At 47.4% G+C, this 72,089-nt stretch overlaps 2 protein-coding genes across 2 annotated transcripts; both read left to right on the top strand.

Annotated features, from left to right (window-relative positions):
• Positions 1-40,942: 40,942 nt before the first annotated feature.
• Positions 40,943-49,751, top strand: NAA10 (N-alpha-acetyltransferase 10, NatA catalytic subunit). Its single transcript, XM_073639834.1, has 8 exons — positions 40,943-41,062; positions 42,782-42,880; positions 43,576-43,634; positions 45,036-45,081; positions 45,750-45,865; positions 46,033-46,077; positions 46,895-46,979; positions 49,320-49,751. The coding sequence occupies exons 1-8, from the start codon at positions 41,042-41,044 to the stop codon at positions 49,566-49,568; spliced, it is 720 nt and encodes a 239-aa protein (XP_073495935.1). The 5' UTR covers positions 40,943-41,041; the 3' UTR covers positions 49,569-49,751.
• Positions 49,752-66,429: 16,678 nt separating this feature from the next.
• Positions 66,430-71,352, top strand: LOC141154233 (U8 snoRNA-decapping enzyme-like). Its single transcript, XM_073639833.1, has 3 exons — positions 66,430-66,671; positions 68,686-68,958; positions 69,710-71,352. Exons 1-3 carry the CDS (start codon positions 66,495-66,497, stop codon positions 69,890-69,892), a joined length of 633 nt encoding a protein of 210 aa, XP_073495934.1. The 5' UTR covers positions 66,430-66,494; the 3' UTR covers positions 69,893-71,352.
• The last annotated feature ends 737 nt before the right edge of the window (positions 71,353-72,089 follow it).

The following is a 72,089-nucleotide window of genomic DNA, read 5'->3' as shown; positions in this document are numbered from 1 at the left end:
ACACAGCCCTCCAAACAGTATAATGGCCCCCACACAGCCCTCCAAACAGTATAATGGATCCCACACAAACCTTCACACTGTATAATTGCTTTCATACAGTATAATGGCCCCCCACATAGCCCCCAAAATATTATAATGGCCCCACATAGCCTTCCATATAGTATAATGCACCACCAATAATCTTCCATATAGTATAATGCGCCCCCATAATCCTCCATATAGTATAATGCTCCCCCAATAAACCTCCATATAGTATAATGCGCCCCCCATAATCCTCCATATAGTATAATGAACTTCCCATGGTCTTCCATAGAATATAATGCACTCCCCATAGTCCTCCATACAGTATATTACACACCCCATAGGGTAAAATGCAGCCCCCATATAGTATAATGCACGCCACAGTCCTGCAGTATTATGGGCACCACGTACTCACTGATTTTAAAATACCGTATATTTTAAATAAGCCGACCCGAATATAAGCCGAGGCCCCTAATTTTACCACATAAAAATGGGAAAACCTATTGACTTGAGTATAAGCCTAGGGTGGGAAATGCAGCAGCTACTGGTAAATTTCCCCATCCTCGTATGTGTGGCCCCCTCAATCCCACAATCCCTGGTATGTGTGGCCCCCTCAATCCCACAATCCCTGGTATGTGTGGCCCCCTCAATCCCACAATCCCTGGTATGTGTGGCCCCCTCAATCCCACAATCCCTGGTATGTGTGGCCCCCTCAATCCCACAATCCTTGGTATGTGTGGCCCCCTCAATCCCACAATCCCTGGTATGTGTGGCCCCCTCAATCCCACAATCCCTGGTATGTGTGGCCCCCTCAATCCCCAAATCCTGGTATGTGTGGCCTCCTCAATCCCCAAATCCTGGTATGTGTGGCCATCTCAATCCCCCATTCCTGGTATGTGTGACCTCCTCAATCCCCCATTCCTGGTACGTTTGGCCTCCTCAATCCTCAAATCCTGGTACGTGTGGCCTCCTCTATCTCCAAATCCTGGTATGTGTGGCCTCCTCAATCCCCCATTCCTGGTATGTGTGGCCTCCTCAATCCTCCATTCCTGGTATGTGTGGCCTCCTCAATCCTCCATTCCTGGTATGAGTGGCCTCCTCAATCCAAGTATCCTGGTATGTGTGGCCTCCTCAATCCCCCATTCCTGGTATGTGTGGCCTCCTCAATCCTCCATTCCTGGTATGTGTGGCCTCCTCAATCCAAGTATCCTGGTACGTGTGCCTCCTCAATCCCCAAATCCTGGTATGTGTGGCCTCCTCAATCCCCCATTCCTGGTATGTGTGGCCTCCTCAATCCCCCATTCCTGGTATGTGTGGCCTCCTCAATCCTCCATTCCTGGTATGTGTGGCCTCCTCAATCCAAGTATCCTGGTACGTGTGCCTCCTCAATCCCCAAATCCTGGTATGTGTGGCCTCCTCAATCCCCCCTTCCTGGTATGTGTGGCCTCCTCAATCCCCCCTTCCTGGTATGTGTGGCCTCCTCAATCCCCCCTTCCTGGTATGTGTGGCCTCCTCAATCCCCCATTCCTGGTATGTGTGGCCTCCTCAATCCTCCATTCCTGGTATGTGTGGCCTCCTTAATCCAAGTATTTTGGTATGTGTGGCCCCCTCATCCCCCAATCACTGCACATAAAACAATAAACACTAATACTCACCTTCCTTCCTCACCTCTGCTCCAGCGCTGAGTCCTGTCTGCAGCAGCTCATGTCGGCATCTGAGCTGCGCGCGCTCTCAGAAGCCCAGGTGAGCTGCTGCCGGCACATTCACTCCTCTGTACTGACAGCAGGAGATGCGGCTCAGTGCTCCTCTGTGCCCGCTACTAAAGAGAATGAATATTCCGTCTTCTCCACGCCCATGGGAGTGGAGAAGAGGGAATATTCATGTCCCTTTAGCAGCGGGCACACGTGATAGCTGCAGCAGCGGCTACCTCGTGTGCTCGCTCCTTCACTGCCGCAACCTGCTCCTCTGCCGCCGCAACCTCCTACTCACCTATCCTCCTCGTTACCACGCTGCTTGGGGCCCTCACGGGCCCCCTCCGGCCACGGGCCCCATAGCAGTGGCGTCATCTGCCGCCATTGGCGGTACGCCACTGTAGTCAGGCTGGTGTGCCAGGGTTAACTGTTGATTGTGCGATCTTTGGTATGTGTGAGGGGGCGACCAAATTGATAGCTGCAGCTGTTGTGGTGTTATATAAAGCAGCATCTACATCATGTAAGGAATTTATGTCTGTAAGAGGGAGAAGGGATTCAGAGAGTGAGTGTAGGTCTAGGTGTTTGAGATTTCTGTGAGGCTGTGCAAGTTTCTGGTAGCGGATTGTGGACTTGGAGAGGGGAGGGAAGAGAATGTAAGTAGGTTGTGGTCAGAAAGAGGGAGAGATGAGTTAGAGAGGTTGGATAGGGAACAGAGGCGGGTGAAGATGAGGTCCAGTGTGTGTCCATGTTTGTGAGTGGCTGCGGAAGACCATTGACCGCGGCTGAAGGAGGAAGTGAGGGATAGAAGCTTAGAGACAGATGAGAGGGAAGTGTCAATGGGGATGTTGAAGTCACCCATGATGATAGTCGGGATGTCAGCGGAAAGGAAATGGAGTAGCTTGGTGGTGAAGTGGTCAAAGAAGGTGGTAGCTGGCCCTGGGGGTGGGGGGGGTGGTAAATGACAGCCAGTTGGAGGTTGGAGGGGGGGTAGATGTGCGCACAGTGCATCTCAAAAGAGGGGAGGGTAACGGAGGGTGGCAATGGGATATGTGAGAAGGAGCAGCTATCTGACAGGAGAGAGCCAACTCCTCCGCCATGCTTGCTGCTGGAGCGGGGGGTGTGGGAGAGGTGGAATCCGCTATACGAGAGTGCAGCTGGAGAGGCTATGTCAGAGGCGGTGAGCCAGGTTTCGTTGATGGCAAGGAAGGAAAGTTTGTTAGTAATGAAAAGATCATGGATGTAGGAAAGTTTGGTGCAGACCAATCACACATTAACAGTTCTCATCGAACACCATATCATATACATAGCCAGCAGCTTTTGCTTTGGCCAAAAGATTTTTTAAGCCACCACCATGACAAGGTAGACTCTTCTGGCCTGGCCCTACTCTACTCTAACCTATTAAACATTTCTTAAAATATCCAATACTGTTTTTCGGTATATTTTTATTTAATTTTCTTTTAACCCCTTTAATCCGAGGGTGGTTTGCACGTTAATGACCAGGAAAATTTTTACAATTCTGACCACTGTCACTTTGAGGTAATTACTCTGGAACGCTTCAACGGATCCCCCTGATTCTGAGATATTGTACTTCATGATTGTGGTAAAATTTCTTCGATATCACTTGCATTTATTTGTGAAAAAAACGGAAATTTGGCGAAAAGTTTGCAATTTTCTAAATTTTAATTTTTATGCCCTTAAATCAGAGAGATACAGTACAGACCAAAAGTTTGGACAAACCTCATTTAAAGATTTTTCTGTATTTTCATGACTATGAAAATTGTACATTCACACTGAAGGCATCAAAACTATGAATTACCACATGTGGAATTATATACTTAACACAAAAGTGTGAGACAACTGAAAATATGTCTTATATTCTAGGTTCTTCAAAGTAGCCACCTTTTGCTTTGATGACTGCTTTGCACACTCTTGGCATTCTCTTGATGAGCTTCAAGAGGTAGTCACAGGAAATGGTCTTCCAACAATCTTGAAGGAGTTCCCAGAGATGCTTAGCACTTGTTGGCCCTTTTGCCTTCACTCTGCGGTCCAGCTCACCCCAAACCATCTCGATTGGGTTCAGGTCTAGTGACTGTGGAGGCCAGGTCATCTGGCGTAGCACCCCATCACTCTCCTTCTTGGTCAAATAGCCCTTACACAGCCTGGAGGCGTGTTTGGGGTCATTGTCCTGTTGAAAAATAAATGATGGTCCAACTAAACGCAAACCGGATGGAATAGCATGCCGCTGCAAGATGCTGTGGTAGCCATGCTGGTTCAGTATGCCTTCAATTTTGAATAAATCCCCAACAGTGTCACCAGCAAAGCACCCCCCACACCATCACACCTCCTCCTCCATGCTTCACGGTGGGAACCAGGCATGTAGAGTCCATCTGTTCACCTTTTCTGCGTCGCACAAAGACACGGTGGTTGGAACCAAAGATCTCAAATTTGGACTCATCAGACCAAAGCACAGATTTCCACTGGTCTAATGTCCATTCCTTGCGTCCTTTAGCCAAAACAAGTCTCTTCTGCTTGTTGCCTGTCCTTAGCAGTGGTTTCCTAGCAGCTATTTTACCATGAAGGCCTGCTGCACAAAGTCTCCTCTTAACAGTTGTTGAAGAGATGTGTCTGCTGCTAGAACTCTGTGTGGCATTGACCTGGTCTCTAATCTGAGCTGCTGTTAACCTGCGATTTCTGAGGCTGGTGACTCGGATAAACTTATCCTCAGAAGCAGAGGTGACTCTTGGTCTTCCTTTCCTGGGGCGGTCCTCATGTGAGCCAGTTTCTTTGTAGCGCTTGATGGTTTTTGCAACTGCACTTGATGACACATTCAAAGTTTGCCCAATTTTTCGGACTGACTGACCTTCATTTCTTAAAGTAATGATGGCCACTCATTTTTCTTTATAAGCTGCTTTTTTCTTGCCATAATACAAATTCTAACAGTCTATTCAGTAGGACTATCAGCTGTGTATCCACCAGACTTCTGCAGAACACAACTGATGGTCCCAACCCCAATTATAAGGCAAGAAATCCCACTTATTAAACCTGACAGGTCACACCTGTGAAGTGAAAACCATTTCCAGTGACTACCTCTTGAAGCTCATCAACAGAATGCCAAGAGTGTGCAAAGCAGTCATCAAAGCAAAAGGTGGCTACTTTGAAGAACCTAGAATATAAGACATATTTTCAGTTGTTTCACACTTTTTTGTTAAGTATATAATTCCACATGTGTTAATTCATAGTTTTGATGTCTACAGTGTGAATGTACAATTTTCATAGTCATGAAAATACAGAAAAATCTTTAAATGAGAAGGTGTGTCCAAACTTTTGGTCTGTACTGTATGTGTGACACTCTAGCCCTCCCTGGGAAATGGGGTTACTCGGAGCCGGGTCGGTGTAGGGGTAGCGGGGGAGGCAGTCGTGGCCTGGACCCGTTCCGTGCCCAGGGCCGTCACATAAAAATATTGGGCTTTCAAGTAAGAGTGGTATTTTAAGACTACGCCACCTGCGGTTTCCGGTGATGGGCACCAGCGCTGCTTCAGTCCACTGAGGCCGGTGTTACGGGCAGCTAAGATGGGACAGCTCCCTACAGGCGGAGCAGGCCTCAGGGCAGAGTGAGAAGGAATGGTGGGTGCGGTGCCGCGCAGGAAATAACGAGCTGAGACGGTGTATGAAGTCATCTGGGTCTTTACTCACTTGGGATGAACTTTAAGCTGCAAAGCTTCTCTCTGATACAGACGGCGTACTGCGGCCACCGGGAAGGGGGCTCAGCACTTTCCAGGTAGATCAGGAGCACCTGTCGAGACCCCTCTGGTGTGTGTTCCTCTCCTTGGTAAGTTCTCCCACTAAGTCTTCTCCTGACTGTGTGTGGTACGAACGTGTTGTAAGGCCGGGTCCCACTGGATAAACGCAGTGTAAGAGATACAGATGGCATAGGCCGCTCCGTCCATATCCCTCTGGGATCCACTAAGCCTCCGGGCTTTTCTGACTGAGACGTGAAGTAACAAAGTCAGATATTGGGGGCCGGTCACCCCTCTTGCAGCAGGAATCCCTCTGACTAGGCCAGAGTAAAGAATACACGTGGCGACTCCGCTCCGTCCGTATCCCCCTGGGATCCTTTTGCCTGTGGAGCCTATCTCCTCTGCTCCCCTCCAGGGCCTTCTTAGGTCAGGACCTTGACCGGGTAGAGACAGTGGTTAACTCTGACCCGCTCATCGTCTCAAGGCCAGAGAACAAGGACCGTGTATCTTCAGTCAGCTGCAGACTCTTGCTGGACTCTGGCAGAAGACCACAATCAAAGACGAAGATCACAATCAAAGACCTTGAACTTAAGATGGCCGTAGATTAAATATGAATCAATAAGTGTTTCCTAAAAGTGTGTCCTCCACCCTCACCCACTACATGGTCCCCCCTATCTTTGGTTCCCCCCTATCTCCTCTATCCCGGGCCGGGGCAGCACCCTGGTGCATTTAGGCCCCCTACAGGACAGGAGTGGTGTAGTGTTGAGTGGTGAAGTGGGGTCCTGAGAGATGCTCCATCCTTACCTGGAAGAGGAGATACCACACCTCAAAATGAGGTGCAGTACCCCTGTGGTGACTGAACCCTCAGGGGCACCACATATGTCATACAAAATAGTTAATAAATAACATTTCCCACATGTCTACTTTACATCAGCACAATTTTGGAACCAACATTTTTTTTATTAGGGAGCTATAAGGGTTAAAAGTTGACAAGCGATTTCTCATTTTTCCAACAAAATTTACAAAACCATTTTTTTAGGGACCACATCATATTTGAAGTCACTTTGTGACAGAAAATGCCCCAAAGTGACAATATTCTAAAAACTACACCCCTCAAGGTGCTCAAAATCACATTCAAGAACTTTATTAACCCTTCAGGTGCTTCACAGGAATTTTTGGAATGTGGGGAAAAAAAATTAACATTTAACTTTTTTCACAAAAATGTTACTTTAGACCCATTTTTTTTATTTTCGCAGGAGTAACAGGAAAAAATGGACCCCAAAATTTGTTGTGCAATTTCTCCTGAGCACGCAGATACCCCATACGTGGGGTAAAAACACTGTTTGGGCGCACGGCAGGGTTCAGAAGGGAAGGAGCGCCATTTGACTTTTTGATTGTAAAATTTGCTTGAATAATAAGCGGACGCCATGTTGTGTTTGGAGAGCCCCTGATGTGCCTAAATAGTGGAAACCCCCCCACAAGTGACACCATTTTGGAAACTAGACCCCTCAGGGAACTTATCTAGATGTGTGGTGAGCACCCTGAACCCCCAAGTGCTTTACAGAAGTTTATAACATGGAGCCATGAATATAAAAAACTGTAACTTTTTCCACAAAAATGATGTTTTAGCCCAATTTTTTTTATTTTCACAAGGGTAAGAGGAAAAAATGGACTCCAAAAACTGTTGTTCAATTTCCCCTGAGTATTCCAGTACCCCATATGTGGGGAAAATAAAGTGTTTGGGTGCACGGCAAAGTTCAGAAGGGAAGGAGCACTGTGTGACTTTTTGAACGCAAAATTGGCTGGAATCGAGAGCGGACGCCATGTCGTGTTTGGAGAGCCCCTGATGTGCCTAAATAGTGGAAACCCCCCACAAGTGACCCCATTTTGGAAACTATACCCCTCAAGGATTTATCAAGGGGTATAGTGAACATTTTGAACCCAGAGGTACGACACAGAATTTGATAACATTAGGTCATCATATTGAATAAGTTGCCATTTAGTCTTGAGTGCAAGTGCTCGCTACTTGAGTCTGCATCGGGTACTCGGGTATGCACCATGTATCGTGGGTGCTTGAGTGACATGCTCGAGTCCCCGCTCGCATGTTTCACGGTTATTAGACACCCAAAAAAAACATGCGGGGATCACTCGTGCATGGCAGGCAATCCCCGTGAGGTTTTTTTGGCCACAAAGCATATGGGGCGGAGACTCGAGCATGTCACTCGAGTACCCACGATACTCAGTGCATACCCGAGCACCCAATGCAAACTTAAGTAGCGAGCACTTGCGCTCAAAATTAGTCGCCATATCATCATCTTTTTTTTTTTTTTTTTTACTTTTGAAAAAAATCCCAACCCTAACCTCAAACCTAATACAACCCCAACCCTAGCCCAACCCTAACCCTAGCCCCAACTGACAGCTGTCACACACTAAAAGTATTTTTTTTGTAAAATCTAGTTTTTGCATCGCCATATTTTGAGAGCTATAATTATTCCATATCTTGGCCTACAGAGTCATATGATGGCTTGTTTTTTGCGGGAAAAGTTGACCTTTTTATTGGTGCCATTTTCAGGTACTTGACATTTTTTGATCGCTTTCTATTCCGATTTTTGGGAGACAGAATAAACAAAAACCAGCAATTCCGGAATTGTTTTATGTTTTTTTTTTTTATGCTGTTCCGCATGTGGTAAAATTGACAAGGTAGCTTTATTCTTCGGGTCAGTACGTTTACAGCGGTACCACATTTATATAGTTTTTCTATGTTTTGGCGCTTTTACACAATAAAAGCTATTTTATAGAAAAAATATTTTATGCATCGCTTTATTCTGAGAGCCATAACTTTTTTATTTAGCTGATGGAGCTGTATGGCGGCTTGTTTTTTGCAGGACAAGATGACGTTTTCAGCGGTACCATTTTTATTTATATTCGTCTTTTTAATCGCGTGTTATTCCATTTTTTGTTTGTCGGTATGATGATAAAGCATTGTTTTTTGCTTCGTTTTTTTAATTTTTTTTATCGTGTTCACTAAAGGGGTTAACTAGTTGGACAGTTTTATAGGTCAGGCCGTTCTAGACGCGGTGATACCAAATATGTGTACTTTTATAGTTGTTTTTTTCATAATATTTATTGATGGGTACATTATATTTTTATTTTTGGTGGATTATTTTTTTTTAGATTTTTGCAATTGTTTTTTTTGTTTTTTTTTTCATTTTTAACACTTTTTTTTTACTTTTATACTTTGTTCTACTATGGGACTTTCACTTTTTTTATTCTGATCGCCTGTATAGCACAGGGATGGAGCACCATGCCTGTGCTATACAGGCTGTCAGCGCTGCAGAGGCAGAAGATACTTTGGTCATGCACTGCTCATGACCAAAATATCTTCCTGCTGTATGGTGACACGGATGTTGTCATGACGATGTAGCACCCTGAGGATTCGGCTGCTACAGGGGTATTACACCTCAAGCCAGAGGTGTGGTATTCCACTTCCGGGTAAGGATGGAGTGTGGAACTGAGCTCAGTAGGCTGCATACACTACATACATCCCATTTCCGGGGGACAGATCGACGGTACTCCCACTAGTTTATGTGCAGGTACGATAGTGTCTGTCCCTGGCTGGAGTGGGAGGGGGGTGGAACATCCCAGTAGTGTAGGGGCAGATAGGGGGAGCAGTCTGGGTAATGCTAGGAGCTCATTGGGTGCTGGTCACCTGAGCTCACACATAGAGGGAGTATATAAGGTGGGAACCATCTTAGATCAGGGTCAGACAGGCAGACAGCTACTAGTCAGTCTGTTGTAGAGGGTCAAGCAGTCCTGAAAGAAGAGAGAGAGGAGTCAGAAGGACCCAGAGGGGAAGAAGAGGGAACCCCAAGAGCCCAAATACAAGCAACAGGGTGAAGGGTTGGCACAAGGGTACCGGATCCCAAGCTGGTGGAGGGCACTAATCCTCAGCCAGAGACCGGAGGTTGTGGGCAGGATCTGCCACGACCCCCCACTAAATCCACCAGGAAGGCAGACCAAGTATAGGGTCAGGGAACCCAGAAGAGGTGTACCCACCAAGAGACCCGAGGGAGCCGGACATAGGTGGATCCCTGGTGGGGAAGGCCAGAGAAAAGGAACGTCAGAAAGGGAGCTCAGGATCACGCTCCAGAATTACCTGGGGGTTGGCCGAGTCCAGGACCTGGTGGACGCAGCACGGCTCGGGCGGTCACTCAAGGCCGGAGTGACCAGAACAACAGCAGTAAGTAAAAACCCTGAACTGCACAGCCCGACTCTGAGTCTCAATACCATCCTCACTGCACCACCACAACCACCACCCTCTACAACTGACCCCCTGAGGCTATACCCCTCCCGTTGGGGGTTATACTACCAGAAGCTGCACACACACCACCAGCCTCAGCGGACCCTGCTGCAGCGGCGGCCGTATTGACCGCAAATCAACGGGTGGCATAGTCGACACTAAAGAACATCCAGCAACATCTGTAGGACTGCCACACACTGAGCTTGACACCCTGGGCACGGACCGGGTCACCGCCACTCGGAGACTACAACCCCCATCTGATCCGGCTCCGGGTATCCCCCAAACAACACTGGCCCAGGGGGTGCGTCAACTTTGGCGTAGTCGGCAGGATCTCGTGCCCGCAACAACCGGGTACTGCGTGCCTGAAGAAAAGTTCACCGTTACCTCAAAAAGAAGTCTCCCGCCGGTTCCGGAGGGTCCCCGCCAACGGACCCCATCACAGGTCGTTTCCCGCCGGTTGTCCGCCATTAGCAGCTTTTTCCCGCCATCCATGGAGTTTCCCGCCACTGGGAGACGATTCCCGCCATTTCCAAAGATTTCCCGCCTTGGAAGAGCGGACGCCATTATGGGCGTGTCAGAGGGTGGCAAGAGGTCACCTCCCATCGTGGGCCAGGTCGAAGAATGGCGCCAAAAGCGGAAACCGCGCCCACCAACAGAGACTGTGATGCTGGAAGTGTCCATCAGCGTGAGAGAACTGCCCCTGGAACTGACAATCACAAAGTTGCCCCGGGACCACCTTCAATGTGGGCGGAGACTGAACAAAAGAACGAAGATGGGTGCAGCCTGGAGGAGTCTGGAGAGAGCGCACCCGGAGACAAGAAGTCTGGAGAGGGGTCCAGAGAAAGCGTACCCGGAGATGGAGGGAGAGACAGGCAGCACCGACCCAGTGGTCAGGAGCCTGCTGCAAGCAACAACGCCACTAGGCTTAGTGGAAATCCTGGCACAGCTCCCCCGAGACCGGGAGTGTGCACAGACCGCGCTGGAGGGCCTCGCACGGAGGATGGCCCAAGTGCAGCAAGACACGCTGACGGAGTGGAGCCGTGAGATGGCCCAGCAGACCGGAACCCGTCAGCGGAGCACGCCACCCGAGACGAGGAGACAGACCGCCTCTGAGGATGGTGCAGGAGGAGTGAAGGCCGGAGACGGCGCCGAGGAGGGAGCTGGACAACTGGAGGCAGGTAAAGGGGACGTCACTACCCCGAGCCGAGAAACCGCGTGCCTGCCCCAGCTCCCCGTCGCAGAGCCCGAAATTCCCCCTGCCGTGCCCGTCGCTGCATCGTCACCGCTCCAGACAAGGCCTCAAGCAGAAGCCGCGGCCGCGACCCCTGTGACGTCACGCGCCTCAACCCTGAGCGCAGCAAAGCAGGAAATACCATCGGCCTGGTCGCAAGGTCTAGTACCTCCGGGCGCCGCAATTCCAACAGCGCCCCCTACCTCCGCGGAGCCACCGGCCTGGTCGCAGGGCCGAGTACCCCCGGGCGCCGCCGTCCTTACGGTGCCCTTTACCTTTAGGGTGCCCCAAGCCTGGTCGCAAGGCCTGGTCAACCCGGGCGCCGCTACCATCACCGCGCCCTCAACATCTCGAGTGCCGCACCTGGGCGAAGATCTATTTGCCCAGCACACGTGCCCGGATGGGCAGCCCTTTGTATGGCCCCAGGAGTACTACCAACTGGAACTCCAAAGAGCAAGGCCCCTGTGCGAGCCCCTGATTCCGGCTCCGAAGCCCGTCAGGAGAACCCCGCTCCCGCTAGAAGAAGCACAATTCGAGTGGGACCCCACCGGAGGAGACCTCATGGGGTTCACTCAAGAAACGCGGGCAGCTGCAGCAGAGCGAGTGGAGTGCTGCCGCCAGCAGTTGGCAGCCTTTGAGCAAGAGCGGAAAGAGAGGCGGATCCGAGAGCAGCGGCTGCAGGAACAGAGCGCAGGGCAGAAGAGCCGGACCAGGAGGAACCCCCGTGCAGCTCATGGTCCCCGTACCACCGGGACTGTGATTAAATTCAACCTGCAGCATGGATGGGGCTTCATAAGAGACCATCATACCCCCGGCGACGTCTTTGTAACCCGCAGAGACGTAGAAAGCCATCTGCCGGAGGGACACAGAGGTCGTGACCTGTACGTAGGGGACGAGGTCACGTTCACCCGGCACAAGTGTGCCAAAGGACCCTACGCCCTCCATGTGCATCGCCTGACGGAGGAGGAGCTGCGGTGTGAGGAGGAGCAAGAGGACCCGGACGGGTCTGAAGATAAAGAAGGAGCAGGAGGACGCCGTCGTTAAAGTACGGTAAAGAGACTGTAAATAGTTACCCGTCGGGGTACAGTGAACTGTTGCTGCTTTAAATATGTCCCCGTTGGGACAAGTGTAAACTGTTACCCGTGTGTCCCTTAATCCCACTGACCGAGGACTGAGAGCGGTCATTCCTTCCTTATACCTGGTCGAGGACTGAGAGCGGCCATACTTTCCCCTGTATATAGTTGCGCTTTCTAAGGCGCCCCCTACCGGTTTTATAGGAAACTGTTGTTTTTCTTGAAGAGACTGTCGCACTTTACCCGGTCACAAGTTGCACCGTGGCCGGAGGAACAAGAATGTTATTTATAAAAAGTTTTATGCTGATAGTATATATGATGTTTTATATGTTTATGTTTTAAAAAAAAAAAATTTGTATGTTTTGGATGTTTATTCTCTTACAGCCCGAGGACGTGCTGTGATTTACCAGGGGGGAATGTAGCACCCTGAGGATTCGGCTGCTACAGGGGTATTACACCTCAAGCCAGAGGTGTGGTATTCCACTCCCGGGTAAGGATGGAGTGTGGAACTGAGCTCAGATAGCTGCATACACTACATACATCCCATTTCCGGGGGACAGATCGACGGTACTCCCACTAGTTTATGTGCAGGTACGATAGTGTCTGTCCCTGGCTGGAGTGGGAGGGGGGTGGAACATCCCAGTAGTGTAGGAGCAGATAGTGGGAGCAGTCTGGGTAATGCTAGGAGCTCATTGGGTGCTGGTCACCTGAGCTCACACATAGAGGGAGTATATAAGGTGGGAACCATCTTAGATCAGGGTCAGACAGGCAGACAGCTACTAGTCAGTCTGTTGTAGAGGGTCAAGCAGTCCTGAAAGAAGAGAGAGAGGAGTCAGAAGGACCCAGAGGGGAAGAAGAGGGAACCCCAAGAGCCCAAATACAAGCAACAGGGTGAAGGGTTGGCACAAGGGTACCGGATCCCAAGCTGGTGGAGGGCACTAATCCTCAGCCAGAGACCGGAGGTTGTGGGCAGGATCTGCCACGACCCCCCACTAAATCCACCAGGAAGGCAGACCAAGTATAGGGTCAGGGAACCCAGAAGAGGTGTACCCACCAAGAGACCCGAGGGAGCCGGACATAGGTGGATCCCTGGTGGGGAAGGCCAGAGAAAAGGAACGTCAGAAAGGGAGCTCAGGATCACGCTCCAGAATTACCTGGGGGTTGGCCGAGTCCAGGACCTGGTGGACGCAGCACGGCTCGGGCGGTCACTCAAGGCCGGAGTGACCAGAACAACAGCAGTAAGTAAAAACCCTGAACTGCACAGCCCGACTCTGAGTCTCAATACCATCCTCACTGCACCACCACAACCACCACCCTCTACAACTGACCCCCTGAGGCTATACCCCTCCCGTTGGGGGTTATACTACCAGAAGCTGCACACACACCACCAGCCTCAGCGGACCCTGCTGCAGCGGCGGCCGTATTGACCGCAAATCAACGGGTGGCGTAGTCGACACTAAAGAACATCCAGCAACATCTGTAGGACTGCCACACACTGAGCTTGACACCCTGGGCACGGACCGGGTCACCGCCACTCGGAGACTACAACCCCCATCTGATCCGGCTCCGGGTATCCCCCAAACAACACTGGCCCAGGGGGTGCGTCAACGACATCGGGTCAACATGGCAACATCCGGGAAGCTGCGGCAGACAGCGCTGGAGGCCGGGAGAGGAGGTGAGTAGTGCGATCACCTACCCTTGTCCCCGCAATGCTGCGATCGCCATATGACCTAATAGTAGGTCATTGGTCCAATCGGGCCAGGTCACCATGACGTACTATTAGGTCACACGTCAGTAAGGGGTTAAGGGAAATGCGTCACATACACTACCGTTCAAAAGTTTGGGGTCACCCAGACAATTTTGTGTTTTCCATGAAAACTCTGACTTTTATTTATCAAATGAGTTGCAAAATGATTAGAAAATATATTCCAGACATTGACAAGGTTAGAAATAATGATTTTTATTAGAAAGAATAATTTTCTCCTTCAAACTTTGCTTTCGTCACAGAATGCTCCTTTGCAGCAGTTCCAGCATTGCAGACCTTTGGCTTCTAGCTGTTACTTTGCTGAGGTAATCTTGAGAAATTTCACCCCTTGCTTCCTGAAGCCCCTCCACAAGTTGGATTGGCTTGATGGGCACTTTTTACATACAATACGGTCAGGCTGCTCCCACAACAGCTCAATGGGGTTGAGATCTGGTGACTGCGCTGGCCACTCCATTACAGATAGAATACCTGCTGCCTGCTTCTTCCCTAAATAGTTCATGCATAATTTGGAGGTGTCCTGTGGGTCATTGTCCTGTTGTAGGATGAAATTGGCTCCAATCAAGCGCTGTCCACAGGGTATGGCATGGCGTTGCAAAATGGAGTGATAGCCTTCCTTATTCAAAATCTCATTACCTTGTACAAATCTCCCACTTTACCAGCACCAAAGCAACCCCTGACCATCACATTACCTCCACCATGCTTGACAGATGGCGTCAGGCACTCTTCCAGCATCTTTTCAGTTGTTCTGCGTCTCACAAATGTTCTTCTGTGTGATCCAAACACCTCAAACTTTGATTCGTCTGTCCATAAAACTTTTTTCCAATCTTCCTCTGTCCAATGTCTGTGTTCTTTTGCCCATATTAATCTTTTCTTTTTATTAGCCAGTCTCAGATACAGCTTTTTTTTGTCACTTTTCCCTGAAGACCTGCATCCCGGAGTCGCCTATTCACTGTAGAGGTTGACACTGGCGTTTTGCGTGTACTATTTAATGAAGCTGCCAGTTGAGGAGCTGTGAGGCGTCAATTTCTCAAACTAGAGACTCTAATGTCCTTGTCTTGTTGCTCAGTTGTGCAGCGGGGCCTCCCACTTCTCTTTCTACTCTGGTTAGAGCCTGTTTGTGCTCTCCTCTGAAGGGAGTAGTACACACCGTTGTAGGAAATCTTCAGTTTCTGGGCAATTTCTCACATGGAATAGCCTTCATTTCTAAGAACAAGAATAGACTGTCGAGTTTCACATGAAAGTTCTCTTTTTCTGGCCATTTTGAGAGTTTCATAGAACAAACCAATGTAATGCTCCAGATTCTCAACTAGCTCAAAGGAAGGTAAATTTTATAACTTCTCAAGTCAGCCAAACCGTTTTAAGCTGGGCTAACATACTTGTGCAAGGGTTTTCTAGGGTTTTCTAAACATCCATTAGCCTTTTTACACAGGTAGCAAACACAATGTACGATTAAAACACTGGCGTGGTGGTTTTTGGAAATGGGCCTCTATACACCTATGTAGATATTACAATAAAAACAAGACATTTGCAGCTAGAATAGTCATTTACCACATTTACAATTTCTGATTCATTTAATGTTAGCTTCATTGAAAAAAAATGTGCTTTTCTTTCAAAAATAATGAAATTTCTAAATGACCCCAAACTTTTGAACGGTAGTGTACATTTTGTTAAAATGACCTATAATACCACATACAAGGGACAAATACCATCACACCATGACTAGACCACATATTACCACCACATAGTGACCGGATACTACAATACTGATCATTACTAAAAAAAAGCACAATACTAATATAGCATAAGTGCCATTATACACAGGACATCTGTACATAGTATACAGGTAATACTGTGATTACCAGTGACATTATACACAGGAGCTCTTTGTATAGTGTACAAGTAATACAATGACTCACCGGTGACGTCTCTAGTTGAAGTCCTTCATCTTTGCTTTTCTTCATCCAGCACAGACCACCATTACTTCTTCCAGCCAGGAATCGTCTCTGCAAAAAATAACACACCGTTATCTAGAGCACGTTCCCCAACTTCTACACTACGCAGCTGAATATAGACGTGCACCCACCATTACTATATAATTAGTTATTATGCAACCCACCAATCCAAAATATAAATTGTAATCCACTACTGCGCCCCCACTAACTATAAATAGCCACTTTCCCCACCCAATAAATATATAAATTAGAACTTGTACTCTTTCCCCCAATTCATTACCAGTAACACTCCATCATTCTCAACGCCTACCACTATGTACCCCCCCACCCCAATTCATTATGCCATGTCCTCTCTCTCTCCCACCCCCACCCTCTAGTCATCATCATTTACTGTCCTCCACCATCAATTCATCATCATTTGCTCTCCTCACCTCCTACTCCCAATTTGTCTTGGTTCTGTCATGCAAGGTGTAGGAAAGACTAAATGCAACACGAAGGGAAGGGGGAAAAGGGGTCCAGACTCTAGGGAAAGGGGGTAGTGGAGACCTTTTAGACTGACCTAGATCACCCTGTCTCCCCTAACGTCCCCATATTGGTTCTGCACTGCTTGACGCACAGGAACCACGCCCTGTCTTTCCCTGGCATTTGGCCCTGGCTAGGGAAGGGAGGGGATGAGCACTAGTCGATCCCTTCTGACAACTAAATAAAACAAGGGGGAACAAACAAGGGAAGATAGCTTAGCTTAGCTTTAGTTGACTTCAGAGAGATGAACACACAACCTCTTTAGCACCAGAGAGGAAGAAATACTGCACTAGCTCCAAGTTTTCACAGGGGATCATGTGAGTATCGCCAGCACCTCCCTCTAGCAAATAGCAGGTATTTATACACCCAGGCCAGGGTGTTAATTAGCAAGACGAAGGTAGCTGCTGGGTCCTAGAAAGACCGTTTCTAAGAAGGTGTCTGTAATGCCAAATGAAGAGATCTTCTGCAACCAACTGCAGGGCGACTGTCTGTAACTTCTGACACACCCGTGACAGTATCCCCCCCTACTATAAGTGGCCTCCAGACACTCAGGACCGGGTTTCTCAGGATAAGAGGTGTGGAATGAATGAATCAATCTGGGAGCGTTCACCTCTGATGTTGAAACCCACATCCTCTCCTCTGGACCATAACCCTTCCAGTGCACCAAGTATTGTAGAGAATGACGTTGGAGACGAGAATCTAGAATCCTCGAAATCTGGAACTCCAGATTACCATCAACCATTACTGGGGGCGGTGGTAGAGGTGAGGACTCAAGAGGTTCCACATACTTCTTGAGTAAAGACTTGTGGAACACGTTGTGGACCTTAAGGGCCTGAGGAAGTTCAAGACAGTACGCTGCTGGGTTAATGACGGCGGTTATTTTGTAGGGACCAATAAACCTAGGTCCCAGCTTCCAAGAAGGAACTTTCAATCTTATATTCTTGGTAGACCACCACACAAAGTCATTCACATTCAGGTATGGACCTGGCAAGCATTTTCTGTCAGCCATACGTTTATACCTGTCTCCTATGATCTTTAAATTACTCAAAACACCCTGCCATACCGAGGAGAGCGACGAAGCAAACCGTTCCTCCTCAGTAACTCCTGAAGCTCCTCCCCCACTAAAGGTACCAAACTGTGGGAGGCAACTGAATGCACCGAAGAACGGTGTCCTGCCATTGGATTCTTGTTGATGATTATTAATGGGAAATTCTGCCAGCGGTAAGTAGGATGCCCAATCCTCCTGATTTTCGGAAACGAAACACCTGAGGTAGGTCTCCAAATTTTGATTGACATGCCCGGTCTGTCTATTCGACTGAGGGTGGAAGGTAGAGGAAAAGGACAACTGCACCCCCAGTCGAGAACAGAATGCCTTCCAGAACTTGGAAACAAATTGGGTCCCCCGATCTGACACCACATCGGAGGGAACCTTCACAATCTCATTTATGAACACCTGTGCAAGTGTCTTGGCATTTGGAAGTGCAGGTAATGCGACGAAGTGAACCATTTTACTGAACCTATCTACAACTACCAAAACCACCGTTTTGCCTGCAGAAACCGGTAGCTCAGTAATAAAATCCATTGACAAGTGTGTCCATGGCCTACTACGGATAGGTAATGGTAACAGAGTGCCAGAAGGATGAGTATGTGAAACCTTAGAACATGCGCAAATACTACAAGCAGATACATGTTCAATCACATCCCGATCCAAGCCCGGCCACCAAAAATGACGAGAGAGGAGGTCCGCAGTTGCCTTACCACCTGGATGACCAGCAAGCACAGAGTTATGATGTTCTTTAATAACCTGACGGCGCAGATTGGATGGTACAAATAACCTTCCTGGAGGGCAGGAGGCAGGGGCGTCCCCCTGAGTCTCCAACACCTCACCCTCCAGTTCAGGATATAATGCCAAAATGACTACCCCCTTCTGTAATATCGGGGAGGGTTCTCATGGTCACCGCCAGACCGCTCCCCCAGCAGAGGTACATAACCCCGACAAGAAGGCCCCGGAGAAGGTGGTCTCACCCGTCTATCCTGAAGGCGTCTATCAAAACGTATGGCCAATGACGTGGCAGCTTCCAAGGATTGAGGGTTTTCATATACTGCCAAGGCAACTTTCAACCTTTCAGTAAGACCCTCACAAAATTGGCTTCTAAGGGCTGAGTCATTCCATTTAGAATGTGTTACCCATCTACGAAATTCAGAACTGTAAGTCTCCACTGACCAATTCCCCTGCTGAAGGCAACATAGCCTAGACTCAGCCAAGTCGACTAGGTCAGGGTCATCATAGATGATGGCCAGAGCCCGAAAAAACCCTCAACAGACTGGAAACAAACCGAATCCTGTGGTAATGAAAACGCCCACAACTAAGGATCTCCCTGCAGTAGAGAGATCACAATTCCAACCCGTTGCTCCTCATTTCCGGAGGAGTAAGGATAAAGTTTAAAATACAGTTTGCACGCCTCCTTGAATACAAAAAACTTGTCCCTATGTGACATGCAGAAGTAGTGCTGTTGCACAGTGTGACATGCAGAAATAGTGCTGTTGCTTTAAAAGTATTCAGTAACTTCAGAAGTAACACAAGCACATGAGACAGGAAGTGTTGTGCTCCAGAACCATCCATCAACTAGAGGGGTTAACACAGTCACAGGAGAAAGAAAGTGTTTCAGCAGAGCCCCAGGGGGATTGTGGGGAAGTTTTGTACTGTCTGGCCGCAGCCGAAGAGAAAGTTGACTTATGATCTGAATCTCACAGAAGTAAAGGGAACATTTGCATTGCACTGGCCATGCCTCATTAAATGTTACTGTGCTACCATTTATGAAGACTCTTGTCAGATGTGTCTGGTTAGCAACTGAATCTATCGTGTGCCTGAGAGAAGCTGCAGCCTATGGTCGCCCTGAGTAACAGTTCCCTCAGGATTCCAACGAATTCATGTTACCGGTCTCGCCCCTATCTGAACTTAGGTGGCGTGCGCCCAAAAAACACACACAAAAAAACCCCCCAAAGTGTCAGTTTTTTTTTTCTTTTTCAAAATGTGCACGGCCGGCGATAATGTCACGCAAGGTGTTGGAAAGACTAAGTGCAACACGAAGGGAAGGGGGAAAAGGGGACCCAGACTCTAGGGAAAGGGGGTAGTGTAGACCTCCTAGGCTGACCTATATCACACTGTCTCCACTAACGTCCCTATATTGGTTCCGCAACCAGGAACCTCGCCCTGTCTGTAGCATCGGCGTCTCTGCCTCCTGCCTGACAGAGACGCCGTCCTCCTTACCGCCGCGGTCCTGCTCCGGCATCTTCTGGCCTCCCTGCAGCTGCTGCTGGTGCACGCAGCTTTCCTGGCTCTGTGCTTAGGGCGCGCGCGCGCTCCCTCCCTCTTAAAGGGGCCGCGCGCGCCGTCCTAAAAAATCCCCTGCCAATGGCCGGAGGACTTCCCCTATAAAAGGCACCTCCTCCAATATGGAGGTGCCCGTGCAAGGTTGTAGCTTTGTGTATTAAACTCTGCTTCAGCCCTCAGGTCCCGCTGCTAAGCCTGACTACAAGTTTTGCCTGCCTGCCAGACTGACTACCAGTCCTGCCCGCCAGCCTGACTTCAAGTCCAGCCTGCCAGCCTGACTACAAGTCCAGCCCGTCTGCTTGTCTACTCTCCAGCCGACAGTCTGTCTACAGTCCAGTCCGCCAGTCTGTCTATGGGCTCTGTCCGCCTGCTTACCTGGAGGCTTCCGTCTGTCACTTGCCGTGACCACCTGACTGCCTACCTAGAGGCTCCTGTTTGTTACTTGCCTTGCCTGCCTGACAGCCTACCTAGAGGCTCCTGCCTGTTACCTGCCGTGCCTACCTGTCAGCCTACCTGGAGGCTCCTGCTTGTTCCAGCCGTGTCTGCCAGTCCGTCTGTCCGGACCACCCGTCAGCCTGCTTGCCGTGCTCATCTGCTGAACCGGTCAGTCCTTGCCATCTAACCCGTGGGAGTCACCTGCTCTCTTACAAGGTCGTCCCCAGAGTAGCACCTGGTCCCTCTGCTCGGCCCTTCCCTGGTCACGGAGTCGATTGAGCCGCCATATGACCCTGGTCGGTCCGAGTTGATACCTAATTACGCCCCTCTGGGTCCCTCCTTGCACCGTAGCACAGAGGTTCCACCACCCGGATCCGTAACACTGTCTTTTGGCCCTGGCTAGGGAAGGGAGGGGATGAGCACTAGTCTATCCCCATTGATAACTAAAGACAACAAGGGGAAACAAACAAGGGAAGATAGCTTAGCTTTAGTTGACTTCAGAGAGATGAACACACATTATCTTAGCACCAGAGAGGTAGAAGTACTGCACTATCTCCAAGTCTTTACAAAGGATCATGTGAGTATCGCCGGCACCTCCCTCTAGCAAACAGCAGGTATTTATACACAGAGGCCAGGCTGTTAATTAGCAAGAGGAAGATAGCAGGGTCCTAGAAAGGCAGCTTCTAAGAAGGTGTCTGAAATGCCAAACGAAGAGATCTCCTGCAACCAACTGCAGGGCGACTGTTTGTCACTTCTGACACACCCGTGACAAGTTCCCTCTCTTTACTTCTGTTCACCAGGTCCCATCCATCAGTAAGGGTAGTAATGCCCTGATGGCAGCCCTGGCTTCTAGGCCAGTATTGTAAATTTCAGCTCGCATCTGCCCCTTTGATTGAACAGTGGACAGTGATAGCCAAAGAGGCAAAAACTAAATGTAATAAGCAAGTGTTCTTTTGCTAACAGATACACAGATGCAACAGCGCAGACAATGAGGAGACAGTTTTACTTAAACCAACACTATTTATTTGACTGCCACAATTAAAGAGGGGTCTTCGGCACAATATCAGGATATAACGCAAATGATCAAAAATTAAACAAGTTATGTTACAAGGAGAATACAGTAATTCAGATGAACAGGATATTGACACAATGATATTGACACACTATCGTTCTACTATTACCATTCAACAACTGTTATCGTCAGTGAGGTCTTAGTCTTAATACCCCAACCAAAAGGGCGTTGTGAAGACCCGGGGTCTTCTGTGGGCGTAATGTTACTCAGACAACACAGGGTGAGGGTAAAACAGTGTTGCAATACTTTATTGAAAAACAAAGCGGACAATAAACACACAGAACAGTCCCACCAAATACCCAAGATGGAACAACATTACACAGTCTCACCCTTCTGCTCTGCCAGGGATAGAACAGCTGCAACTTTGGGACTTCCAGGGCCAACTACCTCAACCAGTGGCCCCCTGCTTCTGGCAGGCCCCACAGAGAGAAGGTAGCGGCAAGCTTAGGAAGCTAGCAGTCCATCGAGGTACAAGGCCAAGAGACCCGAGAGTCCCACCCTGGCCTCGCCGAGAGTTTCCATGGGGCCAGATGACCGGTGGGTCCCAATTTGGCTTCTCCGAATGTCTCCATGGGTTCCAGGCGACTGGTGAGTCCCTCCTGGCAACCCCAAACTGACTTTGTCGTCCCAACCTGGTCTCCCCAAAAGTATCCATAGTCTCTCTGATGGTTAATGGAGCAGATCTTTCCAGTCAGGGCCAATACCCTTAGGCCGGAATTATGTAGAATCCAAATCTTTAGGTAAAATCCATGCTTCCAAGCTGATGGTCCCAGAGTCTGTGTCCTCTTGCTTCTCCTTGATTCTCTATCCCAAGTCTCTTTTCAGCAGGATATATAAACCCTTTTTCTACTTACACATAAAGGTCATCAGTCACAGGTCGGGGTTAGGGAGGTCCAGGGCCGGCGTCAGCACCTGGGCAAGTGCCGAGGCCCTGAGCAGGCGGGGGGCCCACTTGCCGTCAGGCACCCCGGCGCGCTATGGGGCCAGTGAGCGGAGGAGTGCGGTGCCAACGCCCGCGACTGCTCCCCCTCCCGCATGCTCAGGGCCCCGGCACTCTACTTTCCTCTCCCCGTGCCTCCGCAGGTCTTGTATCTTCCACGTCTCCAGACAGTGACATCTCAGGTCAGAGGGCGCGATGACGTCTTTCCACCGCTCCCTCTGCTGAGCAGTCACAGCGCAGAGAACAGGAAGACGGCGACGCTGAGGAGTCCAGAGCAGCAGCAGCAGGTGAGGAGATGTGATATGAGGTGAGTATTTTATGGGGCATTATATATGCCCATTATGTAGGGAGCATTTATATGGGGCCATCCTGCATGGAAAATTTATATGGGGGCCATCCTGCATGGAAAATTTATATGGGGGCCATCCTGCATGGAACATTTATATGGGGGCCATACTGCATGGAACATTTATATGGGGCCCATCCTGCATGGAAAATTTATATGGGGGCCATCCTGCATGGAACATTTATATGGGGGCCATACTGCATGGAACATTTATATGGGGGCCATCCTGCATGGAACATTTATACGGAGCCATCCTGCATGGAACATTTATATGGGGCCCATCCTGCATGGAACATTTATATGGGGCCCATCCTGCATGGAAAATTTATATGGGGGCCATCCTGCATGGAACATTTATATGGAGCCATCCTGCATGGAACATTTATATGGGGGCCATACTGCATGGAACATTTATATGGGGCCCATCCTGCATGGAACATTTATATGGGGCCCATCCTGCATGGAACATTTATATGGGGCCATCCTGCATAGAACATTTATATGGGGCCCAGACAGCATTTAACATTTATATGGGGCCCATACAGCATATAGCATTATATGGGGGCCAGTATTCTGCATGGAGCATTATATGGGGGCCAGTATTCTGCATGGAGCATTATATGGGGTCCATTATTCTGCATGGAAGACTATATTGTGCCCATACTACTGTATGAAGGACTATGTGGTGCCTCTAATACTGTATGGAGGACTATGCGGTGCCCATAATACTGTATGGAGGACTATGTGGTGCCCATAATACTGTTTGGAGGACTATGTGGTGCCCATAATATTGTATGGAGGACTATGTGGTGCCCATAATACTGTATGGAGGACTTTGCGGTTCCCATAATACTGTATGGAGGACTATGTGGTGCCCATAATACTGTATGGAGGACTATGTGGTGCCCATAATACTGTATGGAGGACTATGTGAGGCCCATAACACTGTATGGAGGACTATGTGGTGTCCATAATACTGTATGGAGGACTATGTGGTGCCTATAATACTGTATGGAGGACTATGTGGTGCCCATAACACTGTATGGAGGACTATGTGGTGTCCATAATACTGTATGGAGGACTATGTGGTGCCTATAATACTGTATGGAGGACTATACAGTCCGGTCTGCACTGTGCGCTGCGAGAAATCACCAGTTTCTGACCTATGAACGAGCTCCTAGGAACGCTCAGCTCCTGATAGTCGTGCAGGCTGCCGATCACACGAAGAAGGGGCAAAACTCTCGTTCATTGGGAGAAATGTTTTTTAACCTTGCTTAAAAATCATCTTTCTAGCAGTCCATGTCATCCAGTCAACATCACTAACCAAATGGTGGAGAGATATACCAGAACTCACTACACCAACCAGACTTACAGAGATTGGTTATAGCCAGACGTTTATTCGTTTAGCGCGATATATAGAAATGCTTCCCAATCTCTGTCATCAGGCCTACTGTATATTACCCCCATTAGAAGACATAGGATGGGGATTTTCCCTACATCAGATTGTTTCCAGTGCAATGCCCCGAGGCTGACCTGTACCTGTCATGCAAGGTGTGGGAAAGACTTAGTGCAACACAAAGGGAAGAGGGAAAGGGAGCCCAGACTCTAGTGGGGAGTGGAGACCTCCTAGGCTGATCTGAAATCACCCTGTCTCCACTAACATCCATATATTGGTTCTTCACCAATCGCCGCATGCGAACCTCGCCCTGTCTTTCTCTGGCATTTGGCCCTGGCTAGGGAAGAGAGGGGGATGAGTGCTAGTCGATCCCCACTGACAACTAAAGACAACAATGGGGAACAAACAAGGGAAGATGGCTTAGCTTTTAGTTGACTTCAGAGAGATGAATACCCATCCTCATAGCTCCAGAGAGGAAGAAGTAATGCACTTGCCCCGAGCCTTCGCAAGGGGTAATGTGAGTATCGTCGGCACCTCCCTCTAGCAGACAGCAGGTATTTATACACCCAGGCCAGGGTGTTAATTAGCATGAGGAAGGTAGCCGCTGGGTCCTAGAGAGACAGCCTCTAAGAAGGTGTCTGTAATGCCAAACGAAAAGATCTCCTGCAACCAACTGCAGGGCGACTGTCTGTCACTTCTGACACACCCGTGACTGGTTCCCCCTCTTTACTTCTGTTCACTAGGTCCCATACATCAGTAAGGGTACTAGTCCCCTGATGGCGACCCTGGCTTCTAGGCCAGAATTGTAAATTTCAGCCCGCATCTGCCCCTTTGGCACTCTGGTGTCTACTGGAAAGTGAAGCCGGGATGGATTTTAATGACACCAAAAGGATGAATTACCACAAAATCATAATGCCGATATGCAGAGTTGAAAACTGGACTTTTTACTATTTCTGGACGGCTTTCAAAAAATCACAGAAAGACAATATTTTTTCTGGACACATTGCAAAATCATAATAAATCCTTATTATTCTAAGTGATAAATGTCTACAGTCCATAATTCTGATATGAGACATCAGCTGCAGTCACTGTAATCTGTAAAATGATGAGAATTACAGTCACAATAATCTGCAGAACTTTCTTCAGTTTCAAAGAAATTAATTTTTTTAATGGACCGGGCAAAAAAGTGCCGTATTGTTCTGGGCTGTGCTGGAGTTTCTGGTGGGCCGGCGACCCTGGTGCTGGTTATACGCCTGGTCTGTGGCCCTCAGAGTTACATGTCACCTAAACACCTCCACATGGAATCTGAAACCTGTATTTCTAGGCCGTCTAAGGGAAGCCATAATGATAAGGCGTCTGCCTGGTAACAGGTGCAGATTAATGGCCGCTACAGTGAAGAGAATTGCCAGTGGTGAAAGGGTTAATACTTGGGCCCTGCATCAGTAATAGCCCCTGTAGTCAACTGTTATGAGGTCATAAACACATGTCATAAAGAAGATTCCATGATAGAAGGGCGTGCTGCCACCATCAGCGCCATTACTGATGGACCGAGGACCTGGAGCGCGACCCCCCACGTAATGTGCCCACCTCAGTGTAATATGGAGGCTCTAGCAGGGAAAGGGTTTGTCTGCTTTAGACGCCTCCAGGGTATATGAGGGTATATGAAAGTAGTAGAGGGGGGTCCGCAGCAGAGGATAGAGAGACCCTCTACATAGAGCCGCTCTCCTTTGGGTGAACATGGACAGACCTATGGATTTCATGGGTGCTGTGTTGGGAGAAACAGGAGGAAGGACGGAGGGGGGATTTATACTATCAGGGGTTATGCATTACCAATATTGTTAGCCCAGTATTAATGGTATTTATAAGTTGCCACAATTGGGATTTGTGCGACCCCTGAAAGTTGTGAATAGTCCATAGTCTATGTGAGAAGCCTACAGGGACAAATAACTCCGTGTACCCATTAATTGATCTAGATGGTGAGGGTCTAGGACCTAGGGGGATTGTTAAGAATCCGCTGGGCTAACAAAATAATATTGATTGTTATATATATGTATATACCGATATTGTATTGTTATATATATGTATATACCGGTATTGTGTTGTTATATATATATGTATATACCGGTACTGTGTTGTTATATATATATGTACAGTATATACCGGTATTGTGTTGTTATATATATATGTACAGTATATACCGGTATTGTGTTGCTATATATATATGTACAGTATATACCGGTATTGTGTTGTTATATATATATGTACAGTATATACCGGTATTGTGTTGCTATATATATATATGTACAGTATATACCGGTACTGTGTTGTTATATATATACATATATATATATATATATATATATATATATATATATATATGTATATACCGGTATTGTGTTGTTATATATATATATATATATATATATATGTATATACCGGTATTGTGTTGTTAGATATATATGTACAGTATATACCGGTATTGTGTTGTTAGATATATATGTACAGTATATACCGGTATTGTGTTGTTATATATATATGTACAGTATATACCGGTATTGTGTTGCTATATATATATGTATATACCGGTATTGTGTTGTTATATATATATGTATATACCGGTATTGTGTTGTTATATATATATGTACAGTATATACCGGTATTGTGTTGCTATATATATATGTACAGTATATACCGGTATTGTGTTGTTATATATATATGTATATACCGGTATTGTGTTGTTGCATATATATATATATATATATATGTATATTCTGGTATTGTTATATATATGTATATACTGGTATATTGTTATTACATATATTTATATACCAGTATTATATTGTTATATATATGTATATACCGGTATTGTGTTGTTATATATTTATGTATATACCGGTATATTGTTGTTATATATATGTGTATACCGGTATTGTTTTGCTATATATATGTATATACCGGTATTGTATTGTTATATATATGTATATACCGGTATTGTGTTGTTATATATATGTATATACCGGTATTGTGTTGTTATATATTTATGTATATGCCGGTATATTGTTGTTATATATATGTGTATACTGGTATTGCATTGTTATATATATGTACAGTACAGACCAAAAGTTTGGACACACCTTCTCATTTAAAGATTTTTCTGTATTTTCATGACTATGAAAATTGTACATTCACACTGAAGGCATCAAAACTATGAATTAACACATGTGGAGTTATATACTTAACAAAAAAGTGTGAAACAACTGAAAATATGTCTTATATTCTAGGTTCTTCAAAGTAGCCACCTTTTTCTTTGATGACTGCTTTGCACACTCTTGGCATTCTCTTGATGAGCTTCAAGAGGTAGTCATCGGAAATGGTTTTCACTTCACAGGTGTGCCCTGTCAGGTTTAATAAGTGGGATTTCTTGCCTTATAAATGGGGTTGGGACCATCAGTTGTGTTGTGCAGAAGTCTGGTGGATACACAGCTGATAGTCCTACTGAATACACTGTTAGAATTTGTATTATGGCAAGAAAAAAGCAGCTAAGTAAAGAAAAATGAGTGGCCATCATTACTTTAAGAAATGAAGGTCAGTCAGTGCGAAAAATTGGGAAAAATTTGAAAGTGTCCCCAAGTGCAGTTGCAAAAACCATCAAGAGCAAAAAGAAACTGGTTTACATGAGGACCGCCCCAGGAAAGGAAGACCAAGAGTCACCTCTGCTTCTGAGGATAAGTTTATCCGAGTCATCAGCCTCAGAAATCGCAGGTTAACAGCAGCTCAGATTAGAGACCAGGTCAATGCCACACAGAGTTCTAGCAGCAGACACATCTCTACAACAACTGTTAAGAGGAGACTTTGTGCAGCAGGCCTTCATGGTAAAATAGCTGCTAGGAAACCACTGCTAAGGACAGGCAACAAGCAGAAGAGACTTGTTTGGGCTAAAGAACACAAGGAATGGACATTAGACCAGTGGAAATCTGTGCTTTGGTCTGATGAGTCCAAATTTGAGATCTTTGGTTCCAACCACCGTGTCTTTGTGCGATGCAGAAAAGGTGAACGGATGGACTCTACATGCCTGGTTCCCACCGTGAAGCATGGAGGAGGAGGTGTGATGGTGTGGGGGTGCTTTGCTGGTAACACTGTTGGGGATTTATTCAAAATTGAAGGCTTACTGAACCAGCATGGCTACAACAACATCTTGCAGCGGCATTAGGTTCCATCCGGTTTGCATTTAGTTGGACCATCATTTATTTTTCAACAGGACAATGACCCCAAACACACCTCCAGACTGTGTAAGGGCTATTTGACCAAGTAGGAGAGTGATGGGGTGCTACGCCAGATGACCTGGCCTCCACAGTCACCAGACCTGAACCCAATCGAGATGGTTTGGGGTAAGCTGGACCGCAGAGTGAAGGCAAAAGGGCCAACAAGTGCTAAGCATCTCTGGGAACTCCTTCAAGATTGTTGGAAGACCATTTCCGGTGACTACCTCTTGAAGCTCATCAAGAGAATGCCAAGAGTGTGCAAAGCAGTCATCAAAGCAAAAGGTGGCTACTTTGAAGAGCCTAGAATATAAGACATATTTTCAGTTGTTTCACACTTTTTTGTTAAGTATATAATTCCACATGTGATAATTCATAGTTTTGATGCCTTCAGTGTGAATGTACAATTTTCATAGTTATGAAAATACAGAAAAATCTTTAAATGAGAAGGTGTGTCCAAACTTTTGGTCTCTACTGTATATACCGGTATTGTGTTGTTATATATATGTATATACCGTTAAAGTAATATGTGTAAATTCGCGCTAATGGTAGTGGGTTTGGAGAAAGAAAGCCAGAGGTGGATAATTTAAAACTTTTATTGAGAAGATATAAAATATCAAATAAAATATATGAGGGTGAGGACAAAGATATATAAAAAAAGGTGATAGGTATCACTCAGATTAATGCACAAATTTCTTTAGAATGCACCAAGCTAATTATATGAAGAAATAAATCTTCCTTCTCAGATGCGACGGGTGGGTTAGATCGGCTGGGCCTGTTTGTAGGTAGGGACTCTTGTAGTGCCTATAGCAAGAGAAGGGGAGAAGGGGTAATAGTTTAGTGGATATAGTTGTCCCGTGGGGTCCCACTGAGTCAACGGTTATGAAATTATAAAATTATAGTTGTAAAATTATAAAATTATAAAATTACCTGCTATTGATGCGGCAATCAGCAGGTAGTAGAGGGTACGCAGGGTATCCAGTGGGGTTGTTACTGGAAGTGGATCTAGGAGGGACAATAAAGGAGATGTCTGAATAGAAGAATAATGGGTGATGCACGATTGACTGGTTGGTCTAGTAGGTGTACCTGTGAAGGTGGAGTAGGAGGTAGACTTCGTAGTTATAGTTACAGGTGGGACGATCCTCCTTGGGTAGTGGTGCCAGTAGGATGGAAATGAATCTAGATCGTACTGAAGGAAAAAGGATAATATTAGGAATATAGTAGCGATAGTACAGGCTATTGCCTGGGTTAAATAGAGTAGGTACCTGTAATGCCGGAAAACGGCAGGAGGTGTCCAAAGAATCTCCAAGAGGGAATTCAGGAAAAGTTAAGTTTGACTTGTAAATATTGTCCCCTTAGATGGGTTCAGTAACTGGTTTAGGCTGCACCAGGAGGCTCTGGATGGGCCAGACAGGTCAGTGTCTAGTACACTACCATATAGCAGGAGGCTCTGGTTCTAAAAGTAAGTTAGCGATAAGTAAGTGATTAGTAGTGTCAGTCTTGGCAGTATAACCAAGTTTAACACAGTGGATGCTTTATATAATGGTATAAAGTTATAATTACCTGCCAGGTAGCTAGTATAGGATGTGGTGACTGGTCTGAGTGATGTCTCAAGTAGGTCGAAGTTTCTGATACTGTTAGCCTGAGATAGGTAAAGTACGGGGCTACAGCTGCATCAGGAGGCTCTGGCTGAGCTAGAGGTCGTCAGCGTCTAGCGGACTAAATAGGATCAGCAAAAAGGGTAAATAGAGCTGGCAAGTTGGTAATTAGTCGTTATTGTATAGTTGGAGTACCTAGAAAATGGTCTGGATGGCAGCAGGGTGGTTCAGCAGGAGGCTGTGGTTGATAGTACTTTGCCCGGTTGCTAGGGGGTAGAGTGGAACTGCAGGTGCTGCTGGGAGGAGATGGATTGTGGTCACTGTAAGGCTGTGGTGTGCGGTGGGGCCGTGGCCCGAATCTACTTACAGTACGTTGTCCCGCGATGTCAGGTGGTGTCAGTGGTCCGGGGCGAATGCGGAGTCCCGGCCGGTGACTGCCGCGTGTTCGCTGTTCCGGGTAGCGGGAAGGGGAGAGGAGGAGAGAGGAAAAGGCGCGCTCCAGGAGAAAGCGCGCGAGAGAAGTGACGTGACGAGCAGTCACGTGGTACGCAGCGTATTGATGCTACGGAGGCCTGGTTGGTGCCTCCTGTGCTGGGTCAAAGGGCAATATTTTATTTGATATTTTATATCTTCTCAATAAAAGTTTTAAATTATCCACCTCTGGCTTTCTTTCTCCAAACCCACTACCATTAGCGCGAATTTACACATATTACTTTAACCTTACGTTAACTTGGACACCGGTGGTTCCCTGTCCACTAATTCGCTGCTTTGCTAGTGTTTAGCCGGTAGCACCTCCTAAACCTACTATATGTATATACCGGTATTGTGTTGCTATATATTTATGTATATACCGGTATATTGTTGTTATATATTTATGTATATACCGTTATATTGTTGTTATATATATGTGTATACTGGTATTTTGTTGAATGTTGTCTTTTGTCCACTGTGTCAATGTCATTTGTCTTTTAATATCGTAAAACTAAAAGGCCATAAAATGTATGTTTTCTGTAAACATATGAGGCTCCTTGAATGGTCTCTAGAGTGAATGTATGAGGATTAGATATAAAATCCTGAGTGTATAAGGGGGTCCAGATAGGTGCGGTTGACGGTCATTTGTGGACTGAAGACAAATGATAGGTTATTATAACTGTGTAAACACCAAGGTACACGGCACCTGATCCCATCTAGATATTTCTTGTTGTCTTACAGTATTCAATCTGTATTGTTCTATGTACATTTCTTATAATAACACAGCGTGACTGAAACCTCCACGTTTCAAAAGTGAACGCAGTGTTAAACCTGCGGCAGTCGAGTGTGACCTTGTCACGATCACTGTGGAGTTAGTAGAGTCCGCGACGGTGGTGTTCTGAATACCTGATTTTAAGAACGGGAACGTCTCTGGATATAAAGAGACGGTGTCGATAGACTTTATCTCAGCACTTCAGGTCTAGGAATACGAGGGAACCTTTGTCTATTGTCGTATACATTTCTCTAGTCTTGTTTGTCCAAAGATTGTAAAAGTTGTTGTGAATTGTGTGTTTGTACTGTTATCCTAGTCCTTGTGAATGTACTTACTTCTTTCATAGAAGTGACTACATTTTTCATCCCCCCGCTCCTTGGGGGCCGTTCTTACTAATTATACTGTGTTGCCATATTCCTCCTTTACAGGCCTTACCTTGGACAAAGGTGGGAACACAGAATATCAAGTAAATAAGCAGAGATCTCCTTCCTGAATTCAGGTGTTGCCCTATCTCACTTGTAGGTGAAATTCTCCTGTCAGAGAGATGGTGGATCCACCTGGGCAATCAGATCAACCAAATTCATTCCAGCAGTCAATATGGTGGCAGATATCGCAGTCGTATCTCTCCCACATCCACTTTATCACATTTATAGTCTATATATCGTTCTCTGTAAATCTATTAAAATGTACAAATTGTAAAACTCTGCAGTTACATCTGTTATATATCGGCACTAACTCTCTAAGCCCAAGGGAAGGGCAATCGTCCAGCCATGGTTCCCTAGAGGTTTCCTCCACAGGGGGTTTTCCTCTCCTGAGTGCTGGAGGGTGACTCTTCGTGAGTCGGGGGTTGTGCTATTTTCGGTGTCATGTAAATATAAATAAAATTGTGACCATTTGACACCTAATTGCAATGCTTCTTGTATTTATTTTGTGTGCTTCGGTCTGATTCATTTTGTTTGGGGGTCGGGGTCCATCACATACGGCTGGATATCTGCCGGCTGCACAGGACCCAGTAAGCACATTATGCCCCTGGGGTCGCCCCTGCTCTGATGATGATGATGGAGAAGAGAAGACAAGTATTCCAGCAAAACTCCTGGACGTGTGCTCAGTGGAATAAAGGAATGTATTACAGCAGTATTATAAGCAGATTACTCGTCTATTCCTGTAAGTCCCGTTGTCTTCAAAGGAGAAGTCTGCATGCATGATGGTCAGTGGTAACAGCGGCTGCACAGAATCTTCTTTATCCTAATAGGTGAGGGCAGCGTCATCCCTGCCACCAGATGGGAGCAACATCCCCGTCCTAAGGGGCAGCCTCAATATCATTCTTACTTAAAAGGAACCTTTTATGTCTGATAATGCTACAATCCTGAACATATAGTGTTAATCTGCAGGTTAATAGAGTTAGGAAGGTGCCCAACTGCCGGACCGTAAGTGCGGTACCCGGGAGAAAATTAACATTATTTATCCCGGGAGTTGCCGTCTTTCAGTCATACAGGCGTGGCCCAGAACAATTACAGTCACCACTCACAGGACTGAGAGAGGCGTGTATAAGCATACTCTGGCACTGACTGACAGCCGGCTATGCAGTGCAATCAGTGCCAGGCCGTGCTCACAACCGCCGCTCTCAGTAATGTGAGTGGTGACTGTAATGTTGTTTTAGTACCAAATTTGTAATTATCACAGGGGATAAAAGGAGAAAATGGACCCCATAATTTGTTACACAATTTCTCCCGAACGTGCCCCCTGTGCGGTTAAAAACTGCTGTGGGAGCACACGGTCGGGGTTGGAGAGGAAAGAGTGCTATATGATTTTTGGAGCATAAATTTGGCTGTAATAGATTGTGAATGCCATATCACATGTGCAGACCCCCTGACATGCCAAAACAGCAGAAACCGCCCCACAAGTTTCCCCATTTTGGAAACTAGAGCCCTCAAGGAATTCATCTAGCTGTGTGTTTAGTATTTTTAACAAACAGGTGATTCACAAAACTTTATAAAAATTAGATGTGAAAACCAAAAAATTAATATTTTCCAGTGAAATACTATGTTACCCCAAGACTGCAATTTTCACAAGGGATAATAGGATAAAATGGGCCCATATATTGTTATACAACTTCTCCCGAATGTAGTGATACCCAGGGCCGTACTCACAGGTCATGCTGCCCCAGGCACCGTTCATAAATACCCCCTGATTACAGGCCATTTATACCCATTATTCATATGGTAAGGTCAAGTCTAGTCAAGCGCAATGCTAGTGGGTCAGTGATAACAAAGGAGAACCTCAATAATAAAACTATTGATTATAATTGATCACTAGTTATGAGACTGTAAAAATAATAGGTACCAGCGGCACCATTTCCAGAAGTCTGATCTGTCCAGCGAGCAGCCTGGTCCTGGTGGTCAGTGGTGTGAATTGTGTCCTAATCATCTGGTCTTCTTGAGCATATAGTAATAAATGCTGAGACTAAATATTATTCCTATACAGATACTGAATAGTACCACTATATCACTTCCTAATAACACCGCCATACTGTGAGTAACACATTCATACCATGGGTACATAGTCCCATCATATCACCACCACCTTGCTGGGATTGGACAACCATCATACACAGACTGACTACTACCACCATACTGTGACTGAATAACACGACCAAAGACTGAATAATACCGCCATATTGTGGCCAAATTAAAACAAATACTCTGGGAATCCTGACAATCTAGGAAATGTTACTGAGGGCTCTGTGCACACAACGTCTTCTCAGGCGGATTCCACTGCAGAAACTGCCTGAAAAAACTCTCAACAAATGTTCAAAAGACTGAACATCTTCATTCCTGTGTAAAGCCACTTGCTTTGCTCATGTTCCAGCTTCTGAGAGTCTTTTAACCACTTCAAATTTCTAAAAACGCTTGTGTGGCGAGTGTCAGTAAGGCCGGGGCCACGCGAGCGACAGTAAGGCCGGGCCACATGAGCGACAGTAAGGCCGGGGCCACACGAGGAGAGTAAGGCCGGGCTACACGAGCGACAGTAAGGCCGGGCCACATGAGCGACAGCAAGGCCGGGGCCACATGAGCGTCAGTAAGGCCGGGGCCACATGAGCGTCAGTAAGGCCGGGGCCACATGAGTGACAGTAAGGCCGGGCCACACGAGCGACAGTAAGGCCGGGGCCACACAAACATCAGTAAGGCCGGGGCCACACGAGCGACAGTAAGGCCAGGGCCACATGAGCGTCAGTAAGGCCGGGGCCACAAGAGCGACAGTAAGGCGGGGCTACACGAGTGTCAGTAAGGCCGGGGCCACACGAGCGTCAGTAAGGTTGGGGCCAAAAGAGCGACAGTAAGGCCGGGGCTACACGAGCGTCAGTAAGGCCGGGGCCACACGAGCGACAGTAAGGCCGGAGCTACACGAGCGTCAGTAAGGCCGGGGCCACACGAGCGTCAGTAAGGCCGGGGCCACAAGAGCGACAGTAAGGCCTGGGGCCACAAGAGCATCAGTAAGGCTGGGGCCACACGAGCGACAGTAAGGCCGGGGCCACACGAGCGCATGTTGTCTCGTGAGAGAATCGGGGTCCATTAGGCCAATGACACTCGGCACAAAATCTGTCAGACTCTGATCCGAGTGTGATTGCTCTGTGTTCTCGCATGAGAGATTCGCAGCACAGATGCAGAGGAGACGGAGAAAGTAATTTCTCCATCTCCTCCATTGTCGGCGTCGCACAGTAATCAAACTGCACTCGGGTGACAACAGAGTGCAGTCCAATGTTTCACTCGCACCCATAGACTTGTATTGAGCTGAGGCTAAAGGAACCTTAATGGAACCTCAGCTCTGAGCCCATGAGCTCACTGATTGCCTGTTGTGTTGTCAATGCCACAGCCAATAATAGATACTGGGAGAATATACCTCTTTTTAGGTATATTTTTATTTATTTTTCTTTAAGGGAATGTGTCACATACATTTTTTAAAATGACCAATAATGCCACATACAAGGGACAAAGATCGTCACACCATGACCAGAGCACATACTACCACCACATAGTGACCAAATAATACCACATACAAGGGAGAAATACCACCACACCATGACAAGACCACATATTACCACCACATAGTTAACAAATAATAGTAATGACCTAATGTTGGCCCTGGGGTCCAGCACCCAGCACCCCCACCGATCCGCTGATACTGGCAGTGGTGGGATATAAGCAGTGAACAGCAGATACCACAGTACCATATACTACACTGAATCAGTTTTATTATGGTTCCTTTCCATTAGGGCTGCCATCAGGGCATCACTGCCCTTACTGCTGTATGGGGCCCGGTGAACAGAATGAACAGAACTAAAGAGTGGGCCCGGACCTAGTCCGGGCCCCCCCCTTGTGCTTCTGACGCGCCCCCAGGGCAGTGGGGTACTCGGTGTCTGGGCCTATGGATGCTGGGGGGGATTTTGTCACAGTGGCTGGCCCAGTCCGTGGCCCAGGGCGGTCAACAAAAAAAAGGGGAAAGTTTATATGGGATTTGTAGTTCGATCGTGACGCCACCTGTGGTTTCTGGTAATTTGTACCAGCGCTGCTGCAGACCTCTGAGGCAGTTGATAAGGCAGCTGGGATGGGACAGCTCCCCACAGGTGGAGCGGGCCTCAGGGCAGTGTAGAGTTTGATGGTGGGTGGTGATGCTGGGACTGGGTGCAGGAGGGATGGCACAGCACGAGTAACTGACAGAGACAGGGGATTCGCTTCAATACCTTTACTGGTGCGGATGTCAGGTACGGTCCAGGGTACTCGGTCGGAAGGGTGCACTTCAGGACTTCTCCCCAGTGAGCGGGTATAAGGCTTCCTGGTCCATATCTCCCTCTCTCTAAGCTCCTGGCCAGCCTGCAACTTGGCCTAGCTTTTGTGTCATGCTGTTCCTTCTCCTGTCGCTTGGTAGTAGGACCTTCCGCTGGCAACCACTATCCCTGGGCGCCGGGGCCTTCGTGGTTCCTGGTCCTGTGTGGGTCTAGCTTCTGGTCGGCCAGGGACTTGTAGTCCTCCTGGTATGCTGGTGATCCCTACTGGGTATAAAGGGACCCTGTAGGCCCGGACCCGGTGTCCGGTTTGTATACTCGGGGTGAGCCTATGATGCTCCTCTGCCCCCCTTATCACTTCTCTCCTCTGCTTCTTGCCTCCGGCCATACTCGGGGCCCCTCAGGCTTCTACTCGTGCTGTAGGCCTTGGCTCGCCTAAGCACAGCAGCCAGCGTGCTGCGTCTTCACTGATCTCCTAGCGTCAGCACACTCTCTGACTACCTAACTCCACCCTCCAGTATATATATCCCTATCTGGGCTCCCTCTGGTGGTCTGAGGTGGAAGGGTGGAGGTGTTTGTATGAAGTGAGGGCCTCTTGTGGAGAAGTCCGTCCATGCACCCTTTTGGGTTCTGTGGTACCTGTGCACAGCAGGGTGCCACACTTCAGCTCACCAAGCTCCAGGTGTTATGATCTGCAACATGTACTAAGGAAAGATAGGGGAAAGCTGTCCCTACAGTAAGTCTAAGCTGAATCCCTACGATGTAACGGCCTGCCTGTTTCTAGCGAACAGACCCGCCTTAGTCCTCGGCTAGTCTGAACGAAGACCTATAGCATAAAGGAAGGAGTCCCTAAAAGATCTAAGGACTGGAACAAAAATGGGACACCTCCTAAACAGAGAAGTTGTTGCAGAACACAAAAAGACAAACAGACAAAAAGGTACTAGAGGTCCCAGAAGGACCAAGCGAACTGACAGAGAAAGGCACCGAGGCACCTGACTAGAGAAACAGGCAAACACTGAAGTCCAACACAGCCAGAAGGGCGGAGCTGGAATATAAAGGCAGATGGTCACGTGACCGCAAAACACAAGATGGAAAAAAAAAACAGGAGGGTTCTAACACCAGGGTATCGTGTGTCAGAGCGCTGCCAACGGCAATATAAATCTCGGCGTAGCGAGCCTTGGAACTCTCATGGCCATCAAAACTGAACACCCATACAGCTCCAAGGGCTCCCTCCGCCTCTTCTGTAACGCACTCCAGAAGTGGAGCTGCAGGGGTTTGTATGAGAGGTAAATATTTAAAATGTTTTTTTTATTTTTTTAATAGAATTATGTAAGGTGACTAATGGTCGCGTAGTCGATGGGAGGCATGTGTCACAGAGATGGCTGTCCTCTGTGATGTAATCCTGGAGTTTTTCTCTAGTGCACATAAGCACTAAGAGGATTGTTTGGTGCACCTGGGACCGGGTTATGGGTAGTTTAGAGAGATGGACGGGTCGAGCTACCCTCATACCTCACCTCTGGGTGTGGTTAACAGCCTGTATAATGGAGGCTGCTGTTTGGCACATATGTAGTGTTTGGAGGGAGAAGGCCTCCTGTGTGTGTTGTCTCCAGACTGAGCTGTGTGCTGTACTAGCCTGTGTGACCACAGGTCCGGTTTATCAAAGACTTTGCTTAAAGGACTATTTTCTTTGTTTTTGCCTGCCCTAAAGGCTGCTTGTTTGCATTTTACTTTCTGGCCGGTTTATGAAGCCAATAAACCACTATGAACATTTAAAGAAACATGCTACAGATTCTAATTCAATTATATATTTATTGGTGGGTAAAGTGTCTATTTATAGTTAGTGGGGGCGCAGTGGCAGATTACAATTTATATTTGGAATGGTGGGTTGCATAATAACGAATATATTAATGGTGGGTGCGTGCCTTTATTCAGCTGCGTAGTGTAAAAATTGGGGAATGTGCTCTAGATAACTGTTATATTATGCAGAGACGAGTCTTGGCTGGAAGAAGTGATGGCGGTCTGTGCTGGATGAAGGAGAAAAGCAAAGATGAAGGACTTCACCTATAGACGTCACTGGTGAGTCAGTGTGTTATCTATACACTGACATTATATACTATGTACAGAGCTCCTGTGTATAATGTCACTGGTGATCACTGTATTACCTGTACACTATATACAGAGCTCCTGTGTATAATGTCACTGGTGATTACTGCATTACCTATACACTATATACAGAGCTCCTGTGTATAATGTCACTGGTGATCACTGTATTACTTGTACACTATACACTATATACAGAGCTCCTGTGTATAATGTCACTGGTGATCACTGTATTACCTGTACACTGACACTATATACAGAGCTACTGTGTATAATGTCACCGGAGATCACTGTATTACCTATACACTATATACAGAGGTCCTGGGTATAATGTCACCAATGATCCCTGTATTACCTGTACACTGACACTATATACAGAGCTCCTGTGTATATTGTCACTTATGGTAATATTAGTATTGTGATTTTCTATTAATAATCAGTATTATAGTTTTCGGTCACTATGTGGTCTGGTCATGGTGTGGTGCCATTTGTTCCTTGTATGTGGTATTATTCGGTCACTTTGTGGTGGTAATATGTGATCTGGTCATGGTGTGGCGGTATTTATCCCCTATATTTGGTCACTATGTGTTGGTAATATATGGTCTGGTCATGGTGTGATGGTATTTGTCCCTTGTATGTGGTATTATTCAGTCACTATGTGATGGCAATATGTGGTCTGGTCATGGTGTGGTGGTATTTGTTCCTTGTGTGTGGTATTATTTGGTCACTATGTGGTGGTAATATGTGGTCTGGTCATGATGTCATAATATTTGTCCCTTGTATGTGATATTATTGGTCATTTAAAAAACTGTACGTGACACATTCCCTTAAAGAAAAATATATAAAAATATATCTAAAAAGAGTATTATGTATTATAAGAAATGTTTAATAGGTTAGAGTAGAGTAGGGCTCTGCCAGAAGAGTCTACCTTGTCGTGGTGGCGGCTTAAAACAATATTTTGGCCAAAACAAAAGCTGCTGGCTCTGTATGTGATCTGATGTTCACTGGGAACTGGTAATGTGTGATTGGGGAGGACGTGGTGCAGAAGTGGAGTTTTTCCAAGAGTGGGCGGTGGGACTGTGGAGGCGGAGCCTGGGCGAAGTCTCAAGGGGGCCTGAAAATGTTGCCAGTATGGAGCCCTGAAATTCCTGGTGTCAGCCCTGCGCTCCATTAACATATAAGAGTTGCCCTGTGCATGATAAATGGACGATCTTGTGATATGCGGGGGCCCCGGATTTTGTCCAATCAATCACTCATTGCCTGATTCATTATTGCATTTGTGCCTTTTTTAAATCTTTTTTTTTTTTGGTGTTTTTTGCCTGTATTTCATTTGTACCGTATTATTTTAATTTGCGCCATTTTAGTTTACTATTTTTTAATTTAATTTTTTTTTTACGCCTGTCATTATTTGGGCGAGGTTTGGGGTTTCCCGATGTTTTTGACCCATCAATCAATTGCGACTTTTTAAAACTGTATTCCAGTCTGCCCTTTTCCCCCGTTGGAGTAATATTATATATGCCAGATATTCCAGTGCAAATGTTGTGACATTTTAGTAGAACATGTGAGTTTTTGCTCTAAAAGTCAATAAACTGGTTAAAAGGCAAAAAATAAAGACTCCGCGAGGATGCAACAGCGAAACGCAGGAGCGCCACCACTCTCCATTCATTTTCTATGGGACTGCCGGAGATTGCTGGGCACAGCACTGTTCCCATAGAGAATGAATAAAGTTCTATTCCGAAAGGACATTTCAGAGCCTATTCTAATAAATAGGAGGCAAAGGTGCAGTTCCCTGCCGTGGCCACTATCAGAAGTTCTGCAATTGGGCACTTCCGGCCTGCGGCATCCGGGGTCAGCTGATCGGCGGGGGTGCTGGGTGTTGGACCCCGACCAATCACACATTGATGACTTATCCTAAGGATAGGTCATCAATAATTAAGTAGTGGACAATCTCTTTAACTCCACTGTCAACTCTAACAGAGGCATATTAGGTCATAGCGCATCTGTTTGGGCACCCATCGCCCCCTAACAAGTGATCGTAGGGGGGTGCCAATGGATTGCCATAGCAGCCGGGAGTCTACGGAAAGCCCTCGTCGCCATCATGTTGGTAGGTACTCCTGTGTAGCCCAACCACAGGCCGGACACAATGATTTGGGCTGTAAACCGCAGCACTGACGTAAAAAGCGATCAAACAATCTCAGGGTCAACTCTCCTATTGGGGAGGAGAAAAAAAGAAAATTCAGTAGACTGTAAAGTGGAAAAAAAATATTTAAGAAAAAAAAATTCAAATGATTTAAAAATAAAGAAATTAATAACATCATTAAAATAGAAAATGAATTAACACTGAAAAGGAAAAAAATATCTAAAGGCCAAAATTCCTCCTGTTTTTGGGTCGTGGAGCCTCGTTTTTTTTTTTTTTCTATTCCTCCCCACCCCCCATTTTTCAGTATGTTATACGCTAAAGCGGAGGGCATCTTACAAAACCTGAAAAAACAATCTACAGCGATGGACAAATAAGAAGTTACGGCTCTTGGAAGAAGAGGAGGAAAAAAACGGAAGAGCAAAAATGAACATTGGCTCCGATGGGAAGAGGTCGTTCACTTTTCATAGCTTTTTTTTTTACTTAAATACATGTAGATGGGGCTAAAAAATATTTTTGCAATTGGGTTTTATTAAAATTGTTGCACCGTTTGGCTTCTATAGACCCTGTGTTACATTATCTAGTGCTGGTCGCTCAATGAGTCAACTGAGGTTCTATCAGTGAGCTCCTTGGTAACTCTTTTATGACTACATTTGAATGTGCGTTGAAACAAAGCCTGTAAAATCCAAGAGGTGCAAAGTTTTTAATAAAAACCAAAAGCAAAAATGATTTTTGGCCCCAAATATATGCATATAAAAAATAAGTAAATTGTCCCCAAAGGTGGAATCCCCCCACATCAATAATATCATCCTTGGATTCTGAGTGCTCGTACAACCAAACATGAGAAAACCTAACCCCGGCCTGACTGATATGTCAATCAACTGCACTACACCCGCCTACACTGGATTCATTGGTCTATTCAAGTGTCAATCAACATAACAGCAGCATTGATTGGCTCAGCCTCCAGAAAGCCCCCACCTACCCATCTCGCTATCTGATTGGCTTCCGTTCATGGCAACTGGTTTGTGATTGGTTGTTCGACGTTGTGCCGCTAAACCGCTTCTGCGCCTGCGCGAAAAAGAAAGCGTGACACCGAGACCTGCGCCATGAATATCCGGAACGCACGGGTAACCGGCGAATTCGGGGTGTATCTATCACACAGGGACGAGCCTGGGGACGGGGGTTGTGTCGGAATAAATCGCTGTCACTTACATAGCTTGTGACTATGTATGCTAGTTGGAGGAGGGAAGGTGGGGTTTATGACTGATTTTCCCATGATGCTCTGCGCTAGGTGTTGTGATGGAAAGGACATTGTGGTATTTGTAGTCCCTCTAGATGGTGTTATTATAGGAGGACAGGGGAAGAATCAATGGCTGATTCCCAGCATGCACTGCGAGCTGTGATGACGTCACCATATTTGCAGCTCCGCCCCCTCACCAGGCAATTGCATGAAGGGCAATTCCTGTACCGAGCTCGCCTCCGTTTATAGGAGCGTGATGAAGCGGTGAGGTCGCTTTATGGGAGTTGGACCCAAAGGGAGGCATTGACTTAGATTTAAGGGTGTATTCCCATCTTTATAGCTGGATATTGTCAGAGCTGGTAAATACAAGCACTTTTGCCATTTACTGCTTATTAAAATTGTCAGCCGTTCCTGAAATATTAACACTTTTCTCTTGTTTACATCTGGTTGCCCAGGAGACCGACCACCTCTGCTGTCTAGCTTGTAAGTGATGCACCACCCCCCCCGAAGATTAGGGAGTTAACAGCATGCTCCAGCGATCCCGGTCAGGTGCAAACCAGCGCTTACAAGCTCAATAGAAAAGCGGGAGTAAGCTCTGCACATGTCCAGCAGCGGTGGTCGGTCTCCAAGGCAGCGAGCTGAAAACAACAAGAAAAGTGTTAATATCTCAAGAACGGCTGCAAATTTTAGCAAACAGTAAATTGTTGAAATATTGGGCTAAGGGGGCGCTGCCAGCCCCATAGAGAATGAATAGAATGACGGTCACCCCCAGCTGGGGAATAAAAGGGTTGATTGGACCCCCGGAAATGTGAAAGTTCTTTGCATAAGTGATCACGTCTAGACCCCTTTAGAGTAAGTGCAGACTGAGTCTTGTCGCTGAGTTTTTGGAGTTGAAACTCTTCAAATCCTGAAAAACTGGTCATATAGTCCACAAGAAGCCTCAGTGTGCACATGCCCTTACAGGGGTATTCTGTATTCCATCCGCTCCATGATCCTGAGCATTAGGGGGCTAGCATGACTGGTCTGCACTGCGGCCCCTCCGTTGTTTTGGTCCCATTCACCTGAATGGAGATGAGCTGCAGATCTCTGCACAGCAAACAGCCGAGGGAAGGGGTCGCTGCACGGACAGGCGGGGATGGGGTCGCAGCACAGAACTAAGGTCCCTTAATGATCAGTGGATGATGGAGCATTAAAGGGGTCATCTACTTGTTTAATATTAATAGCCTATCCCAGTATCAGGTAGTTGGGGGTCTGACACCCGCACACCCACTGCTGCCCCCGACATGCAGAGCCAGCTCTGCTCTATATACATTACTCACTCATCCCATCCATTTGAATAGCTGCAGCATCGGGGATGATCCAATTCACTGACTGCAAAGACAGATGGTGAATAATTAAAACACTTTAAAGTTTTCCATTAGTTTGACTTAATGATAAAACTTTCTGAAACTTCTCTGGAATATTCTCGCGAGTCAGGGCGGCATCTTTGTGGGTGCAATGTGCGTTTGATCTGCAGGGAGGCCGGCTGTGATGGGTGACGTTGGGCTCCATATACCTATGATCCAGTCTTGTTTTTCATCACTAATTTTTTTTTGTGTATCCGCAGCCCGAGGACCTGATGAACATGCAGCACTGCAATCTGCTGTGCTTGCCGGAGAACTATCAGATGAAGTATTACTTCTACCACGGACTGTCCTGGCCGCAGGTGCGTGCTGTACTGACAGCAGGGAATTCATTTTCCCACGTGACGTGTAGCTTTCCCTATCTGAATCTAAACATTGCTGCTGGCAGGGGCGCGGGGCCAGACCCCTCCGATAAATAACGCTGCACACAAGCTGCAGTTTCCTTTGTCATGGGCAATGTTGTTCCATGCAGGCCCCTGGTGGACGGGTCTGGAAGTTATTGATGGGGGTCCGACCTCTGGGACACAGAGCGATCAACAGAACAGGGAATTTGTGTCCCCGACAGGGGCACTTTTTTTAAATTAATTCTCTATGGGACTGCCAGGAAAAGCCGAGCGCTGAGCTCAGGAGCCCCAGAGACAATTAATGAAGCTGTGTATATAGTCAACGCTTATTCATGGGCAGAAATCAGCCCCATGTAAATAGGCGTACTCTCTGTAAATATGCCTTCTATATACACTGGAGAACTGGTGCAAATGCATCGAGAAATATTCAGCTTTGTGTCCACATTTTCCCGACTTTAAATATTTCTGTATAATGGCAAAAAAATAAGAATAAAATGTATAAGGCGAGAGAGCCGGGGGAGGGAAGCGCAGAGCATTGCTCCTGTGTCTGCAGATTCAGCTGTGGATGTCGGATTCTTTTTCTTTCTTCATTATTAAGAGCGATTTCAGAGTTTACCGCTCGTAACGGGTTTATTATTCTTCTCCCCTCGCAGTTGTCGTACATCGCAGAAGATGAAAACGGGAAAATTGTCGGTTATGTCCTGGCAAAAATGTGAGTTTTTCCTGGTAATATTACACATGGAGTCCTGATAAATTTTTTATTTTATTACTTAAAGGGGGTTTTCTGGTCTCGGGGAGGGTGAGAAAAGCACAGGGTTTAAGAAAAGAAATAGATAAACTGAAGCCAGAAAACCCCCTGTAGTTATCAACCAGAGTAGTTTTCGCACCATAAGACACACCCCAAATTTTCAGGAGGATGATAGGGGAAAAAAAATTAATGCGTCAAATAAGGGTCCGTTTCACAGTCTGAATTCAGCTTACTGGCGGGGGTGAAACGGTGGTGCAACGGGGACACAGATGGTGCAGAGCTGCGGAGTGATGCTGGTAGAAGGTGGTGCTGGTGCTCCGCCGACATTTTGTAAAAGCCACTTACATGGTTTCAGTGCAGTTGAATCCGGGAAGATGGTAGCTGAGATCTCAATTTGCGCATGTGTCGCCTCCAGTGGCCATTTTCCCAGAGTCCGCTGCATTGAAAGCATGTAAGTGCGAGGGCTCCGGACTTTCACAAAATGTGAAATTCACACCCTCTTCTACCTCTCTACCAGCCTGGGGCTCAGCGTCGAGCACCAGCCAGGGACTCGCAGCATCGCCCCCACAGCGTCGCACCTCCGAACACGCCCTCCTCCCAGCCCAGGGCCTGCAGTATAGCCTGACTCCTCAGCTACATTCGGTGTATAAGAGACAACCCCCATTTTCCCCCAAAATTTGAGGGGAAAACATGTGTTTTATAGAGCGAAAAATACGGTAGCTACAGGCTAGGTGATGAATGTATGCTGGGACCCCCACTAATCACCAGAGCAGGGGTCCAAAACCCACTTTTTAGACAAGTTTGAACAGAGTGACTGTCCAGGATACACACTGCTGCTCTATTAATGTCTATGGGACTGACGGAGATAGCCGGGTACTGCGCTCCTCTATCAGTCCGCAGTGGCGCTCCATTCACTGACTATGTGTCAGGTACAGATAGAGGAGCGCAGTACCCGGCTATCTCCGTCAGTCCCATAGACATTAATAGAGCAGCAGTGTGTATCCTAGACAGTCACTCTGTTCAAACTTGTCTAAAATGTGGGTTTTGGACCCCTGCTCTGGTGTTTGTACCTGACACATAGTCAGTGAATGGCGCGCCACTGCGGACTGATGGCAATAGCCGGGTACAGCACTCTTCTATCTGCTCCATAGTCGGTGAATGGAGCGCCACTGCACATCACTGCTTCAAAAGTTTTCTCATAAAGGCTTCTACATTTTGGGATGCTGTACACTATTGCTACCAATGAGGGATGCTCACTCTGAGATCTTGGTGACAGGATCCCTTTAATTGTCATTTTATATTGGGATGGAGATTCTAGACCTTAATCTGAAGAAACCCTAACGCTTTATTTCTTGTCTTGTGCAGGGAGGAAGATCCAGATGACGTCCCTCATGGCCACATCACCTCATTAGTAAGAGAACCTTCCTGTTATTTATCTCTGCATGTTAGTCTGAGATTTAAAGGGGTTTTCCACTACTTGTATATTGATGATCTATCCATAGGATGGGGGAATACATTTCAGATTGGTGTTGGACCATCACCCCCACCAAACAGCCATTTGTAACTCCCGTTGCAGCCGGAAATAATGAGTGTACTGAGCCGGAACGGCACGGCTGTGTACCCTGTGTAATTGGTGTAAGCCGGAACGGCACGGCTGCGTACCCTGTATAATTGGTGCAAGCCGGAACGGCTCGGCTGCGTACCCTGTGCAAGCCGGAACAGCGCGGCTGCGTACCCTGTGTCCGGTGCTGCAGCTCAGTACCTGTGCATTCCAATAGCCGCTGCACCCAAGAACCGACACTGCGCCGAGCTGCTCTTACTGAATGTTCTCATAGAATCTCTGTGGATTGTGAAACGGATCAGCCTCAAAATCCACATAAAAAAACAAAACAAAAACATTTCAAATGTTCTTTGATGCTTTAGGGAAAATATATATTTTTGATGCTTTAAAATCCATGTGTGAACATACACTTAGAGCTGGTTATCAGTATCTCAGCGGTGGACACCCCCTTTATTATAGGTCTTTATTAGTTTGGTTATATGGTGCGGATGTTATAATAATGGTTGCCTTTTGCCCAGGCTGTTAAACGCTCGCACAGAAGACTCGGCCTGGCTCAGAAGCTGATGGACCAGGCCTCCAGAGCAATGATTGAAAACTTCAATGCCAAATATGTCTCTTTACATGTGCGGAAAAGGTGATTTTTGGGATTTCCTTGCCTCTAAAGTAAATATCAGTGGTGTTGTGGGAGGGGTGTTCTCTGGAAAAAAAACACCAAAGGTGTATCAGAGCTGGATACAACATACGAGTCGGTGTCTGGAGGGATTTGTACGGATTTCATCTCTTTGTGATTTCACTTTACAGCAATCGAGCAGCTCTGCATTTATACTCCAACACATTGAATTTCCAGTAAGTGTTTTGTTTTTTCTTTGCCCCTGTTGCTCCTTTGCCCCTGTTGCTCCTTTGCCCCTGTTGCTCCTTTGCCCCTGTTGCTCCTTTGCCCCTGTTCCTCCTCAACATTGCAGAGGCAACCTTTACTGGAAAACCCCCATACACTGACTGTAGTTTGTTTTATTTAAACTAAAAAAAACCTGTACTTTATTCAACCTTCCCAGATCGAATGCTGGGGCTGAAAGGAGCAGGTCTGGCCAATTCCAAGTCCCCAATTCTAATCTGTAGAGATGGGCAACAGTGAAAAGTGTCCAAAGGGGCTTTCCAGTTTCAGAAAACATGTCCCCCAGCTGTAATTTAAAAAAAAAGTACTCTTCCTCCCTGGATCCAGCACTGAGTCCCCGCCGCTGCTTGGGGTCTACAGTGCAGATGTCATGTCCACAGCGGTGCAGCCAGTCATTGAGTTCAGCAGCTTTGTAAGAGCCGTGGCTGTGCTGGACCTGGGGAAGGTGAGCAACGCATGGATTTTTGGTGTGTGTGTGTGTGTGTGTGTGTGTGTGTGTCAACAGATTGGAAATGGCCAAAACTCACTCATTTGGCTGTTTTCACCTCCCGCATTCAACACTATGAACCTGGGGTATGCCAACAATGTGAGATCAGTGTTGGTCTGACCAATGGGACCCCTGCCAATCACAAGAACGACAGTGGCCCCCACCACAGGGGAGTTGTAATATTACACGTGGTCCAGGCTAATAAGGACAGCGTCTGCTTCCTTGAGACGTTGTCTTCTGGAGGCTTCTTATACAATTCACCTAGTGTCTGTATTTCTGCACAGAATCAGTGAAGTGGAGCCCAAGTACTACGCTGATGGTGAAGACGCGTACGCCATGAAGCGGGATCTGACGCAGATGGCTGAAGAGGTGAGGCGGTGGGGTCCATCAGACTATGGGATGCAGAATATCAGGGCATTCAGCACAAGTGTAACCAGAGCCTTGAATTGCTATGATGAGACATCCAAAACAGTGCGGCTATTACCAAAGTCACAAAGTCCCGTATCATAGTCCAGAGCTGTATTCATAATTCTGCTGAATGTCGTTGCCATCAGACTCATCCCTAATAACTTTACCTAGGGGCAGCTCATTCCTCCTACATCAGATAACGATGCAACGCCCGGTGTAAAGACTCTCCATGGGACTAATTGTCAGCAGCCAATCAGGTAGTAAGGAATGCTGGGAGATTTTAGCTCTGAAGCCTTCAGAATTATGAATGCAGCTGAAGATAAGTAATGCAGCGTATTTACACAGTTACTTTGTAGATGTTCATTCTGTCTGTAAATAATAGTTGGGTTGTCTCATCCTGTTCAATGGGTAAAATTGCCAAGCGCTTGTAAAAAAAACAAATAATTTGACAATTTAACTGTAATTAAAATCCTCTCTGTTCAAGAAAGGAGGGGTCTGTAATTATACTGCTCCGTGCTCCTCGGTTACTAGCCACCACTTCAGTCTGACATCAGAGGTGGCCACTTTCCTAGGCAAGGAGCGTGGCTGAATCCGGCCAGCTGTCACGTTCCTACCTCGCGCTTCTCCAATGTTGCAGAGGCAAAGCTGCCCCTGAGAGTGCACAGCCCTATGTCATAACCGTGCCGCTGCTCTGAACTGTCAGTCACCAGGAGCACACCGCTCCGATGCCGCTGCTCTGAACTGTCAGTCACCAGGAGCACACCACTCCGATGCCGCTGCTCTGAACTGTCAGTTACCAGGAGCACACCACTCCGATGCCGCTGCTCTGAACTGTCAGTCACCAGGAGCACGCCGCTCCTCTGCCTCTGATGCCGCAGGTTCGAGCGCTCAGTCACCAGGAGCTCGCCGCTCCTCTGCCTCTGATGCCGCAGGTTCGAGCGCTCAGTCACCAGGAGCACGCCGCTCCTCTGCCTCTGATGCCGCAGGTTCGAGCGCTCAGTCACCAGGAGCTCGCCGCTCCTCTGCCTCTGATGCCGCAGGTTCGAGCGCTCAGTCACCAGGAGCACGCCGCTCCTCTGCCTCTGATGCCGCAGGTTCGAGCGCTCAGTCATCAGGAGCACGCCGCTCCTCTGCCTCTGATGCCGCAGGTTCGAGCGCTCAGTCACCAGGAGCACGCCGCTCCTCTGCCTCTGATGCCGCAGGTTCGAGCGCTCAGTCATCAGGAGCACGCCGCTCCTCTGCCTCCGATGCCGCTGCTCTGAACTGTCAGTCACCAGGAGCACGCCGCTGCTCTGAACTGTCAGTCACCAGGAGCACGCCGCTCCTCTGCATCCGATGCCCCTGGTCCGAACTGTCAATCAGGAGCACACCGCCCCCCTTCTAGTAAAGAAGGAAGCCGGGAGGCAGAGGAGCGGTGCTTTCCTGAAGATAGAAGACGAGACCCTGGGAGTAATCATTTATCATAGGTGCAGGTATATGAGAAGGTTTGGTAAAGCAGGGCAGTCCCCACAGCACCTCAAAAAGAGATCTTATTCCCATTTTCACGGACACTTCCTTAGGGGACAGAGGAAAACCCGAGCATCTATTTGACAGTAAACTAAACTAAATAGCTGGGTGTTGGTAAGCTAGGTGTATCCAGGTGTAGCCGGGTGGGGAGGAGTCAAGTTTTTTTTTTTTTTTTTTTAAAAGGGTTGTCAAAGTTTGCACCTACTCTGTGACCACAAACTTGTGAATCCACACAGTGAACTTTGTCAGGATTCTCCGGCGCCGGGAGAGGGCAATCATGGGACTGCAAGAATGCCATCTGCATACTCCTGGCCACATTCCATCTAGATGTGCGCACTTCTAGTCGGAATGTAGTTGGTAGTATGCAAAATACTTGCAGTCACTCTGACCTCACAGCACTGGAGAATCCTGACAGCATGCAATGTGGGAATTCGAAGATAGTGACTACAGATTTTCGTCACCAACCTGGACAACCTTTAAGAAGTATTTTCAGTGTTATCCTCCAGGTGGCAGCAGATGACTATGGTTTCATGTATACCCTAACGACACATCCTCTTTTCTCCTTAGTAAGTGATGGCATTTGGCTAGGATATGCCATCACTTAATAGTCAGTGTGGGTCCGACCTTTGGGACCCCACCGATTCTGAGAGCAGTGTTGAACGTCCTATGGCCACCTGAACTTTGAAGTCCATGGTGGTTAGGTAATGCATGGTGAGGTGGAGGACGCTGAGGCCGTAGGATCTCTCTGTATGTAGCAGAACATAGATGGATCTTCATCATTTTCTGTCTTTACAGCAACTGAGGAAACAGATGGAGCTGAAGGATAGAAGCCGGCCGCAGCCGCTGAGCTCTATACAGAATAAACCCGACAATCGGTCGGGGCACGCGGGCGACTGCTGCCGCGACGAGAAGTGTCTCAGCAACGCAGGCAAGCGAGACGGCACCGAGGACAGCGGCGACAGCAAAGATGTGAGCGAAGTCAGCGAGGCCACAGAGAGCACCGACGTAAAGGACAGCTCCGAGGCGTCAGACTCTGCCTCCTAAAGGGCCACGTCCGCACTGCGCTCCCCTACATACAGGTCTCACCGCGCTCGCTCTGCTTCCTCCTACCCTTCCCAGCTCTCCATAACGTGAACAGAATTGACTCTAAACCACGGCCCAAAAACCACAACAAATTTGTAAATACTAAAGGATATTAAAATCTCTGATCCCATAACGTCGCAGTTACTGAATAGTGCCAGACTCCAGATTCTGTTCTGCACAGAGAATGTAAGGGGAACTCCACGGTTTGCATCTGCCTCTGGTTTGAGCATTTAATTTTATTTTGCTTTTGAGCAGTTTTATATCGCTCCAGTCTGATAAATGGCTTTCTATGGGTGGTCCCTAGAAACAGACCACCTCCGCGCTGCCAGACATGTGACCATTAAGCATTTATGCCACCACTCTGGTCACAGGGAAAGCGGCAGGATCGAAAATTTAGCTTCAGGTCTGAATGGAGACGAAAACATTGTGCAGCTAAAAGACAGGAAATATAAGTGTTTACATGATAATTCACCTAAGCAGTAGAATTTTATGCAAAAGTGGAGGGTCCCTCTAAATATTAAAGTGTTCATAAAGACACATGTATATATGGGTTAGTGAATGTTAAAGGGGTCATCCAACCCCATGATTTTTTTTCTCTACCTACAATGGTATGAAAAAATACTGATGCATTGCTGCTCCTGAGCCCCTCTGATTTCTGCTACGATGTGCTGATATGACATGACCGCTGCAGCCAGTCACTGGCCTTTATTGTGTCAATGCATCATCAGAACTCGAGGAGACCGAGAAAGAGACGGCACAATGGCTGCAGGGGGATTGGTGAAAATATGGTTGGAAAACCCCTTTAGGCTGAAATTTAACGCCGACCAAAAACATTTGTGCAATGGCCATTGACCGTCCAGACACACAATCACCAGTATCTTTACTCTGCACATTTCTCCCATGACTGTTTTCTACCTACGTACACACATAGGCTCAGACCTGTCAATCACATGGAGTGGGAAGGAGCCGTCCAGGGTCGGCACAGGACCATTTTCGTATAGCCCTATAGTCACTGGCTGGTCTTACAAAAACTGTGGCCATTAACTGCCCAGACACACAGTCGCCAGTATCTTTACTCTGCACATTTCTCCCATGATGGACTGTTTTGTACCTACGTACACATATGGGCTCAGACCTGTCAATCAAATGGAGTGCGGAGGAGCCGTCCAGGGTCGGCACAGGACCATTCTCATATATCCCTATAGTCGCTGGCTGGTCTTACAAACACTGCGGCATTAAATGATACCTGGCTGCAATGTCTCTTAGTCATGCTGGCTGTAGTTTGGGTAGCATGAACAGCTTCACTTTAAAGCCTCATTTAGACGTCATGGTATTTTTTTGCGATACAGTTGGATCCGATTTTCACTCATGTGTCAGTTTTTGCCATCAGTGCGGCATCTGTTTTTCTCATGCAAATGAAAAAATATACACTGGTCAAAAAAATAAAGGGAACACTCAAATAACATCATAGATCTGAATGAATGAAATATTCTCATTGAATACTTTGCTCTGTACAAAGTTGAATGTGCTGACAACAAAATCACACAAAAATCATCAATGAAAATCACATTTATTAACCAATGGAGGCCTGGATTTGGAGTCACCTCCAAAATTAAAGTGGAAAAACACACTACAGGCTGATCCAACTTTGATCTAATGTCCTTAAAACCAGTCAAAATGAGGCTGAGTATTGTGTGTGGCCTCCACGTGCCTGTATGACCTCCCTACAACGCCTGGGCATGCTCCTGATGAGGCTCAGTATTGTGTGTGGCCTCCACGTGCCTGTATGACCTCCCTACAATGCCTGGGCATGCTCCTGATGAGGTTGCGGATGGTCTCCTGTGGGATCTCCTCCCAGACCTGGACTAAAGCAACCGCCAACTCCTGGACAGTCTGTGGTGCGACGTGACGTTGGTGGATGGAGCGAGACATGATGTCCCAGATGTGCTCAATCGGATACAGGGAACGGGCGGGCCAGTCCATAGCTTTAATGCCTTCATCTTGCAGGAACTGCTGACACACTCCAGCCACATGAGGTCTGGCATTGTCCTGCATTAGGAGGAACCCAGGGCCAACCGCACCAGCATATGGTCTCACAAGTGGTCTGGGGATCTCATCTCGGTACCTAATGGCAGTCAGGCTACCTCTGGCGAGCACATGGAGGACTGTGCGGACCTCCAAAGAAATGCCACCCCACACCATTACTGACCCACTGCCAAACCGGTCATGCTGAAGGATGTTGCAGGCAGCAGATCGCTCTCCACAGCGTCTCCAGACTCTGTCACGTCTGTCACATGTGCTCAGTGTGAACCTGCTTTCATCTGTGAAGAGCACAGGGCGCCAGTGGCGACTTGGCAAATGCCAAGCGTCCTGCACGGTGTTGGGCTGTGAGCACATCCCCCATCTGTGGATGTCGGGCCCTCATACCACCCTCATGGAGTCGGTTTCTAACCGTTTGTGCAGACACATGCACATTTGTGACCTGCTGGAGGTCATTTTGCAGTGCTCTGGTAGTGCTCCTCCTGTTCCTCCTTGCACAAAGGCGGAGGTAGCGGTCCTGCTGCTGGGTTGTTGCCCTCCTATGGCCCCCTCCACGTCTCCTGGTGTACTGGCCTGTCTCCTGGTAGCGCCTCCAGCCTCTGGACACTACGCTGACAGACACAGCAAACCTTCTTGCCACAGCTCGCATTGATGTGCCATCCTGGATGAGCTGCACTACCTGAGCAACTTCTGTGGGTTGTAGAGTCCATCTCATGCTACCACGAGTGTGAATCCAAAGGTGGTGAAGGTAGAGATATACGTCCGCGCCGCTGAAAAATCCTCAAATCAGGAACATATAATAAAATCCTTGTTTATTGGTAAATGCCTACGCGTTTCTGGGTGTTCCACACCCCTTCATCAGGGCTCCAACAGATATATCAATGCATGCACTGAAACACTCCATTTATATACAGACATAAAGTGAAAAAAAAAAGAAAAAAAAGTGTGTTCAAAAAGGAGGAGCAGAAAAAAAAACAACATAACCTTTGCACCTGAGGCCGTGTGCAAAAACCTTCAACAAAACTTTATCAATGAGTGTCACCAATATAAAAAGTGAGTATAGAAAACCTGTATTAAGACACGTATTACAAATAATGTAGTGTAGAGATGTATAAATAATCAATATACAGAATAGTCAAATGTATCAGTCAAATGGAGTAAATACATGAAAGGAATATTACTTACTAATAAGTAAGCGTTCACATTAGGTAAGAACAATATAAATATATATATAACATTAAAATCTCTAATGAGAATACACCCATCAGCTGTCATTCCATAAAGGGAGATGGGAAACGAAGGAACAAAATAAAAAGTACCCTCATGTAAAAAATAGCCTGTAATAACCTCTATCAACGGAGGAATGGTACAAGGAACAGGTTATCTGACATATATCATGTAGTGACATAGAGACCTAGTGTGTAGTAATAGGACCCAAAGAAAAAACTGCGATGTAGTGCAAAGGCTGCGGCACAGATAAAGGAGATACACGGACAGGTAGTGAATCACCTGACGTGCGGTGGCGTAGAAGGAGAGAGGTGTGTGATTGTAGCAACCAGCAGAGCGCTACGATGTGGGTTCGAGTTGTACTGCTCCAAAAAGGAAACCATAAAAGAGGGAATATTTATAATAGCGCGCAGGATTTTAGAGGAGCACGATATGTGTGTCAGTAAAAACTATGATAAATGTAAAAACACAGATTTATGTGTGTATATATAAAAAACAATATTAACTATAAAAAAAACTTCAGAGACATCATTCAGACCAAAGGGCTTAAGAGTATTCAGTCTGTAAATCCAATAAATTTCCTTTCTGTTTAGTTCTTGGAGTCTATTGGGATAATTCTCGGGAATTTGATCAATAGGGCTGATCTTTAGACTTAAAAAATCTTTATTATGCACCATTGTGCAATGTCTAGAAAGACCTTGTTTAAGAAACCCTTTAAGAACATTATGCCTATGGGAGTTGAGGCGTAGGTGGAGGGGCTGTATCGTTCTCCGCACATATTGTTTATTACAACTGTATTCTATTAGATAGATAACAAAAGTAGAATTGCAGGTGAGATATTTATTGATCTCAAAAATCTCCATATTAGTCTTTGATTGAAAGTGAGTAAGACCATGTGTAATACTTTTACAACATAGACAATTTTTGTTGCCACATTTAAAGACCCCTTTACAGGATGTTATAGGAGTCATACAGTTGTTCTTTGTCGTATTCCTTATCCTACTCGGAGCTATGATATTTCTTAGTGTGGGGGCACGCCTAAAAGTAATACCCTGTTTTTTAGGCAAGATCTTTTTCAGTACGGGATCATCTAGAAGAATTTTCCAATTATCTTCTAGTATTTTTTGTATTTGTCTATGAGATTTGTTGTAGGAAGTATTGAAATTCAAGGAATAATTACTCTCCTTGGTATTTTTAGTTTTTTCTTTAGCTATCAATAGACTATCCCTATTTTCTATATTTAAAGCCTCCAGATATGGTTTTTTAATAAGATTACCGGGGTATCCCTGGTTTTTAAACCTGTTAGCAAGAGTGCTAGATTGTACTATAAAGTCATCTTTGTGAGTACAATTCTTTCTAATCCTATAGAATTGGTTTCTAGGAATATTTTTTAGCCATTTAGAGTAATGGCCGCTTTTAAAATTAATGTAGCTATTTGTGTCAACATCTTTAAAGTATGTTTTTGTGCAGATATTCTCTCCTATTAAAAATAATGTGAGATCCAAAAAATTGATAGTATCAGGATTAACAAAGGGTGTAAAAGAGAGACCTCAAACGTTTCCATTCAAATGATTTAGAAACTCAGCCGGACCAACAAGTTCAGCATCACAAATAATAATCAAGTCATCAATGTACCATTTATAAAATATGATGTTCTCAAAAAAAGGGGAGTTATAGATATATATTTTTTCGAAGAGACCCATAAAAAGATTAGCGTATGTAGGTGCTATTTTTGACCCCATCGCTGTACCTAATACCTGATGATACATTTTATCTCTAAGGGTATGTGCACACGATGCAGAAATGCTCCGGATTTTTTCCTGAGCATTTCTGCATCTCCCTGGCAGGAAAAAACGCATGCGGATTGTACATGCGGATAGTACATGTGGATTGTACATGCGGTTTCCTGCCAGGGACATGCGGATGTGAAGCGTTCTTCACTTGCATTTCCGCATGCGGGTTGTCAAGCACTTTCCAAGCGATTTTAGCATCACTTGGAAAGTGCTTGTGACAACTTGGTCACACTATATAAATCCATGCAGCCGGCATGGATTTATATAGTGTGTGAATGTCAAAAAATAAAAAATAAATATATACTTTACCCTCTGATAGTCCCCGGTGTCCTGCTTCGCACGGTACCGGCAGTGAAGACTGAAGGACCTGCCGACGTCAGCGTCACGTGACCCGTCACATGACTCTGACGTCAGCGAAGGTCCTTCTTCATTCAACCGCGAAGTGCCGGGAACCAAGCAGGAGCGCTGCGCGGGCCGTCAGAAGGTGAGAATATATATATTTTTTATTTTATTCTTTTTTTTTTAATGGTACCTGGGTCTGGATGAGAGTCCTCTCCTCCACACCCGGGTACCATCCGCACATTAGACCGCATGAAAAGCGCATCAACATATACAGTGATGCGGATTCCATGCGGTCTAATGCAAGTCAATGGCGCCAAAAACGTCGCGTTTCCGCAAAATTGACATGCTGCGGATTTTTGAGCGCAGCGTTTACGCTGCGGAAAAATCCGCGTCATGGGCACAGCACATGCGGATTTCAATTGGGGAACATTGCTGCCCTTCTACCATGCGTTTCCGCAACTGCAAAAACGCAGCGGAAACGCATTAAATACGCATCGTGTGAACTCAGCCTAAAGGTGAAATAATTATTGTTCAATATAGACGACAACCCTTCAGATAAAAAATCCCTTTGTGTAACCGTAAGCCTATTATCTAAATCTAAGAAGTGCCTAAAAGCCGCCAGACCAATTGTGTGTTCTATATTTGAATATAAAGCTGCTACATCTAAAGTGATGAAAGTATAAGTATTTTTCCATTTGATCTCTTTTATTAAATTAATCAAATGTGCGGAGTCCCTAAGGAAGCTATCCAAATGCAATACATGTATTTTCATAATTTTATCAATGTATTCGGACAATTTACTCGTTAGCGAGCCAATACTTGAAATAATGGGTCTACCAGGGGGATTTTTTTGATTTTTATGTAATTTGGGTAGATGGTAAAAAAAAGGGGGTATTGGGACTCCTAATAGTCAGGAATTTTTTTCTCTGTTTCATTAATGCTCTTGTTAGCAAAGGCCTGGTTGATTCTTGTAGTATATTCCTTAATTAAATCAAAGGAGGGATCAATATAAATATTTTTATAGTATTTAGTATCTGACAAAATATTGTGGGCTTCTTTGTCATAATCATCGTAATCCTGTATAACAATACCCCCCCTCTGTCTGCTGAACGAATAATGCTGTCCTTATTCTCCCTGAGAGATTTAATAGCCATTTTTTCTTTTTTTGAAATGTTTACTTTATTGCTTTTTAGAACAAAAGGTTTATCATGAATCCTTTTGAACTGATTAATCAAAAGATCACTAAAGGTACTTAGATGGTGTGTTTTACTGTCTAGAGGATAAAAATGTGATTTTCCCCTTAAATCTAGATGTAAGCCTTCTTCAATTTCACTTTCCTTTTTTAAATTCATATTTTTATCAGAAGCTATTGCAGTTTTTATCGCAAAGTGTCTTTTAAGGGTTAATTTCCTTATAAAGACTTGAGTGTCTAAAAATAAATCAAAGTCTTTGGGAGTGTTAGTGGGACAGAAGGAAAGACCTTTACTTAAAATGAGTTTTTCATCATGTGTGAGTGAATATGAGGACAAATTAAAAATGTTTCCAAAGTCCATGGTCTTATCTATCTCCTTGGATCTATTTTTTCTTTCTTTTTTCCTTTTTCCTCCTCTACACCCTCTTCGGATTTTTTTCTTTTTATGGTCTTTTTTTGAAAAAAATGATCTACCCTTCCTTTTATGGGCAGTGCTGAGGGTAAAAAAGGCACTGAGCAAGCTGCCCCTGTGTAGGATTATCGACCGTATCGACAGTATGCTCCCTGGTAGAGGGTCCCGCGATCTCGGTCTCAGAAGGGGTATTGCTGAGGTCAATATTTTCATGTATAGAGAAGTCCAGTAATTCTCCAATTGGAGGGTCTTCCCTAGCAGGTGAAAGGGATAGGGAAGTATCAGATGCCGCATACACGGGGAGTGTAAAAGAAGAGGATTTCCTCCTTTCCTCAGTAATTAAGTGAATTTGGGCAATGACCTGTTCTATACTGATATCAGGACCCTTGTTATGGGAAGTGGTTTCATCAGGGACATTAGACGTTGCCGGCACTATAACAATATTGTTTGGCTCAAAAGACGAACCTTTAATACTGTCAAAAACAATATTAGTGTGAAAGCACAACCAACATTCAAAAGTGACCAAAACATCAGCCAGAAAGCATTGGTACTGAGATGTGGTCTGTGGTCCCCACCTGCAGAACCACTCCTTTATTGAGGGGGTCTTGATAATTGCCAATAATTTCCATCTATTCTCTATTCCATTTGCACAACAGCATGTGAAATTGATTGTCAATCAGTGTTGCTTCCTAAGTGGACAGTTTGATTTCACAGAAGTTTGATTTACTTGGAGTTATATTCTGTTGTTTAAGTGTTCCCTTTATTTTTTTGAGCAGTGTATATATTTCTCATTAAACAGTAAAAAATGCACACCGCTCAGGTGACACGCACTGCTCATCCTCTATCAGATCCCCATTCACTTTAACGGGGTAGACTCCTATGCAAATCAGATAAAACATGGACACGTCTCCCTATTTTCTCTTCTTATGGACAATCGGTCCAGGCTAACCCCCTCCCCCTGACACATGAGCCGTCCTATAGATTATAATATGAAGGACGGACTTCTGAATAAGGCCACGTTCACATGGGCCGGTCAAGCCTGCAGATTGCATAGTGGATGAGTGCAGGAGCCGGCTACATTTACTTGCACTAGTTCTGTTAGATCTGTAAATTGGACCAGACTAAAGCACACCGCAATATATTATTTTTCTATCCACTTGGATCTGAAGTCTGTGTGCAAAATCGCCCATGTGAACTAGCGCAAAGGCCAACATTGTCTGAGTCAGGCCACTAGAGAGGGGTGTCAGCGCCATAACACAGCCGGCATCCACAAGTAATGGCGCTGGTACAGCTCCTGTGCTTTCACCATCTATGTGCCATACTAGTAGGTCGGATCACAGGAACACCCCGGGGTGCTCACTGTGACCCCGGGGCTCTGCTATACAGTTGTGTCCAAACGTGTTGGCGCCCTTGACATTGTTCCAGAAAATTAAGTATTTCTCCCAGAATATTATCACAAAACATAGAAAAAGGCAAATTGGACATAATTTCACACAAAACCCCAAAAATAAGCCGGACAAAATTATTGCCACCTTCCACTTGATATCTGGTTGCACACCCTTTGGGATAATTAACTGCAATCGCTTCCTACAACCATCAGCTTCTTACACCTCTCAGATGGGATCTTGGACTCTTCTTTTGAAAATTGCTCCAGGTCTCTCATGTGAAGACGTCTTCTCCCAACAACAATTTTAAGATCTCTCCACAGGTGATCAATGGGATTTAGATCTGGACTCATTGCTGCCACTTCAGAACTCTCCAGCGCTTTGTTTCCATCCATTTCTGGGGGCTTCTTGAAGTATGTTTGGGTCATTGTTCTGCTGGAAGACCCATGACCTAGGACGCAAACCCAGCTTTCTGGCACTGGGCACTACATTGCAAACCAAAATCCTTTGGTAATCTTCAGATTTCAAGGTACCTTGCACACAGTCAAGGCAGCCAGTGCCAGTGTCACGGGTGTGTCAGGTGTAATAGACTGTCGCTCTGGATCTAGCTGTAGAAGGTCACTACTAGTGTTGAGAGAGTATGTTCTATTAACCCTTTCGCCGAGTATGCTCGGGCCGAGCTCCGAGTATTTACAGCTGCTCGGTGATATGGTTGAATCCCTCCCGTGTGCATGATTTGCAACTGTTTGACAGTTTTATTACATGTGAGGAATGTGTAAGAAATAGACATTCCTCACATGTATTAAAACTGTCAAACAGTTGCAAATCATGCACACGGGAGTGATTCAACCATATCACCAAGCAGCTATAAATATTTGGAGCTCGGCCCGAGCATACTCGGACAGAACATGCTCGCTCAACCCTAGTCACTACGCTTGGCATTACAGATGCCTTCTTAATCCTTCTGCCTTTAGGACCCAGCGGTGACCTCCCTCCTGCTGCTGATTGACACACACCTGAGTTAAAAACACAGTTTGCTCCAGGAAATCGCCGGTGATACTTCAATGTTCTTTTGTGTATGATTGGAGCACTAGCAGTCGGCTAGCGTCTTCTCTGGTGCCCTTGGAGGACAGTTGGAGTTACTCCTCTGGTGGCTGCTAAAGCTAAGTTGATCCCCTTTGTCTACCTTGTTGTCTTTAGTTTGTAGTGGGATCTGACCAGTGCTCACCCCTCCCCCTCCTTATCTAGGGCCAAGCTCTAGGTTCACCCAGGGTTTAAGGTCCTGCTCGGCGATAGATGTGGAACCTATTTAGGGATGGTAGGGTAGGCAGGGTGATATTTGATCTGCCTAGGGGTCTCCACTCCACCTTTCCTTAGTGTTTGGGCTTCCTCCCCCTCTTCCCTTCGTGTTGCACTTAGTCTTTCCCACACCTTGCATGACAGTCAGAGGCAGCAAAACAACCCCAAAACATTTGACCTCCACCATATTTGACTGTAGGTACTGTGTTCTTTTCTTTGCAGGCCTCATTCCGTTTTCGGTAAACAGTAGAATGATGTCCTTTACCAATAAGCTCTATCTTGGTCTCATCTGTCCACAAGACTCTTTCCCAGAAGGATTTTGGCTTGCTCACGTACATTTTGGCAAACCGCAGTCTAAATTTTTTATGCCTCTTTGTCAGCAGTGGGGTCCTCCTGGGTCTCCTGCCATAGTGTTTAATTTCATTCAAATGTGGACGGATAGTTCGTGCTGACACTGATGCACCCTGAGCCTGCAGGACAGCTTGAATTTCTTTGGTACTTGATTGGGGCTGCTAATCCACCATCCAGACTATTCTTCTTTGCAACCTTTCATCAATTTTTCTCTGCGGTCCACGTCCAGGGAGTTTAGCTACAATGCCATGGGTTGTAAACTTCTTGATTATGATGTGCACCGTGGACAAAGGAACATCAAGATCTCTGGAGATGGACTTGTAAACTTTAGATTGTTGATATTTCTCAGCAATTTGGTTCTCCACTCCTCAGACAGTTCTCTTCTCCTTTTTATGTTCTCCATGCTTAGTGTGTCACATACAGACAGGTGTGATTTTCATATTGCCCACACCTGTTACTTGACACACATGAGTGTGAACGAGCATCACATGCTTGAAACAAAGTTGTTTTTCCAACAAGTTTGTCTGACCCATTTTTGGGGTTTTGTGTGAAATTATGTCCAATTTGACTTTTTTCCTGCTTTTTTTTTTCTATTGTTCCAATACACACAAAGGAAATAAACATGTGTATAACAAAACAGGTGTGATTGCAATAATTTTCTGGAAGAAATATTCACTTCCTGGAACAATTTCAAGGATGCCAACACTTTTCTGCCAAGACTGTATCTTTAGATTAATGTGCGGGTCTGTTGCTCTCGTGCATTGCGATGTTACATGTACACGTGACCAAAGAGTGTGGGTCTCTTTTTTTATGTAGTACAGAGAGGAAACCAAGAAGTCTAGAAATTGAAAAATATCTTCAAATTCTGTTAGATCACATTATTTTCAAGGGAAGTTTCCATCTCTGGCTCCTGCAGATCTATAGAAATCTATCCCGACACTGACCAGTAGGTGGTGCTGTATGTATAACATATAAAGTAACGCTGGCTGCCGCACAGTGGGGATGGGGCTGCAGTCACAGCAGACACAGATCGCAGTGCGGGAGCGCAACATCCATCTAATTACCTGTATATAACTTACCTGCGATTCACAGCAAACTAACAGCACACGGACGTGTCACACGTGTGAATGTAACCTTGCACACGCTCGGCTCTGCCGCCCGCTCTTGCAGCACACGCTTGGCTCTGCCACCCGCTCTTGCAGCACACGCTCGGCTCTGCCGCCCGCTCTTGCAGCACATGCTCGGCTCTGCCGCCCGCTCTTGCAGCACATGCTCGGCTCTGCCGCCCGCTCTTGCAGCACACGCTCGGCTCTGCCGCCCGCTCTTGCAGTACACGCTCGGCTCTGCCGCCCGCTCTTGCATTACATAGTGTTGAGCGAGTATGTTCTGTTCCGAGTACACTCGGGCCGAGCTCCGAGTATTTACAGCTGCTCGGTGATATGGTTGAATCCTCCGTGTGCATGATTTGCAACTGTTTGACAGTTTTATTACATGTGAGGAATGTGTAAGAAATAGACACTCAACACTAGTATCGCATGCTCGGCTCTGCCGCACTCTCTTGTATCGAACGCTCTGCTCTGCTGCTCTTGTATCACACGCTCGGCTCTGCCGCACTCTCTTGTAACGCACGCTCGGCTCTGCCGCACTCTCTTGTATCACACGCTCGGCTCTGCTGCTCTTGTACTGCTCTTGTATCACACGCTCGGCTCTGCCGCTCTTGTATCACATGCTCGGCTCTGCTGCTCTTGTATCGCACGCTCGGATCTGCCGCTCTTGTATCGCACGCTCGGCTCTGCTGTTCTTGTATCGCACGCTCGGCTCTGCTGCGCTTATGACTCGCCCCCTGGGCCGTGGGGCACTCGGGACCGGTCTTCAGGGCAATGCTGGGAGTAGTAGTGGCGACCCGGTCCCGTGGCTCAGGGTGGTCAGACCAGTGGCAGTCTATGATGTGCTGTAGGTAATGTCCGACTACGTCACCCGTGGATTGCGGTCAGGGAGGACCGCCGCTGCAAGGCAGACCGCTGAGGCTGGTGTTGGGGATGCAGCAGGGAATAGTACAACTCCCCACGGGAGGAGTGTTGCCTCAGGGCAGTGTAATAGGATGCTGGGGGTGATGGTGCAGGCGCAGCAGTAACCACAGAGTCCAATAATGCAGTCCAGGGTCTTTTACTGATCTTATGATGGACCCAACAGGAGTACAGGGTAGGAATGGACCTGGGTGTCTGAGGGCATTCAGGCGAGCTCCGCTGGTCAGGGTGAGTGGGTAGGCCTACCGTTCTCTTTCTGCCCTTGCTGACTATCTCCCCCTTTAGTGGTATGATAGCCCACGTCCCTGAGCTTACCGTGTACTACGCCTGTATGGCTTGCGACTCGGGCCTTAGGTACCTGTAGCTTCTCCGTGCTGTACCGATCCCTCTGTGTGGCGGAACCTCCAGGCTTCTTGGCCAAGGGACCTGAAATCCCTCACGGGTTGGTTATCTGCTGCAGGGCTTGCAACCCTGACAGCCTCGGCCCCAGTGTCCAGTATGTAGTTTCTCTCTGCCAGGACCGGCTCTCGTCGCCTCTGTCCCTGGCTTGGTGTTCCTCCTATGCCTCCTGGACTCCTCAGCTGCGGCTGACCTGTCCCTCTCTTCTGGGAACCCTTCTGGATACTTCAGAAGTGGGTCCTGGTCTCTCTAACCCTGCCCTCAGTACCAGTTTTTATAGGGGCAGCCTGCTCCCCCTACTGGCCTGGGATAGGAGGTGCTGCATGCAAATGGTCCATGACAAGAGAACCTCCCTCCTGCTCTCAGACACAGCCTTACAAGTTTGTGGCATCCAGGCCTGGGGTGACACACTTATATCGCACGCTCGGCTCTGCCGCTCTTGTACTGCTCTTGTATCACACGCTCGGCTCTGCTGCTCTTGTATCACACGCTCAGCTCTGCTGTGCTTATATCGCACGCTCGGCTCTGCCGCTCTTGTACTGCTCTTGTATCACACGCTCGGCTCTGCTGCTCTTGTATCACACGCTCAGCTCTGCTGTGCTTATATCGCACGCTCGGCTCTGCCGCTCTTGTACTGCTCTTGTATCGCACGCTCGGCTCTGCTGCTCTTGTATCGCACGCTCGGCTCTGCTGCACACTCTTATATTACACGCTCGGCTCTGCTGCTCTTGTATCACACGCTCGGCTCTGCTGCTCTTGTATCACACGCTCGGCTCTGCTGCTCTTGTATCACACGCTCGGCTCTGCTGCTCTTGTATCACACACTCGGCTCTGTTCTTGTATCGCACGCTCGGCTCTGCTGCGCTTATATCGCACGCTCGGCTCTGCCGCTCTTGTATCACACGCTCGGCTCTGCTGCTCTTGTATCGCACGCTCGCCTCTGCTGCACACTCTTGTATCGCACGCTCGGCTCTGCTGTTCTTGTATCACACGCTCGGCTCTGCTGTTCTTGTATCACACGCTCGGCTCTGCTGTTCTTGTATCACACGCTCGGCTCTGCTGTTCTTGTATCACACGCTCGGCTCTGCTGTTCTTGTATCACACGCTCGGCTCTGCTGCTCTTGTATCACACGCTCGGCTCTGCTGCTCTTGTATCGCACGCTCGGCTCTGCTGCTCTTGTATCGCACGCTCGGCTCTGCCGCTCTTGTACTGCTCTTGTATCACACGCTCGGCCCTGCTGCTCTTGTATCGCACGCTCGGCTCTACTGTTCTTGTATCACACGCTCGGCTCTGCTGCACACTCTTATATTACACGCTCGGCTCTGCTGCTCTTGTATCACACGCTCGGCTCTGCTGCTCTTGTATCGCACGCTCGGCTCTGCTGCACACTGTTATATTACACGCTCGGCTCTGCCGCTCTTGTATCACACGCTCGGCTCTGCCGCTCTTGTATCGCACGCTCGGCTCTGCCGCTCTTGTATCGCACGCTCGGCTCTGCTGCGCTTATATCGCACGCTCGGCTCTGCCGCTCTTGTACTGCTCTTGTATCACACGCTCGGCCCTGCTGCTCTTGTATCGCACGCTCGGCTCTACTGTTCTTGTATCACACGCTCGGCTCTGCTGCACACTCTTATATTACACGCTCGGCTCTGCTGCTCTTGTATCACACGCTCGGCTCTGCTGCTCTTGTATCGCACGCTCGGCTCTGCTGCACACTGTTATATTACACGCTCGGCTCTGCCGCTCTTGTATCACACGCTCGGCTCTGCCGCTCTTGTATCACACGCTCGGCTCTGCCGCTCTTGTATCACACGCTCGGCTCTGCTGCGCTTATATCGCACGCTCGGCTCTGCCGCTCTTGTACTGCTCTTGTATCACACGCTCGGCCCTGCTGCTCTTGTATCGCACGCTCGGCTCTACTGTTCTTGTATCACACGCTCGGCTCTGCTGCACACTCTTATATTACACGCTCGGCTCTGCTGCTCTTGTATCACACGCTCGGCTCTGCTGCTCTTGTATCGCACGCTCGGCTCTGCTGCACACTGTTATATTACACGCTCGGCTCTGCCGCTCTTGTATCGCACGCTCGGCTCTGCCGCTCTTGTACTGCTCTTGTATCGCACGCTTGGCTCTGCTGCACACTCTTATATTACACGCTCAGCTCTGCCGCTCTTGTATCGCACGCTCGGCTCTGCCGCTCTTGTATCGCACGCTCGGCTCTGCCGCTCTTGTATCGCACGCTCGGCTCTGCCGCTCTTGTATCGCACGCTCGGCTCTGCCGCTCTTGTATCGCACGCTCGGCTCTGCCGCTCTTGTATCGCACGCTCGGCTCTGCCGCTCTTGTATCGCACGCTCGGCTCTGCCGCTCTTGTATCGCACGCTCGGCTCTGCCGCTCTTGTATCGCACCCTCGGCTCTTCCGCTCTTGTATCGCACCCTCGGCTCTTCCGCTCTTGTATCGCACGCTCGGCTCTTCCGCACCTGTATCGCACGCTCGGCTCTGTCGCTCTTGTATCGCACGCTCGGCTCTGCCGCACCTGTATCGCACGCTCGGCTCTGTCGCTCTTGTATCGCACGCTCGGCTCTTCCGCTCTTGTATCGCACGCTCGGCTCTGCCGCACCTGTATCGCACGCTCGGCTCTGTCGCTCTTGTATCGCACGCTCGGCTCTGTCGCTCTTGTATCGCACGCTCGGCTCTGCCGCTCTTGTATCGCACGCTCGGCTCTGCCGCTCTTGTATCGCACGCTCGGCTCTGCCGCTCTTGTATCGCACGCTCGGCTCTGCCGCTCTTGTATCGCACGCTCGGCTCTGCCGCTCTTGTATCGCACGCTCGGCTCTGCCGCTCTTGTATCGCACGCTCGGCTCTGCCGCTCTTGTATCGCACGCTCGGCTCTGCCGTTCTTGTATCGCACGCTCGGCTCTGCCGTTCTTGTATCGCACGCTCGGCTCTGTCGCTCTTGTATCGCACGCTCGGCTCTGCCGCTCTTGTATCGCACGCTCGGCTCTGCCGCTCTTGTATCGCACGCTCGGCTCTGCCGCACCTGTATCGCACGCTCGGCTCTGTCGCTCTTGTATCGCACGCTCGGCTCTGCCGCTCTTGTATCGCACGCTCGGCTCTGTCGCTCTTGTATCGCACGCTCGGCTCTTCCGCTCTTGTATCGCACGCTCGGCTCTGTCGCTCTTGTATCGCACGCTCGGCTCTGTCGCTCTTGTATCGCACGCTCGGCTCTGCCGCACCTGTATCGCACGCTCGGCTCTGTCGCTCTTGTATCGCACGCTCGGCTCTGTCGCTCTTGTATCGCACGCTCGGCTCTGCCGCTCTTGTATCGCACGCTCGGCTCTGCCGCTCTTGTATCGCACGCTCGGCTCTGTCGCTCTTGTATCGCACGCTCGGCTCTGTCGCTCTTGTATCGCACGCTCGGCTCTGTCGCTCTTGTATCGCACGCTCGGCTCTGTCGCTCTTGTATCGCACGCTCGGCTCTGCCGCACCTGTATCGCACGCTCGGCTCTGTCGCTCTTGTATCGCACGCTCGGCTCTGTCGCTCTTGTATCGCACGCTCGGCTCTGCCGCTCTTGTATCGCACGCTCGGCTCTGCCGCTCTTGTATCGCACGCTCGGCTCTGCCGTTCTTGTATCGCACGCTCGGCTCTGCCGTTCTTGTATCGCACGCTCGGCTCTGTCGCTCTTGTATCGCACGCTCGGCTCTGTCGCTCTTGTATCGCACGCTCGGCTCTGTCGCTCTTGTATCGCACGCTCGGCTCTGCCGCTCTTGTATCGCACGCTCGGCTCTGCCGTTCTTGTATCGCACGCTCGGCTCTGCCGTTCTTGTATCGCACGCTCGGCTCTGTCGCTCTTGTATCGCACGCTCGGCTCTGTCGCTCTTGTATCGCACGCTCGGCTCTGTCGCTCTTGTATCGCACGCTCGGCTCTGTCGCTCTTGTATCGCACGCTCGGCTCTTCCGTTCTTGTATCGCACGCTCGGCTCTGTCGCTCTTGTATCGCACGCTCGGCTCTGCCGTTCTTGTATCGCACGCTCGGCTCTGCCGCTCTTGTATCGCACGCTCGGCTCTGTCGCTCTTGTATCGCACGCTCGGCTCTGTCGCTCTTGTATCGCACGCTCGGCTCTGTCGCTCTTGTATCGCACGCTCGGCTCTGCCGCTCTTGTATCGCACGCTCGGCTCTGTCGCTCTTGTATCGCACGCTCGGCTCTGTCGCTCTTGTATCGCACGCTCGGCTCTGCCGCTCTTGTATCGCACGCTCGGCTCTGCCGCACCTGTATCGCACGCTCGGCTCTGTCGCTCTTGTATCGCACGCTCGGCTCTAGCAGCAGCTCAGGGTCTGGCTCCTCCCACTCACATGACTGGTCACATGATCATGACATCATCACAGGTCCTTTAGCGCATAGCATGTAGTGTGGATCATGGCTAAGGCCGGGCAGCAGATCCGAGCGGCTGCAGACGATCGGCCGCGGCCCCGCAATGTGTCCCGGGAGGAGGCCCTGCAGCTGGAGGGCTACAGACACGCCTGCCACGTCATGCTCTACGCCCCCTCCTCCGCCAAGCTCTTTGACCGGGTCCCCATCCGATACGTTGTACTGGTGAGATACTGGGTCCGGCCATGTCCTCAGGGCGCTGCTGGGCGGCTATTCTTACCATATACACTCCGGCATAAAGCTCTGGTCACACCATGCGACAAATCCGCGGTTTTATGCCAGTTTCGTGTCGCCAAAGATTATAAACCTTTTTTTTTTTGTTCCTCCATTATGTTTTTAGGAGAAAACGTTATAATTTTGAATGACCGTCGCCTTTTATCTCTCTATATAACGGCTGAGCGGAAAAAAAAGAACCCAAATGGGGCGACATTGGGAGAGAAAATTAAATCGCAAGTCTGACAGTTGTATTTCTTAGGTTTTGTGTTTGTCACGTTCACTTTGCTGGACAAGTGACCTTTGATGTAGGGGGCAGAACGGGAGCGCCGGTCCCACCTCTATACAGCTAGTGCTAGGGGGCAGAACGGGAGCGCCGGTCCCACCTCTGTACAGCTAGTGCTAGGGGGCACAACGGGAGCGCCGGTCCCACCTCTGTACAGCTAGTGCTAGGGGGCAGAACGGGAGCGCCGGTCCCACCTCTGTACAGCTAGTGCTAGGGGGCACAACGGGAGCGCCGGTCCCACCTCTATACAGCTAGTGCTAGGGGGCAGAACGGGAGCGCCGGTCCCACCTCTATACAGCTAGTGCTAGGGGGCAGAACGGGAGCGCCGATCCCACCTCTATACAGCTAGTGCTAGGGGGCAGAACGGGAGCGCCGATCCCACCTCTATACAGCTAGTGCTAGGGGGCAGAACGGGAGCGCCGATCCCACCTCTATACAGCTAGTGCTAGGGGGCAGAACGGGAGCGCCGATCCCACCTCTGTACAGCTAGTGCTAGGGGGCAGAACGGGAGCGCCGGTCCCACCTCTGTACAGCTAGTGCTAGGGGGCAGAACGGGAGCGCTGGTCCCACCTCTGTACAGCTAGTGCTAGGGGGCAGAACGGGAGCGCCGGTCCCACCTCTGTACAGCTAGTGCTAGGGGGCAGAACGGGAGCGCCGGTCCCACCTCTGTACAGCTAGTGCTAGGGGGCTGAACGGGATCGCCGGTCCCACCTCTGTACAGCTAGTGCTAGGGGGCAGAACGGGATCGCCGGTCCCACCTCTGTACAGCTAGTGCTAGGGGGCAGAACGGGATCGCCGGTCCCACCTCTGTACAGCTAGTGCTAGGGGGCAGAACGGGATCGCTGGTCCCACCTCTATACAGCTAGTGCTAGGGGGCAGAATGGGAGCGCCGGTCCCACCTCTATACAGCTAGTGCTAGGGGGCAGAACGGGAGCGCCGGTCCCACCTCTATACAGCTAGTGCTAGGGGGCAGAACGGGAGCGCCGGTCCCACCTCTATACAGCTAGTGCTAGGGGGCAGAACGGGAGCGCCGGTCCCACCTCTATACAGCTAGTGCCGAATTTAAAAAAAAAAAAAACATGAAAATTAGTGTTTTTTTATTGCAGCATGAGCCGTCGTTTCATTGATGCCATGTTGCGCTCCATAATTTTTTCTGATATATATTTTATTGGGTGGGACTGTGACTTGATAAAAAGTCTGTTCGCCTTCAGTAGACCCTCGACTACTCACCTGCTCCATCTGGGGGAACGATGGTTGTCAGAGGTGACTGCTCTCTCCCTTCGGGATCTAAATGTTGCTCTCGGGTGCTGGCTGTATAACACAGCCAGCACCCATATAACTCCTGAGCTCACTCCATACTCCGTAGTGATGTCCCACATCTACAAGGAGTTAAAGGGGGGATTTGTAATATTAGGGTTAGGGTGAAGAAGTGGATGTCTACAGGGACCTGCATCAATTGCAAGAACTAGGGTCCTAAAGTCCCTTGTGTGAATGAAGTGTTACTGAGCATGTGCAGCAGAGGACACACATGCTCAGTAACAGTTTCTCCACTAGGACCCTCTGCCCTTTATGATATATTTATGGGACAGTCCTTTTAAGCATACAAAGCTTCTGGAAAGCCCCATTATTTTATCACTTGACCCTTTGTGACTCTTCCCTTTTTCCCCTCTATCTTCACAGATGATGATGCGTTTTGATGGACGTTTTGGTTTCCCTGGTGGTTTTGTGGATGCGCGAGACGTTTCTCTGGAAGAAGGCCTCAACCGGGAGCTGACGGAGGAACTCGGCTCCATCTTCGACACTTTGAAAGTGACCGACAAAGATTATCGTAGTTCACAGGCCCGAGAGCTCCCGCAGAAAGGGGTCACGCACTTCTTCGCCAAGGAACTGAAGCTGGAGGAAATGGAGGCCATCGAGAGAGAAGGTGCATGTGCCAAAGATCATGGGCTTGAGGTGAGACGGGCATTACTGTAAAGTGTTGTAGCGGATTAGAAAAACATGGCCGCTTTCTTCTAGAAACAGCGCCACACCTGTCTATGGGTTGTGTCTGGTATTGCTGCTCATCTCTATGGAAGTAAATAGAGCTGAGCTGCAACACCGCACACAGCCTGTGGACAAGTGCACTGCTGCTTTTGGAAGAAAGGACAGCAGCCATGCTTTTTTCTACTCCTGTACAATTCCTTTAAAATTCCTGGGTTTAAAGAATTTATGTGACCGTTATAATGGTATATTCCTATGTAACAAAAGGGGCATACGGGCCCCGTCAGCCACCAGAGCTTGGGTGCCACTACCTCTGTACCCCTTAGTGCTCTGCTTCTCCAGTAAGGTATTCGGGTATTGGAAGGACAGAATATTTATAAATACCTGGCCCCATTATAATGGAGGGTTCATTCCTACTAATACAATCCATCAGTGCCCATGCAAAAACATGGAGACTTCCCTCGTCTGTCCCTCGATCAGGCATGTTGGATTTCAACATGCCCAATCCTATTATAGCCTAGCTTGCATTTAATAGGGGTGGTGGTTGAAGAACACCTTCCAGATGAATGAGTTATGTATGGTGTACCCCCCCCCCCAGGGTTTTTTTCCCCCATTATGTAATGGCAGCAGCCAGCCTAGCATTCCACACTGATCAGCTGTGACCGGAGAGTGATATTTGCCGCCTTTGTGATCCTGGGTAATATTTGTGTTTGCTTTCCCACAGGTGATGGGTCTGGTCCGTGTCCCCCTGTACACTTTACGGGATGGATTTGGAGGTCTTCCAGCCTTTCTCTCCAACAACTTTATTGGGAATTCGAAGAGCCAGCTCCTGTATGGGCTGCGGAGCCTGCGGCTGCTGCGGGAGGACCAGATACAAGATGCAATGTGGAGCAGTCAGAACTCTTAGTGATGGTCTCGTCACATTACCCAATGATTAGTTTACAGTCCTAGAAGATGTCAGATTCTCGATCTCCCGAATATCTCCAGTGTACGGCTATCAGCAATGCAGATTATGAGTTGCCCAGAAATTCTTAAAAATTACATACATTTCAGTTCTGATTGTCAGGGGGGTTAAAGTTAGAAAAAAAAAGTTTTTATTTTATTTAACTTTTTTTCCGCAAATAGATTTAATAATTGAGCAAAAAAAGATTCACAGGATCCAGGTCCAGTGGCCAAGTCCATAGCCACTGGACCAGACCTCTCAGAGCCTCCTCCTACCTGCGGCATCCCGAGCGCCTCTTCTGACCAGTAGGCTCTGCAACATCATTACATCGCCTCGTGCCTAAAACTCAGAAGAGGTGCTGGGGATGCCAGTAGGAGGGTCACAGGGCTCTGGTTCGGAGACCATGCACTACTGACATGGCCACTAGATCAGGGTCCGGCAGATTTTAGAGTCTGGTATTGCAATTCAGTCTCATTGGCATTGAATGGAACTGAGCTGTAATACTAGTTGTAGCCTTTGGAAAAGAGTGGCGCCGTTTCTTTGTTAAAAGCCCATTATTATTTTTTTAGACTTAAAAGACAATTATGCAAAATCTGTTTTAATTTAAGCAGATTTATTTTTTATATTAAATTTTATGTTTTGTCGTTTCAATGTGGAGATGTTTATAAGTGGGGGGCTCTTAAAGTCTTAAAGGGGTTGTCTGGTGGGTAGTTGTCTCTGAATGGACAGAAAAAAAATGTCAATATTAGTCTCATTAGACTCCCACTCTGATGCTGCCGGGGTCAGCGATAATATTCACTAGTGAAGAGCTGCAGCAGGTCACAAAGTCCTAAGAGGAGACTTCAGGGATACAGCAGAAAAAGAGGACCAGGGACTGGGGAGATGAGCACTGCTTCTGTAAAAAAATATATATACCCACTGTTCATCCCCTTTAATATAGACCCCCACAAATGATGTCACATGATTGATCACACAACCTTTATTCTTTATGCCAGTAGCTATATGCCATGAAATTATTCCACTGACAATAGCTGACCTAATGGGCGGGTAAATGGCCACTCGAATGCATCCATAGGTGCGCCCGTCGCCCTTATCATCAGTGGTTGTCTTCGTGACTGCAGAAATGTGTCTCTCTGCTTTTCGTTAACCCTTTATGGGCATCTTCTAAATGCCCCCCCTTAACATGTCAGGTACCCCTCTTATTAGAAAGCATTGGCAATGCTGATATCCTCTTTGTTTTTGGAGAACATCCCACCATGTATAGTCGGTGTAAGACGATGACTTTTGTGAGTTTGCGCTTTAAATAAATATCGGCAAAAATTAAGAATTTTTTCAATGAGATTTAATTTGTGTTTTTTATTGCGGACATCGGCCTATGTGTAAAGTGACGGATATCCAGAGCTAATAAAACCTCTCCTCTCTTATCTGTGGCATTACATCTGTCGTTTCTAAAAGCAATTTCCTAATTTTTATATTCTTTTTAATATGTTTTACTTTTCCAATCAGTGAGCTACTATCAGTGATTGGCTGCAGCGGTCAAATGATTGATTGAGTGTGACATTGATGCCACAGAACTTGTGGATACCACTGGGATGGAGTCTGAGTAATAATTATTTTATAATTTTTAACACATTTTCAGCTCTTATTTATTTATTTTTTCTGGATAATTCTTTTTAAAACACAAATGTTAAAAATGTACAGAATACTTCATTATACCAGTATTAAAAACAAAACAACATATTTTTGCAATTGGGTTCCATTCAAAGTTTTGGTTTTACCAGCTATTTGTTTTCAACTTTGACGTGGTCTGTGGTTATAAATCAGAATGAGCTCACTGATGGATTCTTGGTTAACTCATTTGTCATCAGCAATAGACAGTGCAACATAGAGGCTATAGAAGGCAAACGGTATGAATATTGTAACGCAGCCCAATCACAAAAAAATATTTTTTGCCAAAAATACAGGAATTTATGTAAGAAAAAGTCTCAAAGCTGAAGCCACTGGGACTCTGTTAACCAAGGGCCTGAATAAACCTGGACCTGCCCCGTGGATTACACCTTCTGATGTCTCTGTGACCTGTCAAAACTTTACTAAAAGCGTAATTATAGTACTCTCTCTTAAAGGACATGTATGAGATTGAAAAACTGACAGCTTTGTTCTA

The sequence above is a fragment of the Phyllobates terribilis genome, unplaced genomic scaffold (genome assembly GCF_046119375.1).
Source record: "Phyllobates terribilis strain yellow unplaced genomic scaffold, ASM4611937v1 Scaffold_7__3_contigs__length_470593459, whole genome shotgun sequence".
NCBI lineage: Eukaryota > Metazoa > Chordata > Amphibia > Anura > Dendrobatidae > Phyllobates > Phyllobates terribilis.
This window is presented reverse-complemented; position numbering and strand designations above follow the sequence as displayed.

What these genes read in the sequence shown, in the direction of transcription:
- NAA10 (XM_073639834.1), top strand. Translation starts at nt 41,042, where the DNA reads ATGAATATCCGGAACGCACGG. An exon ending in GGTTATGTCCTGGCAAAAAT is followed by an intron (nt 43,635 to 45,035) that starts GTGAGTTTTTCC and finishes TGTCTTGTGCAG; the next exon opens with GGAGGAAGATCCAGATGACG. An exon ending in ATGGCCACATCACCTCATTA is followed by an intron (nt 45,082 to 45,749) that starts GTAAGAGAACCT and finishes CCTTTTGCCCAG; the next exon opens with GCTGTTAAACGCTCGCACAG.
- LOC141154233 (XM_073639833.1), top strand. Translation starts at nt 66,495, where the DNA reads ATGGCTAAGGCCGGGCAGCAGATCCGAGCGGCTGCAGACGATCGGCCG. An exon ending in CCATCCGATACGTTGTACTG is followed by an intron (nt 66,672 to 68,685) that starts GTGAGATACTGG and finishes CTATCTTCACAG; the next exon opens with ATGATGATGCGTTTTGATGG. An exon ending in CCAAAGATCATGGGCTTGAG is followed by an intron (nt 68,959 to 69,709) that starts GTGAGACGGGCA and finishes GCTTTCCCACAG; the next exon opens with GTGATGGGTCTGGTCCGTGT.